Source organism: Strongylocentrotus purpuratus, unplaced genomic scaffold (genome assembly GCF_000002235.5).
Source record: "Strongylocentrotus purpuratus isolate Spur 01 unplaced genomic scaffold, Spur_5.0 spur5_scaffold_18, whole genome shotgun sequence".
NCBI lineage: Eukaryota > Metazoa > Echinodermata > Echinoidea > Camarodonta > Strongylocentrotidae > Strongylocentrotus > Strongylocentrotus purpuratus.
Window position 1 is genome coordinate 5,841,975 of NW_022145603.1, and position 57,472 is coordinate 5,899,446.

Here is a 57,472-nt window from a genome sequence, read left to right on the forward strand (position 1 = left end):
GAACAGACAAAATTGACCGTGATGGTTGGTCATGGTCTGACTGTCGGTGATGGAGGATGCGTTCTGTTGAACTGGTTGGCTGGTTTGAGGCTTGTTGCCGAACAGACAAACTTGACCGTGATGGTCGGTCATGGTTCGACTGCTCGTGATGGAGGATGCGATCTGGTGGTCGAGACGACCACGTGATGTAGGCTGGTCCATGGCTAGTAGGATGATTTGACTGCACCTTTCTCCTATTCTCGTCTTCTGCTGGGGGACCTGGTGGGTACTCTGTCGTTGTCCTCTCAGTCCCATGTATTGACGTAGGCTGTGGGGTTGGTGGGGATGGTGGAGTTGACATCACTTGTGGGGCTCTAGCTCGATGCGGTTTCAAACGATTATGATGGACCCGTCGCTTGAACTTTTCATCATGGACATGAACTATGTCATAATTTAGTCCATCATCTGATGAGGAAGATACTCTGAAAGGACCTTTCCAGTTTGGTTCAAGTTTGTTCCTGATGTTGGTTGGGTCATGTAACCAAACAAAGTCACCTGTGTCATACTTTGAAATGCGTTTCTTCACATCATACTGTCGTTTCTGTTGTTGCTGTTGCTGTCGTGTATTTTGTATGGTGTACTCCCATGCTTTTCTCAATCGCTCAGACAGGTTGGTTGTGTATTCGAGGAGTGTCTTGCCAGATGACGATGGAGGGGGAGTTGAACAGGTGATGTTCGCAGGTGTACGGGCTTCCCTGCCATGCATGATGTAGTATGGCGTCAAACCTGTTGAGGCATGAGTACTTGTGTTGTACGCTAACTGGACTTGATTGATGTGAGTGTCCCATTCTCCTCCTTGATGAGAAATGTACTTCGCAAGTTGATCTTTGATGGTGCGATTACAACGTTCGACTATGCCAGCTCCTTGGGGATGATAGGGTGTCGATCTAGACTTTTTGATGCCCAATTTGCTGCATAGTTCTTGCACTAATCTGGACTCGAACTGTCGACCTTGGTCTGTGTGCAAAGTCTCTGGAATACCATGCTCTTTCACATATTCTTCGAACAAATGTTTGGCGATGGTTGGAGCAGTCTGATCTTTCATTGGGAAGATATTGACATATTTGCTGAAATGATCAGTCACAACGAGTATATAGCGAAATCCTCGTCTTGAACTTGGAAGCTCAGCAATGTCGGCAAAGACCATCTCCAAAGGACGAGTAGTGGTAATGGGACGTAAGGGTGCTTGATGCTTAGGGGTTGGTAACCGGAAGGACTCGCAAGCTGTGCATGTGTTGCAGAAATCAGTGATTTCCTTGTTCATGAAGGGCCAATAGCACATTGACTCTGCTCTCTGTATTGTGCGATGAGCGCCGAAATGTCCGGATGATGGGTCACCGTGTAACTCTTGAAGTACCCTTGGAATGAGGGAGTTTGGTACGACAAGTTGGAATGAGAGATTACCAAGCTTGTCTTTCTTCTTCCTGTAGAGTATACCGTCTTGGAGGATGAATTTGGGATACTGCCACAAGAGACGTCTAACCCGGGGGTTGTGTCTACGGATCTGTCGAATGGTTGGCCGCTCACCATTGTTGACGCATTCGATGACTGTACTGATGTCTTGATCTAGTTGCTGTTCATGTTGAACATCTACATCACTGTCAAGGATTACACCACGATAAGGATGAAGGACGTTTGGTGCAGACCGCCTCGTTGAATCATTGGGAGTAGATGCGTCTGTTGATAGTCGTGATCTTGATGAACGAGTCTCGACTGCATTACACAGTGGATTGGTCACCATGTGCTTGAGTAGCTGATCCGTCAATCTTGGAGTGACTTGGCTTTCTTGACTCGGGCGTCTAGATAATGCATCTGCATTTCTGTGTGATTGTCCTTTCTTGTGAATAAGGCTGAACGTGTAGGAATTGAGTTCCAATATCCATCGTGTTCTCTTCCCAGTTGCATCGTCTTGAATTGGGAACTTCCTGAGAGCCAAAAGAGGTTTGTGGTCTGTCAGGATAGTGAAGTGTTGGTGTCTCAGATAATGACGAAAATGGCGAACAGCTGTAACAATTGCCCAGAGCTCTCGATCATAGGTAGACCATTTCTTCTGCGTAGCGCTGAGAGTTTGGCTGAAGTAGGAGATTACACGTTCTTTACCATCTTGAGTCTGCGAGAGGACAGCACCAACTGCATGAAGGGATGCATCCGAAGATAGGATGAACTCCTTTTCAAAGTCTGGATAGGCGAGGAGAGGTGGATTGGTTAGAGCTTCTTTCAGATGTTGAAAAGCCTTTTCACACTCTGCTGTCCATACAAACTGTTGACCTTTTTATGTCAGGGTCGACAAGGGAGTTGCAATCTTAGAGAAACTCGGCACAAAACGTCGGTAGAAAGATGCCAAGCCAAGGAAGGATCGGACATCAGTCGGTGTCCTCGGCTGAGGCCAGGACTTGACTTTCTCAACGTTGTTTGGGTCAGGTTTCACTCCTTCGGTGTTGATTATGTGGCCAAGATACGTAACTTCTTTCTTGAAAAAGCCACACTTTGAGGGTTTAAGTTTGAGTCCAGCATCTCTGAATCGTTGCAATACTTCTTGGAGGTTCTTGCAATGATCATCGAAGTCCTTGCCCATGACTATGCAGTCATCAAGGTATACCAGGCATGTAGACCAGTGGAGGCCATGTAGAACGGCTTCCGTGAGACGCTGAAATGTCATGGGAGCGTTGACCAGTCCGAATGGCATGACAGTGAACTGGTAAAGCCCTGTGCCTGTGGTAAAAGCAGTCTTCTCTGTATCTTGGGGATCGAGCTTGACCTGCCAATATCCACTTGATAAGTCCATGACGCTGAAATATGCTGATGAAGAAAGGGAGTCAATTGAATCATCTTGGCGTGGAATAGGGTGAGAATCTCGAACAGTTACTGCATTGAGTTTTCTGTAATCCACGCAAAATCTGTATGTGTTGTCCTTCTTCTTCACCATGACGATTGGGCTCGCCCATGGGCTGAAGCTCTCTTCAATGATGCCTCTTTGCAGAAGTTCGTCCACTTGCTCCCGAATTTCCACTCTCATTGCTGGTGAAGTTCGATACGCCCTCTGTCGTATTGGAGTAGCTGTGGTAGTGTCAATGTGGTGATGAATAATGTCAGTCTGACCAATATCCTGAGACGTCGTGCTGAAAATATCACTGTAGGTCTGAAGAAGATGTTCAGCTTTCTCGTACTCTGTCCTCGTGAGTTCTGAAGAAGGGAGAACACCAGCAACTGGTGACTTGTCCGTCACTTGTGGATCAGCGTCAGTAGTTACGCTCATGATCTTGTATTCCTCTTCAATATCCCCAGTAATGGAGAAGAATTGACCAAGGCAGGTGTCTGCAGGTAGATCGACTGCTTCGTCAGAGGGATTAATGAGGCGTACTAGAATAAGACCATCTTGAGGCTTGAACAGAGATCTGGCACCGATAACAGGAATGTGATCTTGCAACGTTGGTTCAAAGTAGCCATCATAGTCTCTTGGTATGATGTCGAACTGTGGCGACGACAATCTTCCCTGGACGTGAGTTTCACAGCTTGGGGGAATCCGAGCTTGTCCAACAAGAGAAACTTTACATTTCAGCGGGGCTTGGTATTGCTGACGATCGATGAAGGGAATAACATTTCCAGGCATGTTGAACGATGTTGGCGATATGCAGGCATTCTGGCTGTCAATAAAGTCCCATCCAAGGACAACTGAATGAGTGATGTTGCGTGCAACAACAAACTTGTGTTGTGTAGCCTTGTTCCCTAAGTGCAGAGATGGTACGATTGTTCCAATGTTGTCTACCAGCCCACCTGTGATAGTAGATGCCATGGATGTCAACTTTTCCAACGGGCTCCTTTGCGATGCTGGAATGGATGACAAAAATTTGGCACTCAACAGAGAGATGAATGATCCACTATCTACGAGTGCCAATACATAGACATTGTCGATAACGATAGGGATGTAGGGCGATTTCTTTGGCGAAATAGGTGCTATTCGTATTGGGACCTTGGTTTGTGTAGTTGATGAATGGCCCTCTTCCTCAACTACCAGAAGTTTCCCTGCTGCTGGTCTTCAAAACGAACTTGACGATAGGGAGCCTGTCTATGGGAGTCAACTTGATAACCTGCAGTGGAAGGATGCTGCTGATTTCGGCTGCTAGACGATTCATAGGGCCGTCTAGAGGGTGAAGTCCTAGATTGATATGCGTAGCTCCGATTAGGGCTTGGAGATATGCGTCTTGCATATTCAGGAGATCTGCGTCCTGCATATTCCGGAGATCTGTGTCTTGAATATCCTGGAGATCGGTGTCTTGCATATTCTGGAGATCTCTGTCTTGCATATTCTGGCGACCTGTGTCTTCGGTAGTCACGGCTTGGTGACGGAGACCCACAACGTTCCATGTGTCTTCCCTCATGGGAGCGTCCTGATGGGCTGCCACCACGTTGCTGAGATCTGCTAGGCCTTTCAACTGTCTCTAACTTTAAAGACATCCTATCCAGCTTCTTTTCTAACTCGTTGAGTCTTGGCAGTAGTAGTCGTAAGACTGATGATTCTGCAGGCGTCTTGTCCTGGACCCGATCATCTACAGCTGCTACTATACCAAAATCGTGTGCTTGGTGTGCTCTTTCTACACGAAGTGCGATCTTCAAGGCCTCGTCAAAATCAAAGCCTCCGAGCTCGTGAATCTTCACTTGAAGCGGCTTGTCTACCCCGGCAACAAATCAGCGAAATCTCTCACCACCTTTTGCATTGTCATCATAGGACGGGAAAGCCTCTTCCACTAAGGAAGCAATGGCTGATGCAAACACCTCTAACGGCTCACCTGGTTGGCGAGTTCGGGCAGTAATACAAGACTTGAATGTGTCAATAAACTGTGTCCGGCCGAAAACCTGAGAGAGGTTCTCTTTCATCTTCTTGAAATCCTTCTTGTCCGAAGCAGACAAGCTCTCCCACACGATGAAGGCTGATCCTGCTAGTCTTGCCGGAAGGAGGGTGGTCAAGTTGATAGAAGTGTCCGAAAACGCCTGTGCAGCAACTTCAAATCGACGTATCCATTGACGGAAGTCTTTGCCGTTCTCTCCCGTAAACACTTCTGGCAATTCCATGCGATAAGATGCCATACTGTAGGAGTTATAAGCAATCGACTCAACAGATATGATCATCAACAAGATATCAACCCAGTAAAACTTACTGAATGAGTCAATGTGAAGGAGGGGGGGGGGGTGGGGGGTCACTCTGAGTGCAGATGAAGAAAATGCAAACTCAACAGTTGAAATATCTGTGGCGAGCGGCTATGATGGAAGGAGGGTGTATTCTGCAACTGGTTACGTTGCTACGCCAACACTATGTAGAATATGCAGGTTGATATGGCAGAATGCTGTAATGTACGGCAGCCAAAGGCAGACTATACATGCAAACTGGATGTGAGAAGTTGCTTGAAAAATACAGAACTGTATGAAGGGTGAAGAAAAAAACCTCAGTCACCGATGAAGGATGAATGCAGGAATATTCACCAAAATACAGCTCCAGTATGAAGAAGGGTAAAGGAAATCTCACTTACTGATGAAGGATGAATGAAGGAATTCACAAAACTACTGATGTAGGAAGAAATCAAGGCTCAAAAAGTCAAGATGAAACGTCAGTAATTAATGAAGGAGGCTGAATACACACAAACACTAACTGCCTCAGCTTAAAATGAAGGGAGGTCAATCAGTGCAGAAGAAGGGTGATATCATGCTCTCAAACATTCACATTCATATACAGATGGAGGGAGAATTTCACTTTGCAACTCACCACTAAAAACACTGCAGGAATTTCTACATATGAAGGAAGGCTGCAATTACAGTTTAGTGCAGAAAAACCACTGCTGGCACCAGTTGTAAAGTCCCACACAAAACAAAAGTGGTCTCACATGGTTGAGGACTTGAGCTGCACTATTAGATTTTATTCCAACCACAAAATGGCTGCCAAGATGGCTGACATGCAGTCCATCCAACAATAATAACCAATCACAAGATTGGACAATAAGTAAGTAACCAATAGAAAAGCTTGTAAAAGATAGAGTGCCATGTGCCATGTGTGCTGGGTTGAATAGCTAAGAGATAAGGAAGAGTGTGTATGTGTGTGGTGCTATAGCAGGTAATGTGCATGAGGATGAATGAATAGGGACAGAACAATAGAAGCCAAGAGCTAGCAGACAGGAGAGAATGAATGTAGGTCAGGAGTGCGCTAAAGCATATCGGAGTGGAAAGCTAAATGTACAGTGTAAAATAAACAAGTAACCACTTGGGTCAGTGAAATTAAAACCTTACATTCATATCCAATAGGCCTGTTTTCATCAGCTCGAGATTGCCAAATAACCCGCTATTTTCAGACTCGGGATATTATCCCTAAGCTCAAAATTGCGCCTTCACCAGACCGATACGCCCATCACAAACTATACATGTAGCTCGGGCGGGCGCAATTTAGCCCGCTATTTCCCAAAAAGCTGGATATTTTGGAAACAAGACCAAGATTTCTCTGGATATTTTTGTGACCAAATATCCCGCTTATTGCAACTGCGGGCTGATGAAGACGCAAATTAGCTGGATAATTTGCAATCAGGATAGTTAAAATAGCGGGTTATTTGGCAAACTCAAGCTGATGTGGACAGGCCTGTTGTCTCTTTGCATTCACCTGTTGTCCAACCATCCATAAAATGCTCTGAAATTGGAAATAAATTTATGAGACCAAGATTTCATTTCTGGATCATGTGACTAGCTACCCCAGCATGATTGGCAGTGACCTTTGACCTTCATGTTCCCCTGACTACCATGTGAAGGTATGTGTGTTAAATTAGCAAGGCATTTGGCGATAACCTGTGACATTCTGCAAGTTTCGATTCAACCATGCAAGATTTCTGCCCTTTTACAGAAGAAGCCAAGATAGGCCTAATGTAACCCTTGCAGGTACCAAAAACATTTACACACAGTCACAAGTAATTATTGCATGTGATATTGTCTGCTTATATAGAGCCAGAAGGAGGTTAACTTTGTAAGCTAGCTCTCACTTGTGTGTGAATAAAAGCAAGATAACAGCGCTTATCTAGGAGTAAGATTTGGATCACGATCTAAATCTCTCTAAATTATTTGTGTGTGTGTGTGAATTGGCCTATTATGGGACATGAGAACCGATCAACTGTGAAACATTAAAGGCTTGTCCTCCCTTATCTCACATGAGTGTAAAGCTAGAGCATTATAAACCCTCTTAAATCTGAAATATTCGCAAAATTCCTGAAGCTTCATACACACAACAGACTGGTTTCACAGTTGTTTGATATATCTTCAATGTTGAGAGCCAGAGAGGTGTTAAAGGTAAAGACCAGTATTGGAAATGCCCCAATTTCAAAAAATGAAATGGAAGTTCTAATATTACCAATCATGTAAAAGAATATGTTTTGACTAATACATGATGATAAAAATGTTGCTGGGAAACCGCCTACTCATTGATATATTTGGTAAATTAGTTTATCTACATGTATTGGCCTGTGAGAGATAGACGCACGTGTCGCGCATGTGTGCGTATAGTCCCAAATACATCTTTCTGTGTACAGTGCTTGTAACTTTACGAAGACTGGGCCACATTTCTTATCATTTTGATGATTCCAGAACCTTGCAGTACATCTATGCTAAATGATCAACCTTTTCTGATCGATTTCACAACATTTCTTTCACAATGCAATCTCATGACCATACATTTGTAACTGGTCTTTATCTTTAAATCTGTGTAAAAGCTTATGAGTTAATGCCCTTCTGGCTCCAAACAAATGATCTAATGCTTATGAACGATCCAGGGTTTGGGGTATAATAATTGCCTTGAGTTGGTCATATTTCTGTCTGAACTAAATCAAAAGTGAATCAAATTGATATTGACCTGTTTTGGAAGCTATCGAAAGTCATTTCATCAAATTCTATAGTGACTAGTGTCACCCAAGTTGTTACAAACTGTCACTTATAATCTGTCTGTTTGGGGCCGGGTGTTAAGTCAAGCTTTTCTGTCTCCAAACAGACATATTGTGATTATTGCAGACATTCTCATCTGAGGAACATCCTTTATACCATGGACCTACAAGAGACTGTTGATCTTTAAACATTTGTTTCTTCTAATGAGATCCTGATGATTTTTAACTCTGTCTTTAATAATGCACTTTAACAGTAACACCCTTCTGGCTGTCTACAGTTGATTTGAAATATCTGTTTTTACTTTTAGTAATTCTATGGGCCAATAGAAATTCACTACATTAGAAGCATGTATATTGTTACCCATGAATCAAAATTGTTCTGTATGAGATCACAATTACAGACATTCCGTTTGAAAAATTCTGCAAACTGCAACATTTTGTGACCTTATTTTGGCAGTTTATATATTTTGTGAATGGATACAAATGTCAACAGCCTACAATGGTCCAGACAGTGGCCAAGTGGTGTAGAAAGGATCTTATCTCTATAATATGTGACAGAGATATCAAAGGATTATTTAGGAAGATGTTATTAAACATGTATTGGTTCAGACTAGAGAAATTTTTATATGAAAACCGTACAAAAAACATTGTTTAAAGAATCATTGTTGTTGTGAAAGGGGCATACAGACTAGATAAAAACATTGTATAAAGAAATGTTTAACATATAAGGAAACTAGTTTTGGAGAGGTCAGCTGACATGATAATTGGCCAATCATCAAGGAGTGCTGACGTTATAAGCCCTTCCCAATTATGATTTTTGTACGATAAACATTCCAACTAGGAAGGGACCCTGCCTTTATTGAGTTCCGTTTGAAACGATGCTTTAACGTCTTTTGCTATAGCCTGTACGATGTTTTGTTAAACAACGTTTCTTTGTACAAGATTTAGACTAGAAATATTTTGAAAAGGGTCATTATTGTATCGCTTTACAATTCTTGCACAGCAGTACAATACATTCTAGTTGTCTGAATGGGGAGAAAGAGATTTGTGGATTAGAAGAAAAAGATGTTTATGAAATACTGTTGTGGTAAGCCTTAAGGGTTGTTTGAGACGTAACATTTATTTGATGGATCGGAGCAACAAAGAAAAGTTGACATTTTGTTTTCCTCTTTGCGGTTGTGATAGATGTGGTTGTGATAGATGCGTTCAATTTATCAAAGGCATGTTTCTATGTACACTGTATATCTTAGAGGCATTTAGATCTACATATTGGAAGTATAAGTCTGTCGTAGGCAAGTTTTATTGTGTATGTTTGGAGCCTGAAGACCATTAACCCATATGCTTTGAAAGAGAGTTAACACCCTTTCGACTCTTAACAGGTATTCTCTTCTTGATTTCCCAAACCATAATATGTATAAATGTGACATAAGAATTCGCTAGCATAAACGTGCGTAAACACAGCAAAAGAAAACTTAACAATAAGAGACAAACAAATTGCAGAGTCAACTGTAAAATAGTTTGCAGGGCAAACCAGTGTGGAAGTCCAATTTTATACTTTTGAAAGTTAATTGTGTTTTCTGGCATTTTGCTTGAGGTAATGTGAGCACAAATACAAAACACATTTGAAACTAAAATGTAAATTTCTCTTTAGAATTAATCCAGTAGGATGGATAAATAGAATATATCTAATGATGTATGTTGATGACATTATGAGTGACTCATTATCTGTAATCTGCTGTTTGTTTACATGTCCGTGGAGAAAACATGTACAGAATTTGTGAAATTAAAATGAGGTCATTTGGCAAATTATGTAATACATCATGGACAGAATGACCACACTTCTAATAACCCCAAATTACTAAAAAGTAGGTCTGGCATTTTACTTCAGATCGATTGCAACAGGAGATAATTTGAAATACTAAAAATAGGAATCTCTATAAGAACTTGAAAGCAGCAATTTGTTGAGCCCTTATACATGTACAGTAATTAGATGTTTCAAAGACTCCTCTCGGCGATACCAAGTCTTGAAACAGGAGTGCTTGCCTCTGCATATTTGTATATGAATAAGATCAGATATATGTCGCCAAATTGATGATTGGAACACACTTTTGTATATCCAAATCTGACCTAGAATGGCATTAGATGATCGATTATTCATTGAAAGGGAAGCAGCCGTAGGGTTAAGGCAAAAAGGGACCTGGAAGGCTGGAACATGTTATTATGTAAAGAATAACAATTACCGTACTTTGCATTTGAATTACTGTATTTCGATTCTGTGTCGGTGGTTTTGGATGAACTTTTGGGGATGAATTGAACCTTAAATTTGTTGCGGGCTGTGGTCTTCCCAAGCAATCAAAGGAAACAAATTTGACCCTAGGCATAGATAGTAAGGACCTTGATTTATTCCATGAAATAAATGAAAAACGTGGTTGAAGAAAGGGCAGGAAATGTAGAACATCTAAATGGATGAAAATCCTAATTAGTTTGGTGAGACCCAAATTAAGCCTTAGAGTACTTAAATGAAGAATTTGGAGATCTAAAAAGTTTTCTGTTGATCAAGAGCCAGCTAGAATGGAGTTAATACAGTATACACATGCATACAGATGAAATGGCAAAGTTCTCAACTGTGATGATTGAAGATCCAAAATGGACCTTAAATTAATGTTTATTATAAAGCAATATGGAGATCTGAGAATTCCTCTGTTGAGAGCCAGATGGGCATTGATTCTGTATTGTAGGATTTAATGCCCTTTTGGCTCTGAACAGATGAAATAAAAGCGTACTAATATTTGATGATGACCCACCAAATTGTATTGCTGCCTGTACATGACATCACAGACTGTACTCAGTGTGAGTTTACATGTTTGTAGGTTCTTGTGGTGGTATAAATTTGCTTCCTTCAACAATCGCTCCACAGCAATTTTCAACACTAACCAAATTCTTACCTTCAACCCCTGACCCAACACTCTACCTAACCATAACCCTTCTCTAAACCTAACCTAAAGAAACACACTTCCAATAATAATAATAATAATAATACATTATATATTTCTATAGCGCTTATTACAATCTTTCCAACCATGCATTACCCTACTACAGGTAATATGTTTGATGAAAGAAATCGTGGAGCAGTTGTCACACAAGCAAATGTCAAATCACCATAATTTGAACGAAGGGTAGGCTTTATACGCTTTTCCAGTTGAGACAGGAATCCCAAATTCTTTATGCTTTTAACTATTATGGTAATTTTGTTGTTTTCTTCCCCGTTTTGACAAATCCCCTGCTCTTGGAGAGCATCTTGAAATAATATCCCGGGCACCAAGGAATATATCTGGCCCAGTTTCCAATCGGATCACCTTCCCTCATCCAATTTGTCAACTGTCCATCCATATTTATTTTTCAATCATACCCTGGCTCCCTCTGAATCTCAACTGACTTGAGATTTGCAGAATCCGACCCAGGAGATGACTATCGATTTCATCTCAATTCATCAGATTCTAAAACTATTCTGCATCTTCCGAAAGCTAGTTTTCCAGAAATTATGGAGGTTTACTGTGTGGTAGCCTATATCTTCATCAGAATGAGCATTGATACAGATTCTGCATTTTCCTGAAGTTTGTTGACGGACATTACTATGCATCTTCTAGAATGATGATATTGTACATACATACATGTATGTGTTACATGTACATATTCTGTATTTTCCTGAAGTATGTTGCCGGACATTTCATTACCTATCCATAGGTACAAGTTATACAGAGTTTGCCAGAAGAAAAAAAGTTTGTGAGAAGATGTAATGCAGATGCATATTAAGCATCATATTCTTTGTGAAGTAAATTTTGTGGAAGATTGACTGCAGCTTCTGCTTATAAATGTTGAATGTTCTGGCAGATTAAAATGAGGAGCATGCTATATACATGTACATCCCAATGTCGTGACTTGTGAAATAATTGTTATAGATACCTGATGTTCCAGACTATGAATATTCAATAAGTTGTATCATTCTGGGGTTGGAGACTGCATGTTTCATGTTTCAAATAGAAATGTTTCATTTATGATGTGACCTACATGTATGTGTAGTGAAAATTCATGATCAAAATATACAAATAGTTGATGTCCCTGAATATGAATAATCAATGAGTTGTATCATCCTCTTGTTGGAGACTGCATTCTACCGGTACTTCTAGAAAGGTTTCATAACAATGTGATCTATATGTATTGAAAATTCACTTTTATCAAGATGTATTTAATAAGTAAGGGAATAAGCAAGAAATCATCTCAATGATTAATAGAAATTCCAAGCCATATCACAAACAGCTTGACTGCTTGATGAGCTTGCAGTGTTCACATGTGACCGCTTATCTGCCGTAGTTTACAGGAGGGATTAGACTGCCCTGCAAGGTCACTGGACAGGTGGTTATCTCATCAACTCAGCTCTCAGTTAACATAAGAAAAAGAGGATCGTGGGGGACCAATGGTCACCGATTAGGCATTGTTTGTTATATAGAGGGCGCAAGTAGCTACAAGTAGTGCAGTGGGCCTTTAAATGCCTACTTTCAATGGACCAATTTCACTGCATTGCCAGTACATATTCATCTTTTCTTAGTGTGAACAAGGCTGTTAATAATAGGGCTCTTATTTTGCAAATTTGAAATTCATGAAATACCCTTTGTCTCTGGGAGAGGATCAGCATTTTGAAAGACTTTTAGCTTGAAACCGATCCTACTTGACTGCAATGAAGATTTGTCGTTCCTATTCGAGCGATTCCTTTCATATTATAGAAGCGTTTTCTGTTTGTCCCGACTCTAAACTTAGTCCTAATCCAAAGACAGTATCAGCATCAGTTTGATCATAGACGTAATAGAATGGACTATCGACGAAGCAGTTTCTTTGATCCTATGAGTTCCACCGGCAAGGTTTAAATTTCGCGCCGATGCAAAAACCCAGCGGTGGTCCCACCGCAACCCGACAGCTGGATGCGATCACTTGCGCAATCTTTCATAATCGCAACAGCAAGCTCGCGATTTGGGGTTGTTCGCTGCTCCTTCAAATCGTTGAGAACCTAGTGTTAAATAGTATGAGCGCTCTCCGCCATGCGGTCGTAAGCGAACATGTTTTCGTCTTTGTGCCTGACGATATTATTGTTATTGTTTTCAGCGTTGTATTTATACTAACAATTATTATTTATTTCGATGTGTGTATTGTTCCATAATACATATTTTTCTCGTACTCATGAGTCATGTGTTGTTTATAAAGTAATTAGAAGGGCAGGATTATCATTAGATGACATAAATAAGGAAGAACTTTATGATTATGATGGGCAGTCCATAATTATATCGACATAGCAGACGACGGAAATGTTGAATATTTTGCAATGGTCAATTCCCAAATTTACGGACACAGATATTTATCCTAATTCCTAGATTCTCAAAAAAAACGTACACATAATTTATAGTAGGCCTACATCAAGATAAAATAAGATAAAATCTGAGGGAAGAAAAAAAAAGCAGTCACTCTCGGATTAACAAGTCCAAAATATAACTTGAAAAAACATGCACCCGCCGATCTCTATCAATGGGACTACGTGTGCAATTTGGATTAGACAAAGGCACGGCAATTTAGTGGTCATGATGCGAAGAAGTCACGCATTACCACAGATTTTCTGAGCACTCACGAAAACATCCCCATTCTTCCAATGCCTATAAAAAAAACGCACGCAAATGCAACAAATAACGAATGATTGTATTCGACCAGCGAAGGATTTGTGATCACCACAACGTCGTTGGTTTCACAGAGAAATTAACGGAAACAGGAGAAAAAAAACACTTTTTAAACTGTATTTTGTAAGCTCTTGTGGTAACTTTCCTTGCTGATATGATGAGTTTGCTACACACCAACACAAATTCGTAAAAAATCGAAGAAATCACCGATTTCAACGGCTTTTTTTACAGATTGGCGAGCATGAACAGGACGTAAACCTCATGTTTACATCCGGGGCATTATTGACGTAGTATTTAGCTGCGCATGGGCAGAAGGCTCTCCTGTCACGATTCATTCATGAAATGAGAAGCGCAAATCGTGGGAAGCATTGGTCAGTGCGAAGCGACTTGGCCGATAGAGGTCGGCAAAATCCCGGTGGATCTCATAGGACCAAAGGACCCTTATCGGAGCTTATCAAAACATGCCCGCAGCGTTGCGGTCAGACTTAAAACATAGAAGAAAGTAAGACATAAGAACAGGTGGTAGCTATCATTACTTTTACTACTCTTGCCGTCAAAAGTCCATTTCTATTACGTCTATGGTTTGATCCGCTCTCAATGCAGACTTTTTGACCCCTTTCTGGAGGAGGGATTTACATTGTTTATCACGTACCTCTCATTTGCTCTTATTTCTGGATGAAAACTTTGCAAGAAGCCTACAATGATATTTTATTTATTTTTTATTAAAGGAGGTCTGACAAAAACTTCAGGACTTTGGAGGGAGGGGGTGGGGTGGACTGACAAAGTAGGTAGAGCCTTTGAACTGTTGGCTCCTGATATCTTTGTAACCTTTCAGCCTATTATCACATGCTACAGTCTGTTCTGCTGCACTTCGGTTTAAAGAATTAAAATACATATCATCTTACCAACAAAGATTAACTTAAGATGATAAAAGAAAATTGGTTGTTGGTATGCTCTTTTTTTCTGGGTGGGGTTGGCGGGGGGGGGGGGGGGCTAGCAAATTTTGTAATCTAGACTTCATGCAAATGCTAGGGTTCTTCCATGCCTTTACTCTGAGCCTAAAACACTAAAGAATAAAGGGTAATATGTAATGTCTTCTGTGGACTTCATGTACATCATGAAATCATACGTTTTTACCAATGCGCTTAAATTTTGAGAAGAGAATAATTCTATAATTTTACAAAGAGCAAGATGAGATGATACAGGAGGGGGGGGGGGAACAATTTCTGGGGGGAGGGGGATGGGAGGGGAGGGGTGCTAATGCCTTACATTGGCTTCAAGCATGCTAGGTCCTGCGATACTTATTCTGAGGTTATGAGATTAGAACATAAATCATCTTTTAACCCAGACTCATGGTCTATTGTGGCTGTGGTCTGGAGTGGAGCAACAGCACGATTTCGACCTTGAATCAACAAACCATATTTTCAATCAGATCTGATCAAATTTGACCAGCGCTATTCAGTTGATCCTCTGACACAGATCCCATGGGAGTCAACATGAATGCTAAGATAGCCCATTCAGACAAGAGAAACTTTCGGTATAACTTGTTGAAAAAAACGTAGTTGTAAAGAATCATCGTGAAGTGATACTAATAGGGGCGTACAGTACACACCAGATCGATCCACTTCATTCGATTGCATCATTTTGACCTTTCATTTCATGTTTTGTGGAAAAGAATTCAATTCAATTCAATAACATATTATATAGAAATGTTGTATAAAGAAACTAGTTTTGAAGGGGTCAGTTGACATGATATCTGGCCGTTCATTAATGCATGTACACGTAACTCCCCTCCAAGTTATACGAATTGTGTACAATACGATGTTCAGACGAGACCCTGATTCTTTAGTGAGTTTGAAACGTTGCTGTACGATGTTGCATTTTATGACGGTTCGTTATACAATATTCGGGCTAGAGAAAATATTTACTTCTTGCACAGCTATATGTTTTTCATACAGATATACAATGAAGTTAGACAGTCTAAATGGGGCTTATTGTATGGGCAACACGTTCTCCAATTAAGTATACTCTATAATATAATCAGCTGAAGCAGGCTTCACAGTTCATGGTTTGCTTTCGTCTTGAGGTTTAGAGAGCAATGAATTGCATGATAATGTCTCATTTGAACTTGAAACTTGAACTTGTGGCCAGTGTATTGGTGTATACATCGTACTTCACGGTTGAATAGCAATACAGTAGTCCGATAGTATACATGCAAATTTGTAATTGAATGGGAAACAAAAACGTTTGGAAAATATAAGACTACAATACATGTACATCCATTGGAGGTAGAAGACTGATTGATGTAGAGAAAAGTGCCCTTGCCGTTTGTTTTTCATTGTTCCATTACAGAGCCCTGAAAAGAAGAACTTACTGAACTATAGTTAAATGGATAGGAATTAAATTAGAAAAGTGTTTTTTGACATATCTTTTCCCCTTGGAATCATAGACCTGTTGATTTTTTTCATTCAATGATCATGAAGTAGTAAAATGTTCAATTTACTTCATTATAGTAAACGTTACACTTTAGAGAAATCCACTCCAATATAACAAGGCCTACGGTTCATTTATAGCAAGTATATCCTAAAGTTCTCTCTTAATTACTCCGAGAGAAAGACTTAAGCTCACAGATACATTGAAATGTCTGCAGACGCAACAAGATTTTTGGCATCTTTCTCCTAGAAATCGCCGTTTATTCTCCCTACACATGCACCACAAACACGGCGCCTCTTCCATCAATTTCCCATGAGGTCTTCTCACTATGAAACAAACAATGCCTTCATGCCACTCCAGGCGGGATGAATACTGCAACAAAAGCGTCTGTAATATCCGGAAAATTGGTCGAGAAAGGCTGTACAGCGGGCATACTTGTTGTATCCTCTGCTTTTTGAACATTTTTGAGAAGTGTTTCTGAGGTGTGAGTTTCAGGGGATGATTTGCCGAAGGGAGATTTTGTAATCCATATTATTAAGTAGAAATGTGAAGAGGGGATCCATGGGGAGACGAGAGAGATGAAGTGTTCGTAACGGAAACCAAACAAGTACGTTTTTCTTGAATGAGATGGTTAAAGGTTGTGATTGATTTGAAGAATCCATCAGAAATTACTCTAGTCTAGGATGTTTGGTTGGTTGGGAGTAGGGCAGGATAGAGAGTGAGAGACAGAGAGAGAGAGAGAGAGAGAGACAGAGAGACAGAGAGATAGAGAGAGAGAGCGAGGGAGAGACAGAGAGAGAGAGGGGGAAGGTGGAGCAAGAGAGAAAGAGATAGAAAGAGAGGGAGAAAGATAAAGAGAGAGAGAGAGGGAGAGACAGAGAGAGAGAGGGGGAAGGTGGAGCAAGAGAGAAAGACAGCGTGTCCACACACAAAACAATTTATCGCGAAACTCTATAACGATACGTCGTATAAAGAATCATCGTATAAATTCCAGGATGTCCACACACAAGAAACGTCGTCACTAAAGAATCATCGTATAAAATGCCCCCTGTCCACACACAACATTTTCCGTGATTCTTTATAGAGTTTCGCGATAGTGATAATAGGTCTGGTCTCATTTCGCTCGAGGTCACGTTAAGCCCCGCCCAGTTAGTTACACTAGTTACACTCCCCCAGGGGGTCCCCCTGTCCACACACAACATTTCCGTGATTAGGCGTGATTCTTTATTGAGTTTCAGTTCGAAACAATGCCCAAACCTGCGTTTCGTTAGACTAGTTTCGTTATACGACGTATCGTTAGTGAGCGTCCACACCTACAATTTTGGTCGTAAAACTATCGCGAAACGGTATCACTATCGCGAAACGGTATAGCTAATCATGATTAGTCACGGAAAATGTTGTGTGTGGACAGGGGGAGAGATAGAAAGAGAGGGAGAAAGATAAAGAGAGAGAGAGAGGGAGACAGAGACAGACTAGGAGAGAAAGACAGTAACACACACACACACACACACACACAATGTGAGAGTTAGAAAGAAGAAAGCTAGACAAAATAAAGATTTTAATTGAATTGAATTATTGTGAGGAAAGACACAGAGAGTTGAAACGACAGACACAAAGAACCTAATAGATAGAAAGGAGAATGCTAGAAAATGAAAGATTTTGAATATTTTAAGTTATTGTAAATCAGGTTTATGGAGGGAGAGAGAGAGAAAGAGATAGAGGGAGAGAGAGCGAGAGAGAGAGAGAGAGAAAGAGAGAAGAGAGAGTGGAAGGAAAAAAAAAGGAGAGAGAAAGAGAGCAAACAACATACAAAATTAAGTCTATTTTTGTTCGGGGGGGGGGGGGGGCTTGATCCAGCTGCTGTTAATTTTAGATCATGGATATAACAAATTAAGCAGCCTTATGAATGGAGAAGAGTCAGCAGCTTTAATCTGGTGAAGGAAACATCTGCAACTCACAGGTGACCAGCTGAATGCAAGAAAGGCATGGAATCTATGTTTTATATGAGTTAAAGCCCTTCTTGTTTTCAACAGAATAGTCTGCAGACACAGACTCTAATTTGACTCTTAAACACACTTCCATAATGCCTTGATCAGAGCCTAGCTCTGTCGATCAGTATCTGGTTGTTCCAGGAGCAGCTTAAATACAGAGCCCTAGACCATGCAGTCATCTGATACCCCATTCACAGTGGCCTCAAACACCGCGACAGCAGCGGGACTGTCCCGCTGCTGTCGTGGTGTTGTCTTCAGTGTGAAGGCTCGGACCCATTATAAACTATCGCGGGATAACACCGCCTCGCGATAGCGCCGCGACAAACTATCGCTAGGTTCGCCTAGCTACAGCAGCGGGACAGTCCCGCTGCTGTCGCGGTGTTTACTCAGTGTGAAGGCTCTCCGCTATAACACCGCGACAAATCGAGCTAGCTAAATGAGGAAGAGTGTGTAAAGTACAGCTAGCGCGCGCAATTTCAAGCAATCGAAAACCCCGCGCTGAAGTATTTCCGGTCATATCGGGGTCATGAGCCATGCATACACGTGTTTGTTACGGAGGTAATAAAAATCACCCGCTGCAGCGTGAATGGGTACATGATATTTATCCCGCTGCTGCAGCGGGATAACTTTTCTACTGTGAATGCATTTGTAGCGGTGTTATGTCGGTGTCGCCGCTCCGCTACAACGCCGCTACAAATTTCAAAACCACTGTGAATGGGGTATTAGTATCACCGTGCAGACACTGTTAGGCACTAAGGACAATGGTCTGTGATAGCAGACTATCAGTAGAGTGCATGAATACATAGGAGGCAGAGAGATGAATAGAAACAAAAGAACAAAAATAACAAAAAGCCTTTAATCCAGATTTCAGTCACAAACAGGATAACTACATGTTGTGTTCCTATCAAACAGCTGCCCATATACGACTCATGCATGGCACAAACAGGGTAGGATTGATTCAAATGATTTCTGGGTTTTAAAAGGCTTCCATAATAACATGTTCATCAAACTGACCTGCTATGAATTGATTATCGTTTCTCTTTGCTTCAGAAATAAGCATGCCGTTTTTGTAACTTGTAAACACGCTTTCTGTATTCATATCTAACAGAGGTAGTGAAGCCTCATTAACTCTACTTCTGGGGAAGTCAGTTCTCTTATATTTTTGCTTGAAATTTTCCAGCTATAAAGTTTCAGGGACTCACAACTTGCATTATACTGGCTTGGGTACATTGTCTATTATTTTGTTCAGAAGCCAATAAACGGAAGAGTTGAGGCTTTACCAGGTATACTGTAGGTGAATCTCATGTTTTTATGCCTCCGCCACCGAAGGTGGTGCCGGAGGCATCATGTTTTCGGGTTGTCCGTCCGTACGTCCGTCCGTACGTCCGTCCGTACGTCCGTCCGTCCGTCCGTACGTCCGTCCGTCCGTCCCGTTTGACCGTTATCACAATATCTCAAGAACCATTTAAGATTTAAACTTAAAACTCAGGAATAGTATTTATCACCATAGGAAGACGATCTGATTAGATTTTGGAGTACGTAGGTCAAAGGTCACAGGTCACAGAGGTCAACTTATGAAATTCCTTGTATTGAGTTTGTTAGCGCGATATCTCAAGAACCATTTGAGATTTAAACTTCAAACTTAAGGATAGTATGTATCACCATAGGAAGACGATCTGATTAGATTTTGGAGCACGTATGTCAAAGGTCAAGGGTCACAGAGGTCAACTTATGAAATTCCATACATTGAGATTGTTATCATGATATCTCAAGAACCACTGGAGATTTAAACTTCAAACTTAGTGATAGTGTGTATCACTATAGGAAAACAATCTGATTAGATTTTGAAGCACGTATGTCAAAGGTCAAGGGTCACAGAGGTCAACTTATGAAATTCCATACATTGAGATTGTTATCATGATATCTCAAGAACCACTGGAGATTTAAACTTCAAACTTAGTGATAGTGTGTATCACTATAGGAAAACAATCTGATTAGATTTTGGAGCACGTAGGTCAAAGGTCAAGGGTCACAGAGGTCAACTTATGAAATTCCATACATTGAGATTGTTATCATAATATCTCAAGAACCACTAGAGATTTAAACTTCAAACTTAATGATAGTGTGTATCACCATAGGAAGACAATCTGATTAGATTTTGGAGCACATAGGTCAAAGGTCAAGGGTCACAGAGGTCAACTTATGAAATTCCATACATTGAGATTGTTATCATGATATCTCAAGAACCACTGGAGATTTAAACTCCAAACTTGTTTAAATTGCTCTATTGCGGAGGCATCATTTTCGACTGCGCGCAGTCAAAATTCCATCTAGTTTTCTTCTGTGCAAAATAATAGAAATAAATTAATAAATAACCCCTTTCTAAAGCATATTTGAGAAAATTAATTTGAGATTAAAAGTGGAGGACTTAATACTCTAGCTTTTTTTCTCAGCGGGTCCTGATATAAATTTTCCAGGTCCTTGTGCTTTTGCCCCTGTTTGTAATTCATGTTCTGGGTCTGAAGTTGAAAGTTAAGAGCCCATGTATGTGTATACTTTCATTAGAGTCAATCCCCTGAAGAAAGAAAGATTAGATTGAGTGACATTTCATTGCAAAGAGTTATCATATTTTCACTTAATAGGATTATCAGAAATGACAGGTATCTTTGTGTTTGTGAATGAAGCATTCACAATCGTACCTGTGAAATTAATGACCTTAAACCTACATATGATCAAAATCAGTCAAACATAAAAATATTTCTGTATGTTTCATATTGAAAATAAGGTTGCATCTTGAATGCATGTTTAATATCTGGAAGTGGATCGTGATAGATACCAACCCCTGGTCAAATAAAAACACCAGGGGGTGCATCATCACACCCCTCGGACAATACCCCACCTGGTATCAAACAGTGCTCTCTCAACGATGTTAAACAAGATAATAACATCCCAACAATTCATTAATAAACCCTAACTTATGACTTTATTCTTCATCGATGTCACTCATTTTATTTTCTGAAGAGATCTTTTTGATGTATCCCTGCAGCTGTCCCTCAGCCATCAATGAAACTGAAATGTTGGCGCTGCATCTTCTACTGTCAAATTTGTGGCGTCAAATGCTCTGAAGAGCGGGCAGTGACAATGGGGTGATGGGTTTTTGTTTTGGATGTCGGTGTTTTCATAAGAGTAAACTGAATGCTCTGTTTTGATATGATGCTGTAGTTGAATGAAGTGGTTATGTATCGATTGGGTTTGTTATTTGCTATATGCTATTCAGAGCCGAGTTGTGGTTTTATTGTGGATATAGGTTTTCAGAGTCTCTATGAAACTTGTTTGATATTATTTCATTTAATAATTATGACATTTTGTTTAACCTGTCCATGTCTTTTAAAACAGAGTTAGCACCCATCTAGCTCTCTACAGAAGATATATTATAAGATTGGTTGATTGTCTATACCTGGTTATGTATTTATAAACATGTTGAATCCAAATTGTTCTTGCTTCATGTATATGTACATGTCTTTTATCCTAACATTTATTTATTTTGTGTCTTGCAGGTAAATTTAAGCAAGATCTGTGACTTCATTCAGCTACAAAGCTAAAGAACTGCCTGTGAGTGTGGAATATCTTTAACAACAGAATTCACTAAGTCATCACAAAACAAAATCCCCAAGACTTTTAATTTCTGGAAGGAGGCTTGTAAATGCCTCCCTATGGCTGGCCTAGGTACCGTTACAACCGCTTTCCAGCGAACCAGTATAGATAGCCCCACCTCCAACACCTCTAGCGCCACTATGAGTACCAGTATGAGTCATTCCACACACTCCAGGACAAACTCTGCCTCCTCACACAGTCACTACGGCAATGGAACTCTTGATTGGGACGGCTCAAAGCATGGGAGTGTTGATACTCTTAATATCAGTATTCCGGATGAGTTTGATGTCGCAGAGAGGTATAGTCGGCTGGTTGAGCTACAGAAGGTTCCTTGGAATGAGCAGTTGATAGGACGTGTCTTGCGCAACAGTGAGAAGGTATGTCAGTTAGTGGATCGTATCCCACAGAGTGTCGTCCAGAGGCTGTCCTTCCTGATGCAGCGACCGTTCGTCCGGGTCGTCCGAGAGGTCAAACGCCTGAGCATCGTCTACGCAAAATGCACCAAGCATGAGATCCAGACCGCGGTCAAGCTTGTCATGTCGCCCTCGTTGGCAGATGCCTGCATGAATGCGGCGGTCAAGGCGCTCTCGCTGTACCAGATGAGCAGCGAGCAGATGCGACGCGGGAAGACGGCCCGGGCCGGACTGACCTTCCGGATCGGTCGTTTCTTCCGATGGTTGGTGGAAGCGAGGATATCGTCACGTGTGGATGACCATGCCGCGCTCTACCTGGCCGCATCGATGGAAGCGCTCACGTCGGAGCTCTTCTTCAGAGCCTGTGCTCCCTACTTTGAGAAGACAGATGGAGAACTGACCCAGGCAGTGTTGGATTATGGGATAGCCAATGAGGCAGAGCTTTGGGGGATGTTGCAGCCCTATGAGCATCTCATCTGCGGAAGGAATTCATCAGGTAAGAATGCTTTAATGATTTTCTTTTTTTTTATCATAGTGCATGCAATATTTTGAATTTTTAGTTAAAAGTAAAATAAAATGATATGTAACATCCATTGCTATTATTGCAAGGCTCTGACATCACTGCCCACTATTTCAGCTGTGGTGGTGTTTTTGTTTTCAATTCTCTTCGGCTAATTGCAACAATCAAACTTGGCATAAGTGATCAAATACATTCTCTTTATAAATAACCGTGAAACTTTATCTTCTGTCTTCACATTTTTAAATATTAAAGGTAAAGACCAGTTATGGTCATGCGATTGCATTGTGAAAGAAACGTTGTGGAATCGATCAGAAAAGGTTGATCATCTAGCATCTAGCATCTGCAAGGTTCTGGAATCATCAAAATGATAAGAAATTTGGCCCATTCTTCGTAAAGTTACAAGCACTATACACAGAAAGATGTATATGGGACTACCCTGTATCTCTCACAGACCTTGAGAGAAACAAATTTACCAAATATATGAATTATTAGGCGGTTTCCCGGCAAATTTGTTATCATGTATTAGTCAAAACATATTCTTTCACATGATTGGTAATGAGAGCTTCCATTTCATTTTTTGAAATTGGGGCGTTTCCAATACTGGTCTTTACCTTTAAGTTCATGTACTAGGTATAAAACAAACATTTGCTTTAAGATCTTCCTCTTCCTTTTCTTGATGAACTTGTATCTTTCTATTTATATCTTCTGTCTACATTCTGTACAGCTATAAATCTTTCTTTTTCCATGCACCCCTGGTACACTGAAATCTTCCTATTTTGTTTCTTTTGTAGAATTTTTTTTTAAAATATTGCTGTTTTTTTGCTAATTTCATGTTCTTTATTTGCTTAGAAATTAATTCTAAAACATGTATGATAAAAGTCAAGGTTACAAAATTAAAATTAACATAGTATAAACAAAATCGAAAACATGCACTTAAACGGAACAGAGTGAAGTACATGTAAGTTATAGATGCAATACCTTCAGGGAGAGCAGCAAAATTAACAATGTTAGTTTTGCTAATGAAAACTGAAAAGTCTATTGCAAGCAAATGGAAATGATACCTGTTTGTGAGAGCAGGTTAATTATGGATTGGGAGAGTGCATGCAAGAGAAAGCAAAAGAGAAGAGGGAGAGAGAAAAATAACACTACTAGCTGAAGTCAGGTATATAGAAATAATTCATTGTTGAATGTCAATAATATTGAGCTGTAATGTCTTCAGTTATGAGATATTTTCTTAACGGCTTCAGCAGTATTTAACCTTGGACTCTGTCGCTCTCTAGCGTGCATTCAAAGTCGGTCTACCGACGTGTCTTTCTACATGTAGGTCACAAAAGTACAAGATCGGAGTAAATAGAAAAAACGAGTTTGAAATCGATGTTTGTACCATTACTTTGGTACACATGATACTGCATCTAGCATTCTGTAAAGAGTTGACAGTTTCTATTGCATTGTGATAGAATGAAAAACATTATTAAGGATGGAAAATAGAGTTAACCTTTACATGTGCATTCCCTATTTAAGAAATTTAATACTTTTAGAGGCACTCTGTGTAAGAATGTCAAAGAATAAATAATTGAAGTTGGATGATCAAATTTGCCTTTGAAATGGCGTTCTGAGAGTCTGAAGTGCACTAACTACAAGTAAAGTGATTTGAATTAAAGCTCTAATGACTCAAAGCAGACATAATTGTATTTTTACCTTATTATAGAAAATTCTTAAAGGTAAAGACCAGTTATGGTCATGCGATTGCATTGTGAAAGAAACGTTGTGGAATTACAGAAAAGGATGATCATCTAGCATCTAGCATCTGCAAGGTTCTGGAATCATCAAAATGATAAGAAGTTTGGCCCATTCTTCGTAAAGTTACAAGCACTATACACAGAAAGATGTATATGGGACTACCCTATATCTCTCACAGACCATGAGAGAAACAAATTTACCAAATATATGAATTAGTAAGCGGTTTCCCGGCAAATTTTTTATCACCATGTATTGGTCAAAACATATTCTTTCACATGATCGGTAATAAGAGCTTCCATTTCATTTTTTGAAATCGGGGCGTTTCCAATACTGGTCTTTACCTTTAAATTGTATGCTGAGAGACAGAAGGTCATGAGCACTATCTAAAAGTGATAAAGCAGCTTCCTTGCTCTCACCAGACAAAATGGTCCCTAATTTTGCTTTCAGAGAAGTAGCGTGCTACTCTATGGTGGCCCTGAAGGGACATCGCGAATAGACTAAATCGTGAAAAATATGCGATAAAATTCACGATATCGTCAATTTTATCGCATATTTTTCACGAAGAAATTCACGAAATTGACGATATCGTGAACTTTATCGTGAACTTTTCACGATGAAATTGACGATATCGTGAATTTTATCGTGAAAAGTTCACGATATAAAGTTCACGATATCGTCAATTTTATCGTGTACTCTATCGTGTACTCTATCGTGTACTCTATCGTGTACTCTATCGTGTACTCTCCTGACGGGCGCTTCGTAAACAAAACCAGCCCTAGCTGGGGGAGACAGAGAGAAGGAAAAAAGGGAAAGGGAAAGAGAAGATAAAAGGAAAGAAAGAAGAGGAAGAAGAAAAAAAGAGGAAAACGGGGGCAAAGGGCTTTTGCCTCGTCCCCCCGCCCCCCGCCAAAAAATAAATAAGAGAGTGAGAGAGAAGGAAAGGGAAAGAGAAGAAAGAAAGAGAAAAACGAAAAAGAGGGAGAATAGGAAAGAAAGGAAAAGAAAGAAAAGAAAGGAGGCACGAGCCCTTCGCCCCTGTTTCCCTCTTTTCTTATTCTTTTTCCTCTTCTTTCTTTCCTTTTATATTTTCTTTCCCTCTCCCTTCTCTTTCCCTTTATGGCGGGAGGGGGGAGGGGGAGGTAAGAGCCTTTCGCCCTTCCCCCGTTTCCCTCTTTCCGTCTTCTTCTTCTTCTTTCTTTCCTTTTATATTTTCTTTCCCTTTCCCTTTCCCTTCTCTCTATCTCTCTCTCTCTCTCTCCTATTTATTTGTTGGCGCGGGAGGGGGGGAGGAGGCAAGAGCCCCTCTTTTCTTCTTATTCTTCTTCCTTTCCTTTTTTATTCTCTTTCCCTTTCCCTTCTCTCTCTCTCTCTCTCTTATTTATTTTTGGGCGGGGGGATGCAAGAGCCCTTCGCCCCCGTTTCCCTCTTTTCTTCTTCTTCTTCCTCTTCTTTCTTTCCTTTTATCTTCTCTTTCCCTTTCCCTTTCCCTTTTCTCTTATTTATTTTTTTGGCAGGGGGTGGGGAGGGAGGAGGCAAGAGCCCTTCGCCCTTCCCCCGTTTCCCTCTTTCCTTCTTATTCCTCTTCTTTCTTTCCTTTTATATTTTCTTTCCCTTTCCCTTCTCTCTCTTATTTATTTTTGGCGGGGGGGGGGGGGGAGGAGGCAAGAGCCCTTCGCCCTTCCCCTGTTTCCCTCTTATTCCTCTTCTTTCTTTCCCTTTCCCTTCTCTCTCTCTCTCTCTCTCTCTCTCATTTATTTTTTTGGCGGGGGGGGGGGGGGAGGTAAGAGCCTTTCGCCCTTCCCCCGTTTCCCTCTTTCCTTCTTCCTCTTCTTTCTTTCCTTTATATTTTCTTTCCCTTTCCCTTTCCCTTCTCTCTCTCCTTATTTATTTTTTGGCGGGGGGGGGGGAGTGAGGAGGAGGCAAGAGCCCTTCGCCCCCCCCCCGTTTCCCTCTTTTCTTCTTATTATTCTTTCTTTCCTTTTATCTTCTCTTTCCCTTTCCCTTTTTTCCTTCTCTCTGTCTCCCCCAGCTAGGGCTGGTTTTGTTTACGAAGCGCCCGTCAGGAGAGTACACGATAGAGTACACGATAGAGTACACGATAGAGTACACGATAAAATTGACGATATCGTGAACTTTATATCATGAACTTTTCACGATAAAATTCACGATATCGTCAATTTCATCGTGAAAAGTTCACGATAAAGTTCACGATATCGTCAATTTCGTGAATTTCTTCGTGAAAAATATGCGATAAAATTGACGATATCGTGAATTTTATCGCATATTTTTCACGATTTAGTCTATTCGCGATGTCCCTTCAGGGCCACCATACTACTCATATTGTCATGGTCATCTCTAAAGAAAGGTGAAGAGTTTCACAACTAGTCATAGCAGAGAAACAGGAACTTAATGACTTGTCAAACCAATATTGATGAGTATCAATGTATCCTTTTTCTGCTGATTGCCATAAAAAACTCATTTTGATACCAATTAAAATTAAACATAATAATGATAATACGTAAAGTACCGGTATGCATGTAGTTCTTGTAAAAATATCCCAAAATAATACTATTCATTCGAAACACGCAAGGGGATTTTTTGTTTATACATTTACACATGAAGGTTTCACTTTGTGCATTTAAGTTGTGATTATTAACAAATTTTGTTTCGTAACATAGAGATGAAGTAGAGAACTACATGTAAGTTTAAAGTTAATTTAAGGTTTGGTTTCTGTAATACTAAGGTGATAATTAAATATTGATTTATTTAATTATACGTAAACAGATCAGTATACCGTAGGTCTTTGTTCTTTAGAAACGCCTCATAGCAGCTTGACCATTTTGGCCGAGTCTCGGTTTGACCATTGACATGTAGGCCGAGTCTCGGCTATTATAATGACGATAAACAGTGTACATGTATGTGTAGTAGCGCAGAAATAATGAGATACATGTAATAAACTGTTATTAACTGCATAATTAAAAGCCCCATGCTGTTTTGGATCAGGTCAGTTTTTTTTCAATCTAATCATGCCATTGATGCATTTTGTCCATTTGCTTGGCCTTTGTGATGCTAGTTTCTACATTCAGACTCTATTTGGTCTCTTAACAGTCTTTTTTAGACTCTCATATAAAAAAAAAGTATATCATTAACGCTCTAACTTTCATGATATTCTAGATTTTTTTTTAATGGTTGATTTATTTGTAAATATTTTCTTGCTTCCCTTTTTTGCTTTCTACCAAATATTCCCTGAATGTTTCTCTCTACAATGTTTCTTGCCCTTTTTGAGGACAACTGCATTTTTTTTTCAAACATAAAATCATCAAGATTTGTGAAGGTTTTTTTGGCTTCTTGGTTTCATCTTGGAAGCATCTCTTCTGATTATTTCTTCCTTTTATTCAGAAAAGAAAATTTGTAACAACAACCTCCTCTTTCCTCATTACCTTTTCTCATTCTTAAATGGAAAAGAAAATGAATTGCTAAGTTTACAGTTATGGTAGCTTGTTTCAAACCTTTGTTTGTTCTTTGGCCCCTCCTTCATTCTGTATTCAAACAAAATACGGAAAATCAATACCAGCTTGCTATGGATAAGTACTTTGTTTATTTTTAGTATCACATCATCAAAGAAAATATGTCTCGTTTCAGATCGAACTTGAACGACAAGGTAAAAGAGGTAAAAAAAAACAACTAGTCATTCAACCCCCCCCCCCCCATTTGCAACCTGTCTATCATCTTCATTTATAATAATTTTCCAGACGGCCTCCTCAGGAGATTAATCCAGGCTCCCTCCCCATCTACCAATCAGAATTCAATTTTCATAAAGCCACAGTTATTAGATATAAAGTCCAAACTGGCCCAATTAGGGTTTACAGGATCAATGTGTGCGGTTTGGTGTATTGAGATTGAGATGGAGATGGAGGGAGAGATTGTGGTGAGAGGGAGAGAGGAAGAGAGAGAGAGAGACAGAGAGACAGAGACAGACAGACAAAGAACAGACAAACAGACAGAAAGTGACATAGAGGCAGAGAGAGAGAGTAAAAGACAGAGATAGAGAGTACAAGGCAGTGAGAGCGAGAGAAAGAGAGAAAGAGAGATAGAGAGTGGCAGACATACAGACAGATCAACAGAGAGAGAGAGAGAGAGAGAGAGAGATGGAGAAATAAGAGGAAGATGTAATAAAGGTGAAAGAGAGAGGAGATGATTTATACTACAGACAAAGAAAAAAATAGCAGTAGGGACAAAAATGTTTGAACAGTTTTTAATAATTTAAAATCAAGGAAAATATATCTACGTCAAAAAAATGATGTGAATCTAATGTGATCACTGCAAAATTCAGCCTTTACATTGTTCATGTACCGTATGTACTTTCAACTATTCTGATTTATTCATGGAAAAATTGGAAACCACCTGTAAATTTCTTCCATTTCTTGTTGACATTGACCTTTGTAAATCCTTAAATCATTTCACGCTGAGTTTGCAGCAATTTCCTCCCAGCACGTCCCCTGGCTTCCCCTGGAGGATGAGGGAGTCTATAGCTGGTCTAGAGCCAAGTGATGAGAACAAGGTTTATCCACCATCGTACCGCCTAGCCCTGATACCGGTCGTAGGACCGCATCCCTTGACGGGGTGCATAGGGGGTAAAGACTCTGTACGTGCATGTATGTGATGGGGCAGGGTAGGGGCGGGGTAGCTTAGGGAGGTGGAATTGCTCTTGTACGGGAAATTAGTTTTTCCATCATGGTTGGTTTGTTTGTGCTTTTTATTTCTGAGAATGCATGCTGGTATTTACACAGACAGACATTATTACAAGAAACAAATATTTGTGTGGTACACATTTCATATTTTCTCTCTCCCTCTCTCTCTCTCTCTCTCTATCTCTCTCTCTCTCTCTCTCTCTCACCCATTCTCTCACTCTGCTCTTTCTTATTGTACATTAGGTATTATTATATTATATTCTAGATATTATGGTTTGGTGAGATGATGTAGAAATGGTTAGAATTGTATAATTTCTGCAGTTGTGTGATCCTTTGTTGGCATCAGAATTATATTTGTGGCCTGTCACTGTTGTGATACAAATTTATCCTACTATGCCAGCCAAGATATCACCGTGACTTACTGCCACAAATTTGTAAATGATTAAGCACATCAGTATTCCCCAGAGGATCATTCTTCAGACAGAATGTCAACATACTTGTATTACTATACTGAACATACTGCAAAGTGCCAAGTCACTGACAAAGAAAAATGGGTTTTTAAAAGCGTGTTTATATAGATGAATCATGCAGGCCAGTACATGTAAGCTGTTTGACATTTTATCACTAATTGTGTATTGATGGTATTGATGACATAATAAATGTGATGCTGGGAAGGCCACATTATCCATTAAACAGACTCCAGACTGACAACATTCAACAAAATCTTGTCCATTAGTGGTGATGGCAGTTTAGATTTGTGTCGCTCTTTTCTTTCCTTGCTGTTGTTGGCTATCAGCAGTTTGAGTCAGTTTCATAATTTATTTAGTAATAGTAGGGGTCTACCATAATCATCTTGACCATACTAAAAAAGATTCTACAATGACAATGTTTTCACTAGATTTTCAGGAACAATTAACAAAAGCATGTAGGGGCAGTGGCATGTGTATCTTCACTCGACAAAGTGAAATTTAAAGCATTTTCTGTAATCTATCGTCTGTCTGTCTATTGTGGTTCTTGTCAGTGGGACTTGGGTATAACTCTATTTTCTGTCATCTCGATGAATATGTCTAGCCACCGGGACGACTATAAGCTGTTACACTCAGAAAAGATGATAGGATAACACCAGGATGCATGCCCAAGAGATTCATGTTTTTCAACTTTGACAGGAACATTTTTTTGGGGATATCATGTTTGCATTGGTAACATTTGGAAGGGATTACAGTATCATATTGCATATGAAACGTGTAGAGAGCGGTAAGGACTTGTTAGAGAGGTGGAGGTTTCGAGGGGTTTTGTGAATAATGAAAAGAACAAAGAAAAGAGATGGAGTACTTCCATATTTCCTAAAACCCTTGCGAGCATGACATTTCTGTAAAATTACAAGTGGTTTAGATTAGGGACAGATTCAAGCCAAAAATGATTCAATTACAACTAACACTACAATAAACTTTTGCAATACTTATAAATCTCTCGCTTTGAAAATGCCTGTTTTTTTAAAATCATTTTGGTATAAGATTCATGTCATGTAAGTTTCTGTGTTCACAGTATTCATCTACAGTCATATATATACATTCCTTGTCTTCACAATTTATTATCCCCATTCTCTCTAAAGTAAACAAAAACTGAAATATGAATAGACGTCAGACCAGGAAAATGTTACTGTTACTTCCAATTTTTCTTTTCCTATTGTACTGTATGAAAACAATCCCCCAAAGAATTTTTTTTGAACTTCAAAGCTACCTACTACAAAGAGCCTTATTTGTGAACACAGCCGTATTGCACATGCACATTATTACCTTCCATAACTTGAATTGAATCAACAGTTATTTCCACCATCATCACAATGTATATCATACACTATGAACATCACTGACAAAGAAAGCGGACAAAATATACAGTTCCTCAGGTAGACCATGGCGATATAAGAAGATCTCCATGGGTAGACAAAGGAACATCCCTTCACTGCTATTATGTAAAAATGTGTAGAACAGGTGAATATACATGTGACACCTGTTCCACACATTTTTACATAAAAGCAGGGAAGGGATGTTCCTTTGTCTACCTGAGGAACTGTATATTTTGTCCACTTTTATTGTCCGTCATGTTCATAGTGATAACAGATAACAATATCAAAATTACATATACATGTAATTTGACATAATAACATTCTAAATATAAAGTAAATATGAGAGTATATATAAACCATAGTATACAAATGGAAAATGGTGCATCCTTAAAAGCCAATAAGGCTTGACAATTGAATGCACCATGCAGGCGCACAAATAATTAAGCTTGTGCCATACATGTACCTGTTCATGTGTTTGGTCTAACATCCTCAGCAAACATGGAGCACACATGTGTAGACATTATTGTTTGTTTGGAGCCATAAGGGCATTTACTCAAAAAGTCTTAGCGCAGACAAGTTACGTTCAAACATTATTACAGACAGCCCATACATCGTCTGAATCAGATACGATTACATAATGAACAAGCTAATTGATTAAGACTTGGAGCTGACTAAGGCTGTTACATATTTTCATTAAATTTGTAATGGACCACCATGTATATTACATTGAAGTCAATTAAATGTGAAATTAAATTAGGTTGTCAGTTTCAGTAATTTTGGTGAGGACAGAGAGAGAGAGAGAGAGAGAGAGGGGGGGGGGGGGGGGGGAGGGGAGAAAATGTGATGATTTCTTTATGTAAATGTCTCCTAAACACCAGCTCCATGCAGGCAAGGATTTTCTTTGTTTCTGATACTTTTCTTTTCACAATCTGAAACATGACAAAAATATGTGATAAGGAAGGATATTGGAAAACTGGTATTTTCTTTATCATGGTACATTCATCTAGCATTGAAATCAACGACATGGCATTTGTCACGCCCTTCTGCACATCGGGAATGCGCGAGTGACTTGTCACCAACTATTTTAGGCCAGTTATATGACAAATAGTATGGGAGGGCTTTGCAAATCGTCGCATTACAATGCATTTCAATTTTTCAGGCTGACTGTTATGGTACACAAGGATGCGCATGATTGAGTATTCATTGTTAACCCCCGATTTTACAATCTTCTAATTGGAAGTTTGGCTTGTGAATTACATGGGAAAATTTTGAGTAAAGTGGTTGTGGTTTGTTTAACTTGGTGTAGAAGATTCAGTATAACGGATGGATTATGATTATCGTTTGTATTCTAATGATGCCATTTGCTATTCTCTTTCTGTAGAGCGTGTTCAAAACAATCTTCCCCACCGCAGTATGCCAAGTATATATATTCTATAATTATAGCTCGTGCTCATGAGTATTAGTTTGATCTTTGTTTTGTACAATTGTATGAATTTTTATGAGAGTACCATTATACCGGTAATTGTAATTTCACTATTTTGGGGGCAATCACCTAGATTTCGATTCAGCTGTTCCAAGGGTAGGCTGCTTTAAAACATTTTAACGTGATAATGAAATGTTCCCCAAATCTTTAGAGCATTATAATGATCAACACCAAGGAACATTGAGATATTGTCTTTAAAATGAAATTCAAAATTGATTGTGGCATTTTTGGGGGTCACATTTTTTTAATTCTCACAATTGTCATAACATTGGTGAAATAAAGAAATGCATAGTATAGAAACCAACGTTTGACTTTAAGTGAATCTTCCAAAGTTTTTACATCTCAAACCTCAGTCATACCAATGAGATCAACCCAAAAATGAAACAAATATTCATGTCCCCTACACTGTAAATGGCGTAGACTTTTTGCGGTTGTCATTTGGTTTAGAGTCAGATATTAAGAGATACCTGTAGATTTATGTACAATGCAATCACATTCTCCCCCTCAAAATATTGAATAGTACATCCGTACCTCCAATATCAAATGAAATTATAAATGACCATTTCCTACCATTTCTGTGGTATATTTTAGTCCAACTAGGCGTAAAATATGAATATTTGTTGCTAACTGGGGCTTATCTGATGGTGCCTTATCAGATCTTGTGCTCTTGTGACTTCAAAATTTAGGTTCAGTTTGGAATGTGACATCTGAATAGAGATGAGAGAAGTACAAATCTGATCCGTTTAGTTTTTTTTTATTGTCTTTTTTTACAAAAAGCTGTGATTGAATTGACTGCATGGTATTCATCCAAAGAATGATTGGTAAGATGGCATTTAGATATGTTAGTGGTTAGGTAAAGTGCTTTGGGACATTGATGGATAGTCTATAAAACTTTAAGTTTATTTGTCATCAAGTAGTACCGGTAGCATTTTAAGGGCTATAAAATATGACAGCTTCTTTCCTCTGTGTTTGGGATCAAGGCAACCCATGAAAATAAACAAATAAGCTGATAAACAATTTGACTGAAAAACAAAACAGAATTTGTGGATACTTTTGCCTGACACTTTCTATTTTCTTTATTTATAGTTGGAGATAGATTGAGGGCTCCACACAAACTTTTTTCTTCCACAAGGAGTCCAAACTAATTTTTAAGGATATAAATTGGCCCTCGATCTGTTTTGATTTTGTTTAAATAGAAAAATATGGAAGGGGAAGGGGGGATTGGAGTTATAATTGTAGAGCCCTTGAGCACTGGGTCCTTAATGTTAGTATGCAGTGTCAAACCTGGGATAGATTGAAGTACCATTCAACTGCTAATTATTTGTACCGGTAATGATGATGTTGACATGTTGCTAGTGCACAGTGCATTGTAGATGTATGTAAAGCAAGTAGAAGATCATAAAGGTTTATTGGAGGAGCCAGTGAGTCATGTCTACCTTTATGGGGACATTCACACTGCAAACTAAAACCCATTTGTGTTTTCTACCATTTAAAAGTTTCATTTGCAGTTGCTAGGCAATTACCCGTAAACAAGATGAAAAACCCACCTCTGGAGTGTGTTTTTTTTTTACAAATCTGGCTAAAAGTTCATCAGTTTTTTCAGTGTAAATGTTCACTCTCCAAACAACAGTGAATTATTCTTGCTTTTGCTCATGTGACTCTCACTTCTGCACTATCACATGCATAGCAATAATAAGTCACGCATATATGCAGTTGTCTGAAGAAGAACAAAAAATGAAAATAGAATACACAAATGTCCATGTTTTTTATGGGTTTTCCATGCAGTAGCGTAAATGTCAGTTTGACATATATTCAAAAACGCTGTTTTTTTTTCTTCTTCAAAGTGTTTTTTTTTGTAGTGTAAATGGGGCTAATAAGCTGCTGAAACAAGGAAAGGATGAAGAATAATCAATTAGTGTGGTAGCTAATGACAAGACGTCATTATTACTCACTTGTTGGGATGCTGCTGGCCTTTAATGGCTGCCATAAAATGAGTAAATAGCAAAGAAAACTCAAGTTTTTGATTTAGCATAGTCATTTGTAAAAAAGAATGAAGGGCGCAATAGAGTGCAACAAAAAAAGAGGGGAAGAAAGAGATAGAATGAGAGAGAGGAAGAGTCAAAGAGATAGGGGAGAGGAGGAAGGGGAGAGAGAGGGAGGAGGGGGTACATGATACATTGTAGAGACAAACAGAGAAATGTACTGAAAAACAAATAGATTGAAAGGTTTATATTCAATTTCATTAGATCAAGAGTTTAGAAAATTGACCATAATAAATTCAGCTAAAATATTACCCCTTACTCTTTCTGTGCCAAAAAATAAGTTAACCCTGATTGTAAAATCAAGTAATTGGGAAAAAGAGCGAGGCAGAAAACTGTTAACTACAGTGTGAATAAACTCAAAACTAAAATCAGATTAGGCAAGAGAAGATTTAATATGCAAAAACAATCACAGAAATAGCGTATAGAATTGAAGCTTGGAAGAATGACTGAAAGGACCCTCTCAGAATCTACAGTATACCATTGCCAATGCTAATAGTGTTTAATTCCCTTGCAATTTCCAACACGAAATGCTGTTTAATAGAATTAATTGAAGAGAAGGCCACACACACAAGCCACACTTGTGTACAAAGCTTGAAATTCATTTTCATATATATTAATATTCCACACACGTCATGCAGTTATAGGTATTATTGTATTGAATCCGGGGAATTCTTCTGCTTGAACACCTGTGTCTCTGACTCAATCAAACATACTTTAATAATGACTGTATCCAGATTTGATTTTCTCGACAGACTAGTGTTAAGATCAATATTTGCAATGTGATGGGTTGGTGGTGGGTTGGTGATTGTAGGGCTGATAAAATGACTCGGAGAGAATTATCTTCACAACTTTATGAGAGACGGATACTAGACAAGAACATACAGATAGAGAGACAGAAAAAGGAGGGTGCATAGAGAGAAGGAATGAGAGAGAGAGAGAGAGAGAGAGAGAGAGACAGAGAGAGACAGAGAGACAGACCGAGAGACAGACAGAAGGGGGAGTATACATGTACAGACAGAAATAGAAAATAAGGGAGATACAGATGGAGAGGGGAAGACAGAGAGAGAGAGAGAGAAAGAGAGAGAGAGATGGGAAATAAAAAAACTTTAGAGACGGATACAAATTTAAAAGAAAGAAATAATTGAGAGAAAATCATGATTATGAGAAATACTTGAAATATGAGAGCCACAAAGAAACTGAGAAATATTGGAGACTAGAAGAAGAAAGAAAGAAAGAAAGAAAGAGAGACAGAGAAACGTGGGAAATCAAATGTTGACCTAATTCGTTGATAGAGTCATTCACTGTATTATGTCCAGATTTAGTACTTAACCCCATATTTTGTGGTTTAATCAAGCAAAATAAATGTTTTTGTGATGACAGTTTATCAAGAAGCAAATATTTACCATACACCTGTAGGTCTTAATCTATTCACCCAAATCATTTATTACACTTGATCGAGGCTATACACACTTGATGGTCTTTGTTGTACATGTATTTCAATTGTTGAATGTTTGACAAAAAAGAACGAATCTGAATTGTTTGTCCTCATTTCATTTTTTTAGGCCCATTTACACAAGCCCACAATCAAAATTTTGGGGAAAAGTATTGTGTTTTAAACTGCCATTTACAATACTGGGAATAAAAACAGCAGTGTTCACTCATTCTTTAAAAAAAATTATTATTAGGTATTATTTAGGGCAAATGAAATTCATTTTGATAAGATTCTTGATACAATGTAGATGTTGTTTTATAAAAGAGAAACCATGTGCTTGGAGCCAGAAGGGAGTTACTCAAACACAGGATGGATGCAGAGCTACCTTCTGGCTCTGAATAGACAAAATATAATAATAATAATAATAATAGCCTAATAGTCCACTCCAAATTTTATTAAACCGAAACGGAAATTCTTTTTTGCCCAATTGATCGTGAGCCCGACAGCCACTGAGCAGCGCCAGATCGACGTTGCTCTATACCATTATTGTTGAAGTCAAACAAGGTAGCAGCAACTCCCGTCTTTTAACGTCTTTTGATATGACGTGGCCGGGGTTCGAACCCATGACCTCCCGGTTGTTAGGCCGATGCTCTATCTGAGCCAACACACCGGTATGAACTATTATGAATTGTATGCTGAATTAAAAATACATTTAGTTGATTATATGCTCATGTTACACTGTATGTTACTCCTGCCTTGGTCACTTCATTGACATAATTCCCAAAGATCTGTCCGGAAGTCGATGAACTAATCTGATGCACAAACATAGTACCCATCTTATCATGTCATGTTTTAAGATTAGGACTTCAAAGAGTAGGCAAAATAAGACGAGTTTGAACACTGGAGTTTGGCAAATGTATGCATCTTTTAAAATGGCAAACCATTATTTGAAGTCATTTCCAAAGCGCTTCAAAATTTATTCCAGTATATACATTTGTACAATTCTGAGCTGACCCAATTATTTACTATTCAACATGGTAATGATATATTTGTAATGACTAATGATAGGTCAGAAGAATGGTATAACATGGAAGTCCATGAAATTCTTAACCCCCATTCTGGTTTGTAGGTCAAATTAAGATGCTTCTGCATTTCTATTTCCAGTTTAAAATTCATTGTATTTGTTAGCTTTTCATTCTATTATACACTTTTCAACTAGATAATGACGTACTTGACAAGTACCTTGAGAACATAGGTCAGAAGAAAATTTATCAAATGTAACAAATGCATGCAATTCTCAATCTCCATTCCTTTTTAGGTCACATGTTCTTTTTCCAGTATGAATTTCATTTTGTGGGCCTACTATATGATCTACTCATGTAGATGATATGTGTATGGGAGCGGAAAATGAGTAGAGATTGTATTCCATAGATCTCCGTCTCCATTTCCCTGCGAACTTCACCTTTCATTGATCCACTCCTTTTCTCTCCTCACCGCTGGACATCGTACAACTGTACTAGACAAATAATAGTCCATTCATCATTAAATATGAGATTTCATTCAGCACAGTTCTTTTGCCAGGTTTATCAATATTGCTGCTATATTTTTGGGATGAGTTCCCTCCCAGATAGCGCTTTCCGATTCCCCTTCGCAAACAATCACCCACTGGTATCTTGGTATTAAGATAACAATGGTTGGATGGCATCACTTGTAAATGAGACTGTTGCAGTATCTATTATGAATTATCATTTCATGCTATTTACATTTACGTCATGATGACGCTTGAAGATGATATAAAGTATAGTGGCACAACTTTAATATATTTATACTGTTTGGTATTGAAGTCTGATATTGGTGTGGGGATCATTGAAAACAGAGGACAATAGATTGTAGCCCATTTCATTGTTACAATTTATTTCAACCCCCCCCCCCCCAACGTGTCAAATTGTGTCAAAATAATGCGAGCTGTGAATATGGAAGGAATTATTTTAGGATGATTGTGGTGTAACATGACTGATGCAATAAGATTCCTTTGTTGAAAATTTGGAACCCTTACAAATACCTAATTTAAAAAAAAAGGATTCACCGGTAGATGCTAGGCCTAAGACTATTAGAGACATTTAACACTTCAGTTGCTTTTATTTAAAAGTTGCTTGTTTGCAACACAATGGTTTTGCAATTTTGCATCTGTCTCTCAACTAACAAGTAAGCTTGAATAAATGGTTTATTGCTGTTTTTTCTACAACCAGTTGGTCTACTATCCACATGGTCTAATAATTATTTTTGCTACTTACATGTATCATTAGGTCTAATAACCATTTAGGCTAATAGTCATTTGGTCTACCGGTTTATTTCCATTTGGTCTAATCTCCAATAAGTATATACCCATTTTCACTGAAAGCTGCAGAAATGTGAAGCTCTTTTCTTTCTGAATCATTTCAGAATCATTTCAGAATGAGCCTTTACTTGTAAAGACGTGAAGGGTTTCATATATAAGAACAATGTACGTCTACCGATCTAGATTGAGGATGTGTTCCTACCGAACTCTATACACCTTGGTCACAGCAAAGACAACCTGTTTGGGGCCAGAAGGACCCTAATCCTGTGTAAGAGTATACAATCAAATGCCATTCTTGCTGCAAACAGACGATATATCTCCAATCACTCAATTAGTCATTCAGACACCGTAACAATGTTTCTCAATTTCAATCTTGCCGATAAGTCCATTGTGGGGGAGAAAGACATGAAAGAACATACTCCCTACCACTTTGCCTAATCCTTTATTCCTTTCACAAGCCTGCGGCAGCCCTAGGGTCTAGATCGCAACTGGATTACATTATCATCAAAAATCAGGGATTAGGCATAAGATTGGTTTTTGGAGTCCAGGGTGATTATCCATTAGGAAAGGGAGTCCAGGGAACTGTGTTCAAAGAATGGGTCTCTCAGAACCTCTGAGCCAGAAGGGCATTATCTATTTTTTAAATGTTTATAAATGAACGCCCTTTTGGCTAATACAATAGACCTAACGTCATGACTAATGCTATTCCATCGTCAGTAGGAAGGATGTAGATTGTCAGAAGTAATCTAGTAATGTACAAGGTTGTTAGTATAGCTATCTGAGAAAAGGAGAGAAATAAATGCTACATTTTCTAACAGAAGGAGAAAGAATGGAGTGAATGAGAGAGAGAGAGAGAGAGAGAGGGGGGGGGGGGGGGGAGAGAGACCAAGAAAAGAGGTGGTTTGTATAGATGTGAAGCCTGAAGGGAAAATATGCATTTATGATTATTTTCCTCACACTTAATTCTTTTACCCAAATTTCATCTTTCCAGAGCTATTTCTTCTTTTATTTCCCCTTAACTCCCATACCACTTTTACTACTGAATTTAGCCGACCCCAGCAATTTCTTCATCCAAGAACTGATTTCACCAAGTTCCATTGAAGATACCCCCTGCTTACAATTATCACTAGATAGTTGTTTGGGTGAACTCATATTTTGTTTTTTCAGAGCCAGAAGGTCATTAACATATTCAATTTAACACATTGCCTACTGGAAAACAGGTAGTCCCTGTATTAAGCCTATGTGGATGAGAGCATTCAGGAGTTAAGGGGTTAACACAGAGTTAACATCCCTTGAGCTCTCAAGAAATGATTGTATCAAGACCAGAGGAAGGTCAGTTCAAAATGGAATCCTTTCTGAGACTTTGGTCTGGTCATTTTGGGTCAAGCCAATTAAGGGATGGCCTCAATTTAAGGACACAGTTTGGAGTATGCACATCTCACACTTTGTTTATGCCTTGGGGGAAGTCTAGAAGATCTAGGCCTTGTTTCATGAAACATGAAATATGAAATAATCATGGACTTACATGTATGGTACATCTCACACAATTTGTTTTAATTGGATATTCTAGTAGAATGTATAGGCCTAATTGTTTCATAAAACATGAAATAATAAATTCACAACATCAGAACTGTCATAACTCCTTGATATGATGCACAGTATTCTCCAATGTCCCATGAAGGGAAAATGTAAATATGTATATATGCAGGCAATCAGAATTGGTAGTGAACATGTTTTATTTTGGTACAGTACCTGTTTTAATAAAGAAGGCAAATTGGACCATTTGAGGAAGAAAATATTTTGAAGAAAAATTGTGGGGGAGAATTTGTTACAAAAGTGTTGAGAAAGTCCAGGCTTTGCCCATCAACATACCAACGCACTGAGTAATGACAGGTGACATGTTTACGGTCCCACATACCCACAATTGTGTTGGTTAAAGTTCAATCTCAGGCCGCTAATAGGGTCAGAACTAAGGTCAAAGTCTCCAAATTTATGACTCTCAAGTTTATGATGATGATGGGGTCTGGAAATTAAAACATTCCTCTTTGATGCTCTTTAGATGAGCTCTATTCTTCATTTACCCTCCCTGGAATATTTTCTTGGCTACTTCATGACATGTTAACGATGTCTCGGGTTGCGGTTCCCATCAGATTGTGTCATTTTTGCCCCAAAAGTGTATAAATTTGTTTAAATCTTCTTTCACATACCATACAAAATCCTCTAGAGTGGTGAGTTGTTATAGGGTTTTGAGTGATCACACATGGTTGTGTTTGTTTGGATATTGGTGGTGGTTAAATCCTTGATGGGTTTGATGAAAGCCAACTCTAATTCTAAAGAAACATACTAAAATGGTTTTTAAATTGCTTTCTTTAAGAATTCTTCATATTTCAAGCATTTATAAAAGCTACTTGTTGAGTCAGTCAGCATTTTCACACATGTGTAATTTTTTTTAAAAAGCTGATTACCGGTAGTTTAAAGGGCTTTAAACTAATCAGGTTTACATACTACATCATTCACACATAGAAATTTTGGTGCGATCGTTCGTGATTAACTGCTCTTAAAATGCGCGATAGTGCCATTGCGCATGGAAGGTCAGGTTATATCAAATAAAGCGCGCGCTGCATCCAGTTTAAACACGTATAACCGTTCACACACAAAATGTCAAGCTCTCTAGATACGGACTTCGTATCTGCAACATGCTTTGAGGGGCGTATGAATCACACTGGGAAAATTCTCTTTAAAGCTGTTTAAAACTGTTGAGTTAAACAGCTTTAAGCTAATCAGCTCTAGATACAATGAATTTAACCTGTGTGTGAAAAGGCTGAGTGAGTACTAGAAGATCATTACAGACTCTAGTCATGGCCCCTCTTCAGCAGACAAAGTATTATTTAGTGATGTCAAATTGTAACATTATATTTTAAAACTTGATTTTCAATGTTGGCTTTTAGGGTTGGTGATATAGTAATTGGGATGTAGAATATAATTTTCATGTGATCATCTGACAAATCCCCAGACAGTCAGTCCAAGTACAAGATATGAATTTTACAAAAGTTGTATAAACAGGATTGTCATTACCAAGTCTGTCTTTGGCACATTTGTTTCAACATATCTCTGGTTTGTATTAGCATTTTAGCAACATGGATAGATTTACAGAACCATGTACAATGTAGAATTGCTTTTTGACAAACATAAAAGCTCAATTCTTTCCAGAAGATTTGATTTCCTTCTGAATGTATGATTATTCCATATAGTTGAAAGCATTGTAAGGCAATCCTGACAACAAAACCACAGCTATGCATCTCAATAATTCATCGAAGAATGGAGAAAATTCTGAGATGACTGTATTTGAATTGGTTAGGAACATTCCTCAAATTTCATTTCATATTTTAACAAGTGGAATTCCAGTCGTGATATGTAAACTAATCTGTAGGCAAACAGTACTGTGAAAGCATGTAGAAATAATAGAATCAGGAGCGAGAACTAAATGTGTCTTTGTAGGAGGGAAGTAAAGGCATGTAAGAGAAACGTTGGAAGTGAAGGGTGGCTGAAATGGAAAGGAGATTGGGGAGAGAAAAGAGGTAAGAGCAGGAGGAGAATTAAAAGAAGAAGAGGGAGAAGAAAAAGAAAAGGAGGAAGAGGAGAGGAGGAAGAAGGAGAATGAAATAAGAAGGAAGAAGAAGATGAGGGAGGAAGGGAGGGAGGAGGAGGAGGAGGAGGAGAAGAAGGAGGAGGAGAAGAAGAAGAAGAACAACAACAACAACAAGAACAAGAACAAGAAGGAGGGAGGGAGGGAGGGAGGGAGAAGAGGAAGAGGAAGAAGAAGAGGAAGAAGAAAACAAAGGAGGAGGAGAGAAAAGAAATTAGAAAGTGGAGTATGCACAATAATTCTTGCAGCCATATTTTCAACCTGAATACAAGAAAGCTATTCCTCCTCCCTGGAGAAACCCCATTGTTTCAACCCCCTAATGATACAATGTTTTGAATAACTTTTAAATGGATTCCACGATAAACTGTAGGTTGCCAATCGTTTAACATGTCTTATAAATTGTTGTTTATCTCATAGTTGTTCATCTCTCTTTATTTTCTCCCAAAACCATTGATAGATCCTTATCAGCCTTGTCAGTAACCTGTCCCTCAACCTATGCCTGGGTTGTTTCATTGTGATGGCATCAATCAGTCAATCACATTGTTCAGTGCCAGAAGGGCGTCTCTTACTCATATACTTTAAAGGGATTGTTTAACAATGTTAAATCTGAGATACACGGCCCTACGTGCTATCGGTGTCTGTGATATGGTGTAATATTGAAGCCCTAAAAAAATTGCGCTTCAAAATGATCAAGAAATGCCTCAAAAAAGTAAAAATTCTTAGAGTGACCGGTTTTACCATACTCGTTTTCCCCAATAGACTGTAGTGTTATGAAAACCGTCAGGCGATTGGTTTTCAAAATGTGTAATTCCAATCATAAATATTTTGATAATCAGACAGGCGATCGGCTTGTAAAAGTCATGGGATTCCTGACTGACCTAAAGGTTTATAATTATTGCATCATGAGCTAAATCCAGAATTTTGTTTCAGAATCTGAGACAAAGTTACTGGATCCCTTTACCACAGAGTTAACAACCTTCTGGCTCCATAGAGAAGAACCCACATTGTTTGGTTCATCCCTCTGTTATCCCCTTTAAACCCATCCCCAATTACCCTTATAATCACACCCATTATACCAGCCAAACTTATCGCAAAGTCTTCTAAGCAATCAAAGAATAACTTGTAAATGTCATGTGGGACTATTGTAACATCAATGATGCAAGAAGCCAATATAGTGTCTTAGCCTGCGTGAAATCACACTGTGTTTTGTATTGCAAACAACTGAGCTCCAAATCACACCGACTTGTAAATATGTGAGATCGTTAATGCTTAATTTGCATTGAAGCTGATAAAACGCTGCTTAATTTGACTTAATATATTGGCTTCATTTAATAATCACATGCCTTGATTATTTTATTTGGTTTCTTATTCTTCAGACTTGAATCCAGATACTTTTTTTCCTGGGTATCAACAAAATGTTTTTCAGCAGTCTAGACTCGTTTGTAATCACTTGGGGATTGGAGGAATGCAAGACGTTCTGCAGAATAACAAGCTCATTTTTTATTAAAGGTATAGTTGAGTATTGGTAATTTCCAAAGTGCCCCTCCAAAACAAATTTGGTTTATTTCAGTACCATATGAAAGATCATCGAAAAAAACATGGGAGATGATAATAATTCCAAATCAAATGCTCTAATTGTTGTGCAATTTGCTTTCAAAACATTATATAAAAGTGTTTGACGTCCGGACATCACTTTTGACTTTCGACGGTTTATTTTTTGAATTTACGTGTTTAGCTCCCTCTATGTCATTTAACAACCAGCGTATTTACAACGAGTGTTTCAGTTCGTTGGTACGTACAGTACTACAGGTAGCTAGCAGGCGGGTATCCGACCGCGCGCTAGTAATACAGTACAGCTGATCAATTCCAATACGCGTAAAGTATAACACACACAGCTCATATCAGATTATCACCGGCGCCGGTCGAACGCTAGACAGCTACAGACAAGCTTTGATTGAAATACGATAACGAGATCGAGATTGGAAAAGGAGCTCGAGGTCACGGACGATGGCCGACTCGGACTCAGCTAGTGCTAAGCCTAAGGACAAGGCTAAGGCTACGCTAAATCGGAATAAGACTAAGTAAGACGGTAAGAGGAAGGAGAGAAACAAGCAATGGCAGCTCGACCATCCGGCCCAGAGGAGGCGCGGGATCGGAGTGGCTGTGAACAAGGCCAGGGTACGGCGGAGAAACTTCACGAGCTGCAGGCGGCCTTCTCGTTGCCGAGTCTAGAGGATGCAATAGACATGCCAGCTCACTGAGAGGTAAGTTGAAATGATATACGCCCCACTGCATTGGGTAGGCCTACCGTTTTAATTTGATCTAGTCTAGAGACTAGATGCATGGAATCGGCAAATTTAAGAAATTACGTTTTGTTATCTCTTGCCTTGGATTTTTAATTCAGATTTCATGAATCATATGATATTGATAGTCTAGCCTAGGTCTACAGTAGACCGAAAGCTTCAGTCTCTATATCGTCGGTTGTTCCACTGAGACTACGTCTGGCTCCACTAGACCTCCGGATGAATTTGGTTCAAATGAAAATATTGGAAGCATATGCGATCCTACAATATTCAGTGAACGTTGTCGCGTTGAAATCGAGTCTAAAGTGATGAAATTGTAAATAATAATCTCTTTATGGGGTATACTATAACTCTCTCTCAAGGTCAATATATTAATTCAGCTATACAACAAGCTACAATTGACCGATTGGCTATTACCTTTTTGAAATTATATATCACAACTACATATTCCGGGATTTTTATGGTAGCAGCTACCGTTGTACGACCGTAGGCGCTATTTTAAATTTATCAAAATTTACCGGGAGCACCGGTAAATTTTTATATTCAATTTTTTTCGAAAGCAGAAGTGTTTTAGGAGCTAAATTTTCTAGTGCTTATAATACTTCCACAGGGGCATCCAAATATATCAAAATTGTAAAGAATCACTATCCACCCAATTTTCAAAATTTCCCAAAACTTTGTAATAGACCCTACCTTTAATGTCCCTCGTTACAACTGCAGTTTTCTTTGTAATGATGACGTGCAGGGCTAGTCAACCGGGTAAACATCCTGCTCTTTTTAAAAGTCGACAAGGTTATACTATAGCTTGCTTGAGATGTGACTGTCTCATCTATATTTATCTCTACCAAAGAGTGTCTCAACTTCACATACATGACAGAGAACCAATGCATCAGTTATTAGTCATGCAAATTCCAAATCTGGCTAGCTGTGATAATTATTAGAGAATGCCATCTTCAAAATAATTTCTTTTGGTGATTTAAAATCTGAATGTTTTTTACTTTGTGAATGACTTTCGTTTCTTCACTTTTTACAGATATGAAGAACAGACAACACAATCCATCCCCAGCGAAGAAATTCCAAGCAGCAGTAGGGGAATTAGCAGGTGAATAGTACAAGTCACCTTTGACCGCAAATTCATGGAGAACTTGGCCTACTCTGCTGATTTGCTCGCTTCAGGTAGGATTCTGTATACATGTACGAAAGGCTCTGTAAATTGAGAGGAATTTAATGAGAATGCGTTCATTACGTACATGTTTGCAAGATTGAGCTCTTTTTCGGTTATGACCTATAAAATTGGGACATATCAGCAGGTCAAGATAATTGCTCATGTGTATGACATGGGATTTTCAATATTGATTTTGTGGTATGAAAATAATGAAATGCCCTATCATTTATATCAGTTTTTATTTTGTTTTCATAATTCCTTAGGCACACCAGCATGCTCGAGTGTTTCCACAACCATATACTGATGTATGCTTCCAAGCGGTATTCCTTTGAGTAAGTATTTTTAGTATCATTTTGTATGTTTGAAGTAAGATTGTGGAAAAGTTGAAACATATCATTACAGTACGGTTACAGTTACAATATCATATTTTGAAGCAAATAGCAAAGTTAATGAGAAATTATGAATGACATCTATATAAATGCTGAAATCACTTTTGGATGCATGCAGAGTCTTGAAACAGCAGACTTTGTATCGTACTTGTGTCGGTACCTGATGTTAAGTCAAGTTGGAGTGGTTGTAGCAGGGAAATGTAACTACCTTTAATTAAGTGTCAATAATTTACAACACAAATCCAGAACTGAAGTGAATGGCTCGTATTCACAAAGGAGGTTTGTACAAACCATGGTTTGGCCAAGGTTTACATCTATGGAATGCCATTTGTAAACTGATGGAGTCCGAGAAGGAATGTAAACTCCATACTTGTTAACAATGTTAATTTACAATTTACGGTATGCGAGCAGCATTCCATAGATGTAAACCATCGTCAAACCATGGTTTGTACAAACCTCCTACAAACCTCCTTTGTGACTACGGGCCAATGAGTCTGAGATTTGTCTAAAGCATTTACTATTCATTCATCATGGTAGTGGTAATACCAATTGTTTGTCTTATCCATCCAGCTACCCAGCAAACCGGGCAAGGAATTTGCTTGCGGTCATCGACTACATGGCACACAAGGACAGGCCCGACCAGATTGATGAACAAGGCAATACAAAGTGAGTGGAAATTAGAAAGAAAGAAAAAAAGGTTTTCTTTTCTTTCTTGTTTTTCCTATTTTTATTTGTACATTTTTTTTTAGATGGACAAGGCAATCCAAAGTGGGTGGAGTAAAAAAAACAAACATGATTTTTTGTTTTCCCTGTGTAGTTGGACAGGGCAATCCGAATTGGCAGTTCTTTCCCATGAAATTTATCAATTTTGGGGAAATTATTAAATATCTAATTGTCCTTCCTGGGAACGCCCCTTTTAAATCGCCAAAATATGACGTCATCTAAAGAAGTTGTCCCTGTACACGACGCACATCTAAATTATGTAGATGACGGACTGTAAGCTGATGGTTTGTCAATCATGCTGCTGATTTTGGACCCTAAATGCGGACTTGGATTCAGTGTAATAATATACTTGGTGTGTAATGCAAGGTTCTGGAGTCATCAAAATCATCATAAATTTGGCAGAGTTTGGGTAAAGTAACAATCACTTACACAGAAAGATGTATATGGGACAACACACATGGTGTCGGCCTGTCGGGGCTCGTACTACCCTGATTTCCTTATCTTTCTATGCTCATTACTCAGCCAGTATACATTTTCTTCCAAAATTGTTTGGCACATGACATTTATTTGTAATCTTGAACATTCAGTGTAAGTTTCGTTAGATTCTGTGAGAATTCATTTTCTTTTTTTTACCAGAACTCAAGTTTATCTTTAAGAGATATGAATCATTTCCAATTGACAAGAATGAGTGTGCATATAATGCAACTTGTTACATTTTGCATGTTCTTTTATTTTATGATACAGATATGTTGCAGTATGGTCAAAGCGTGCCAACAACTATGTGGCCCGGAAGGAGAAGGTCCCCAAGACCTACCCCTACATGTATGTACAAGGACTCATCGGTGCGATACTGGAACGCAGAGAACAGGACCAAGGACCACTGTTCTCGAAGGCTGTTCTGCTCCCTGATGACCCTAGACACACAAGGCCCCGGCTTGCACCATTTCCTCCACCACAAGTTGATGTGATCCTAGCCAGGAGACTAGGCCGATTAGAGAAATCCATGTAATCCTCTGTAGTGAACATTTGGGATTGTCTGACTTGAGAACTGCTTTTTTTCGAGCAGAGACTAAGGGATCCAAATGGCGTCCTTCCGTCCATCCTCCGTGACTGTACACAAATTTGAATGAAGTCTAATGTGAAATCTTACCTGCAAAAATCAATTAGGGTTGCTAACTTTCCAACCCTGCATCTGTTTGTAACCATACTTGATTGGTAGATGCCCTTTATTGGCCTCCATGATATTCTGGAGTTGAAGGTCACATAAGTAGGTCAAAGGTCAAATGAGGTTCATTGTTGCATGATTGCATGCAAGACTCTTAATCGCCTCGATTTAATTTGTCCATGTGGCATGTTTTTAGGCTATCTTGAGGATTGGTTGGAACTTAACATTTTGGACTCATTTGGTTGCTAATGATTTTGTGGTCCGGAGGTGAAAGATTGCATGGCTTAGCATTACGAGCATGTATTCTTGATATGTCAGAGACCCTTTGACAAAATACCACCAAACTTGATACTAGAGTGTCCCTGGGGATCATGGGGATGTGGTTATCTGGAGAAAAAAAATCACATAACACATGATATACATGTACCAGAAATAAATTGTTATTGTTGCTAGATTAGCCACCATGCTTGGCACTTGTATATTGTATTACAATAAGAGGTTGGCAAGTTTACAAATGGAAGAAATGTAGGAATATAAAAGACAAATTGTGACATCAGTGTATAAAAGCTCTATGTGATTTATACAATTCATAATTTGTGATAAAATCAGTGCTTGCTCATGTGGAAATGGTGGATATTTCAATTTGTATCTATTTGGCAACCTATATTCCTTGAAGAAGTTACGGTAGTAATTATAAAATTTACAGCCAAGAGGTCAAACCATGAGTCAACAATGTGTTTGGTTTTAGTGACTGTGCATGTAACTGAGGTGACAGTCGATCATGAAAAAGACTATACTTCGGAACCTGTTGAAAATCAACATGGACAGAAGAAAGATTTGTAGAATATCTTATTGTAAATAGTCTTCATTTTTTGTTTAATGCAATCAATGTGACTAAAATAATGCAAGCGAAAAAGAGAAATGATCACAAGACAGCAAAACAGTTGGTTTCATGCATCATTTGAATCAATGAACGTGAATCAGCTCAACGCCAAAGTATTGCGGTTCAAGGTTATACCATCAAGAGATATGCTGCCTGTAACTACTTTGTAGTTTGAAAGGGTGTATAAAGGAATAAGGATACAGTTGGGCAGGCGAGTCTTTCTGTTGGTCTATTGTAAAAAACTGGGTCAAATTTTTTCCAATTTTTTTGCAAATTGTAATAAAACTTGGTATACCGATTGACCCGAGGGTGTGCAAGACACATTTGTTGTGTCTGTCTGTTAAGGTACCTCCATGGTAACCAAGCTTTGCACAAAGAATACAATTTTGTTTTAATAATCTTGTGGAGCATATTCTTTCCAAGTTTTAGCAATTTTATAGTTTTGGTATCTTTGATGAGGCATTATAATAACAGTATAAAACTCAATGCATGTGCAGTGTGTAAAATAAGTATGTGAGCAAACTATTGGAAGTAGTTTGATCGATTCATATGAAACTCAGTACACACAACGCAGAATTGTCTTTTGTGTGCGTATAGGACATGACCAGTTTTGAAATGTCTGTGCTATTTTTTTGAAAAACCTTATGTTGGATGTTAATCACTTGAGGTGATATTCATAGTCGAGCATTAGGGAAGATGAAAGACATATATGTACCTAACTATACTTAATTTTGTGCTGAAACTGATATGATTCAGGATTTGAGATCGATATGGAGTATGTATACATGTATACTCGTACACATTAAGGAAAAGAATCACTCAGACAATTTTTAAAGCATTTATATATAAAGTAAGATGTGAAACTTAAAAGATAAAACCAGTTATGGTCATGCGACTGCATTGTGAAAGGATTGTTGTGGAATCGATCAGAAAAGGTTGATCATCTAGCATATAAGTCTTGGTGTGTACTGCAAGGTTCTAAAATCATCGAAATGATAAAAAATTGGCCCAGTCTTGGTAAAGTTACAAGCACTGTACACAGAAAGATGTATATGGGACTACACACAAGTGCGCGACACATGCGTTATATCTATCAAGTCCAAATAGATATAATAATTTACCAAATATATCAATTAGTAGGCAGTTTCTCGGCAAAATTTGTATGATCACGTACTAGTCAAAACATTGTGTGCGGGCAAGCACTGAATCAAATGACCGGGGTAATAGTATATTTGTCAAGCGCGTAGAAACATTACTGTTATAGATACTTTTCTTTGGTAAACTTATCTACACATTGCCTATAGAGTATGTCAAGTTTTTATGAAAGACACAAGATAAGATGTATATAAATAAGCAGTAACTAATAAGTAACAAGACATGGTGGTATACAAATAAAGTATATTGCTCCTTCTTAATGACGACGGTTAAAGTTGTCATAGCGATAGATGCTAAATAAAAATGTGCCTTTTTTGATACACATGATCTGTTTGTATGCAATGGTTGAAATCAACATCACGTTTAAATATTGCCTTCAGTACAGCAATTATAATTTGTATTCATCTCAATAATGTTGTGTAAATTTAACTGTTAGTTATGGCCGAATAAAGCTTTCAATGTACACCATAAAAATATGTTATGTATCTTCATTTTAGCATTACTATAATTACATTAAAATCTTATGTCTTTACACATTTACAAGTTATCACGTACTGACGTAGGTCATGCAATACACAGGCACTGTAGAACACAACTTATTTACAAGAAGTGACAATCACTTTTTTTTTTAAACTTTACAATTGCATGCAGTACCAAAATAAGAATACTGAAAAACACTGCATTATGGACAAGTATGAATCAAGTAAGATGTTAAATTAATTCACTACTGTTATTCATTATAGTATACTGATACAACAATTTTTAATATTTTTTTTAATTTATTTCTTTTTATTTCTCCACTTTCCCTTTAGCCATGTACCTTCATGTTGTTATATATGTTAAAGGTGTCGCTCTGGACCTATAACATATGATAAGACAAAAAATCCACCAGTTATTTCTGATTTCTATCAAATTTTTAGATTTTGTGTTGTTGTTGTTGTTTGGTATTATCGGCGTTTCATTCTTTTTTAGAATATTTACGCCTTTCACTTTATTTCTTTTTTTTTCCTTCTATTTTTGGTACTATTTGTCAATTCATATTCATCTCTTTTTTTTGGATAATATAATCTCAGATCTACTGGTCCATGAAAACCCCTCACCGCAATTGGCACCTTCCTGCCAGACCGGCGCGGTACATTGCGCAATCTTCTCGGCCATCATTGGCCTAGGCAACTCTGGTGCCGGTGAGAGGATTCTGGGGTAGATCTTTTGAGTCTCTTGTTTGGGGTTTACCGTCCTCAATCCGTCTTTACTCTTTCTTACCTTTTCTCTTCTAGTATTTTTCCATTTTGTAAAACCTTATTTTTCTATCAAAGTGGGTATCAACATCTTAGGGCATTTGGTTGTCGTGCGATATGTGCCAAAAAAAAAATGTGGATTTAGTAATTCCTTTTTGAATGAAACATGGATTTAGCTTCTTTTGGAATTGAATGGATTTAGCTCCTTTTGGAATGAAACTGTAATAATGTTGTTTACTTTCTTTTCGAAAGGTTATATTTATGTGTGATTTCACTATTATTATTTAAAAGGAAAGGTTTGCTGCTAAATTTGAATAAAATTTCAGTGACTTTATTGAGAAAATATGATTTATTTTTTATTTTTTAGGTACAATAACATGTTTCATTCCAAAAGGAGCTAAATCCACGAAAATAAAAAATCAAAAAATTTAGTAAACATCAGAAAAGCCGAAGGGAAGATTTTTTCTTATCATTATTGGCAGATAATCAGGTCCATGCAGGGTGACACCTTTAACATATATAACAACATGAAGGTATACATGGCTAAAGGGAAAGTGGAGAAATAAAAAGGCAATTTACTCAGAAGTACCCAAAGTGGATTTGGCTCCTTTTGGAATGAAACTCTTCACATATTATAAAAGGAAGACAAGTAATATAAAAGGAAAAACGAAGGCCCACGTCATTTACATAGAAGGTAGGTGGACAGATAACCTCGATGTTTTTAATCTAATTTCATCTGGGAGATCATTCCACAGCTTTGTTCCTACAAACGAAATACAAAATTGCCCTTGCGTTGTCTCACATATTGGTTGATAGAGTCAGTGGCGGATCCAGGGGGGGGGGCCCGGGGGGCCCGGGCCCCCCCCCCTTGAGAAAAAAATCATGTAAAATCACGTGATTTTTACCTTTTTTGGGGGTTGGGCCCCCCCCCTGGCGCTCAAGGGGGGGGTGCAAATAGAAATTTTTTTGATGATCAAAAAAAAAAAATGTGCTCACTACCCCCCCCCCCCCCCCCCCCCCCACTGAGCGACTTTTTGGCCGGCGCGTTTCAAATTTTCGGGAGCAAAAAAAAAAAAAAAAAAAAAAAAAAAAAAAAAAATTGTGCTCTGTACTCCCCCCCCCCCCCCCCCCCCCCCCCCCCCCCCCCCCCCCACTGAGCGACTTTTCGGCCGGCGCGATTTTCAAATTTTCGGGAGCAAAAAAAAAAAAAGTTGGGCCCCCTCCCCTAAGAAATCCTGGATCCGCGCCTGGATAGAGTAAGCCACTTTCTTTACACTGTAGAAGTAATCAACTGGGTCATACGACGTACAATACATACACATACACTACTAGGTCGAGCGTACTCGCACTACATACACATACAGTATTCGCATATCGCGCTCAAAAACAATAGCGCTACCAGTACCACAGACCATGCAATTATGTGCAGGCCTCGCATACCATAATGTGTACAATATAAATCAGTCAGCGCGCTATAGACATGGTTCGGATATTACTTGCACGCGCGCCCATATCCGATCGTCGTCTTGGCGAAAATTCACGGTGTGCTGCCGCTTGACCGAGAGGTGGCGCTATACAATTACACTGAACACGCCTCGAAAGTAAAATTTTTGATAAATAAAATCATTTGCAGTCGAACAGGTTTTTTGCATATAAATTCACTCTAATGTAATATTTCGGATTTATATCTTCAATGATGCATTCTTAGACATTTATTGTATGTTTTTTATGTTTAGATCATAGTTTCGTTCGCTAATGTGAGTATTGACCAACACTCAACTATTCCTTTAAATCAAGAAACAATTCATACCAAGACCACCTTGTATAATACAGTCAAACCTGTCTACAGCGACCGCCCAAGGGAAATACAAAAAGTGGTCTTTGTAGACAGGTTCCTTTAGTACATGTTTCAATGAGAAACCATATTCAAGGGAAACAACAAATGTGCTTGTTGTAGACAAGTGGTGACTAAAGCAGGTTTGACTGTATTATAAGTTTAGTGATACCTGTCTATAAAGGCCATCCAAGAGAAACAGGAAAACTGGCCACTGCATGTAGACAGGTGGCCTTTCTAGACAGGTTCTACAACATATATCTCACTCAGGAGGGTGGCATTATAGGTGACTGCCATAGACAGGTGGTCTTTGTAGAGAGGTGGCCACTAAGACATGTTTGACTGTACAGTGAAGCTTGCTCTAGCCACCACCTGTATAGAAAGGCCACCTGTTTTTAAAGACCACATTTTCCTTTTCCCCTTGAATAGTGTTTCTCATTTAAACATGTAATCAAAGAACCTGTACATAATGACCACCTGCCTATAAAGACCTGTTCTCTTGTTTCCTTTGGGTAGTCTTTATAGACAGATTTCACTGTAGTTGAACGTCCTCCAGTAAGAGATGATTTCAGATAGAGTGTGTGACGGAATTGAGCGCTATACTGTTTTTACTTTATCTGAATCAAAGAGAAACAGGTTACCAAGTATGTTGAGGAATTCATTCATTTACAAAATATAATTTAACAGATTAGAATTGTAAATTACACAGATTTAACCTCTTTTTTGCTCACACTTCAACTCAAAACAATATTTTTGTTAAAACCACAACAAATTCAGTCTCTGTGGGAAACACTGAATTGTTGTAAATATCTCAAATTGAATCAAGTTCTGTTAAAAAATCTACAACAAAATAAATGTTTCTCTTATTTTTCTCCAGTCACTCCAGACAGACATTCTACATGCACATCATTTATCTCATGCTCATCACATGGGAGAACCTTGGCTTTTGATTGGTACCTGTTTACAGTCAGTAATTGCTATTGATACTATACAGGCTTCTTTCTCAAGAAATGGTCACCATATCAATTCCTGCTCATTATGTTAAATAATTAGCATGTAAGCTTCCAATCCAGCGTGTGATTGGAAGAGAAGATGGTTGGAAGTTAGGTTCACACGGCAGTCTGTCAACTTAAACCTCCTGTCAGGGATTTAAAAACCCTTTATAAACTTATCTAGAAATGTATCTTTAGTAGCTAGCAAGATGGGTTTATGGAAATATATGCAAAACTTTAGATTAAAAGACTCTGGTTTTCTCTCAATGAGTTAAATTTGATGCCTTCATTTTTTACTCAACAAATGGGATGAACTTTTTCAAATTCAATTTTGAATAATTGTTAGTAATTATTATTTTTACACCATACTTTTAGAAATGTTTACAATCATGATTTTTTTTTACAACTTTAATTTTAAAGTACTATGGTCCTATGTGAGCTTAGCATGGTGCATGTAATAGTATCCCATTCATGCTTACTGTGTGTTCTTATATGGCATCTTGGGGTTAATGCACCCAAATTAAAGTAATTAGGATTTTCAGAATGTGATGGTACTGTACATGCATCTTTAGCTATTTTGATGAATTAATTTGACCCCCCCCCCCTCTTTCTTCATTTGTGATGAAGAGGAAAGAAGATGATTAAGACAGTCATTAAACACTTCCAGATCCATTTGATTAAACTTAATTAAATAGTTGTCTGCAAGCACATTTCTATTTCTAGCCTTATTCTCTGGTATTACATGTAGGGGTGCCTGGAGAAATGGAGATGGAGGTACATATGTATCAGGGAGACACAAAAGATCAAACAATGATTAAAATACATGGGAGTGAGAGGGGAGGGGGAGAGAGAGAGAGAGGGGGGAGAGAAAGAGAGAGGGAGGAAGGACAGCGACGGCAGGGGGGGGGGGGGGCAGAGGGAGGGAGAGATACATGTAGAGAGAATGGGGAGGAATGGAGGGAGAGAGAGAGAGAGAGAGAGAGAGAGAGAGAGGGGAGAAATAGAGAGGGATATATAGAGAGAGCGAAAGATAGGGAGAGAGAGAGAGAGAGAGAGAGAGAGAGAGCTTAAGTTAGTGAGAGAGAGAGAGAGGAGTTAATCAGACCTGACAGGTCAATGAACTGTAAAGGGATTACACCCCCAAAGAAATCACAAGGCTCATTAGTTTCTATAGAGGGATTAAAATAGGTGTTGATACCTCATACCCCGTGGCCATAGACCCTCCTTAAAGGGTACAGGGAGGGTCAAGGGACGTGGAAGTAGGCCTACATGTCCTTTGAAAAGGAGGGCATTGGGGGCCTACTTCATTTTGATTTCTCTCTCATGCCATTTATTTCCCTCTTTTTCACCTTAGTGAATTGCAGTGTTAGCTCTGTGTTGTTTCTTTATTCAAGGAGAATTAGAAAGTTCAGTGCGCCAATAGAAATTCACTTCAAGCTGACATGTTTAGTGTTGATAAAATGGAACCAACTTTCATTGCACAATTTCTTCATTTTTAATGAAAGTGCAATGAGCAGGACAGATTTATGCACAATAGGTCTATTTACATAGCCCAAAGTCCATTCTGAAAAATCATAGATATTTTTTATTTGAATAGAAATTTAAGAAAGTTTACATGCAATGTTTCATAAATCTTTTAAGACTTAAAGCCTGTCTGCATTAGTTTGACCGGGAGGGATAAGATGTCCCTGCATGGTCACTGACAGGTGGTCACCGGTATCTCATCACATCAGCTCTCACTTAACATGAAGAAAAAGGGGACCATAGGGGACCAACGGATACCGCTTAGCCATTGTTTGATATATAGAGGGCCCAAGTAGCTACAAGTAATGCAGTCCTGCTTTAAGTTAGACAATATTATAAAGGACACATATTTTTCTTGATGGTTAGTGCTACTTGATACATATTCCATAGTTATTGTTAAATCCAAAGGGGGAAACAAGAAAGCTTTATTTTTAGACAGTTTTTTTAAATTTTGCACACAACCCCCCAATCCTATAATGGATATGACCCCATGCACTTTGGTGGGAGACTTGTGAACTCTTGAGGCCTGTCTTCATCAGCTCGAGATTGCCAAAAAGCCCGCTATTTCTGATTTGGGAAATAATCCTGAAGTTACAAATTGCATCTCCATCAGCTCGAGACTTGACCTGGAAACTTGAAACTCGAGGTTCAAGATATTTTGCTCATCATTCGTGCAAAGTGCGAGTCTTCGGGCTGGTGAAGACGCACCGGACAAATGGCGGGATATTTTGAAAACTGGCCCAAGATATCGTCGGCTGGGAGAAGGGCGTTAGCGCGCGACCGACTCAAAAACTACTTTTCAAATTATTCACATTTAAAGATTTGTTTTATATTTAAATTGCTTTCTGTCCCAAAAATTGGTTAAAACTTAAAAGACTATATAATAGAAATATGATAGTAGAACACGGCCACAATTTTTTTTCAGAAATAAGTCAGTTTTATAAAAGTTTGAGGCGATCTAGTGCTAACACCCTTCTGCCAGCCAGGCAACGATATCTTGGTATGATTATCTTGACCAAATATCACGCTAATTGCAACTTCGGGCTGACAAAGACGCAGATTAACTGGATACTTTGCGATCAGGATAGTTCAAATAGCGGGATATATTTGGCGATCTCGAGCTGATGAGGACAGGCCTTTGGATGTAAGCTTAGAAGCTGTGTGAGGTGGCCTGAGTGTACGGCTCATTGAGTCCGATCGAATGCTCTTGAATTATTCTAGATTGAACCTTTAGACTGTTAGAGGTAACATGAAGACGCCACAGTACCACTCTCATACATTAACCCCTTCCCTGCTATGGGTGACAAAACCTGCCCAACAATATCATGGTTTTTATTTATTTTTTAATCCCAAAATGATAGGGGCTATTGTAAAGTGAAGTCTGAGGTTATAATATTGTAAGCGCTGTATCAGGTAAGGCGCTTTGTTAAACAACAGCTATGATTATTATTATCATCGATGCTGTTGATTAAGTTTCAAGTTTATTTGTTTCCACTTTATCGAAAATAACTTTATTGAAGATAGTGTACATTCATGGTAATAATTATTACTAAACATACAGTATTGGAACATAATGTACATTTGGTAATAGTTATGTCAAAAGATACAGGAATAATCATAAGTATGATGAGTAATAAAATACATTGAAATAGCTTAAAGATAAACTTGAGTTCTGGTAAAAAAAGAAAATAAATTCTCACAGAATCTAACAAAACTTACTCTGAATGTTCAAGATTACAAATAAATGTCATGTGCCAAACAATTTTGGAAGAAAATGTATACTGGCTGAGTAATGACCATAGAAAGATGAGGAAATCAGGGTAGTACTAGTCCGGCGCGTTTCCGTTTTACACCATGCCCTAGGCTTTTCGGCAAGAAATTACACGAAACATGCTGTATCCGAAGTCTAAGTTTGTTTATATCGACGTCAAGAATAGCGAAGCCAAAGCTTATGTACAATTTCAATTGGGGATGCGAGGGTCTTCTTGTTCAAGACGGTTTTCCCGATATATTATTGTTTTGTTATCGCTGGGCTAAATTTTGCGAGCTGATCACGCATCCTCACGCTCTTAGAGTATTGCGTATTAATGGATAAAAATAAATGATACGACTAGGAAGATCAACTAGTATAGAGAGTTAGCTAGCGCTACGTGACGTTTTCAGAGTTCTGGTGGTGTGCAGAGCGCCGAGGCAAGATGTGGATGACTAG

The 57,472-nt window shown here is 38.7% G+C and overlaps 4 protein-coding genes across 4 annotated transcripts in view; 2 read left to right on the plus strand and 2 right to left on the minus strand.

Annotated features, from left to right (window-relative positions):
• The window catches only part of LOC105438116, a 3,528-nt gene extending 850 nt beyond the window's left edge, over positions 1–2,678 (minus strand). Inside the window, exon 1 of the mRNA XM_030989096.1 lies at positions 1–2,678. This exon is cut by the window's left edge and continues 315 nt beyond it. Coding sequence (XP_030844956.1) covers positions 1–1,780 — 1,780 coding nt within the window. The 5' untranslated portion in view covers positions 1,781–2,678.
• A 186-nt stretch (positions 2,679–2,864) lies between these two features.
• On the minus strand, positions 2,865–3,832 carry LOC115925484. Its single transcript, XM_030989435.1, has 2 exons — positions 3,036–3,832; positions 2,865–2,868 (listed from the first exon to the last, which is right to left on the minus strand). The coding sequence occupies exons 1-2, from the start codon at positions 3,830–3,832 to the stop codon at positions 2,865–2,867; spliced, it is 801 nt and encodes a 266-aa protein (XP_030845295.1).
• Positions 3,833–21,800: 17,968 nt separating this feature from the next.
• On the plus strand, positions 21,801–45,305 carry LOC115925485 (ankyrin repeat and BTB/POZ domain-containing protein BTBD11-like). The gene is made up of 2 exons (XM_030989436.1): positions 21,801–22,650; positions 45,229–45,305. The coding sequence occupies exons 1-2, from the start codon at positions 21,801–21,803 to the stop codon at positions 45,303–45,305; spliced, it is 927 nt and encodes a 308-aa protein (XP_030845296.1).
• On the plus strand, positions 43,796–49,258 carry LOC115925380. Its single transcript, XM_030989097.1, has 5 exons — positions 43,796–44,156; positions 45,229–45,371; positions 45,624–45,692; positions 46,320–46,415; positions 47,217–49,258. Exons 3-5 carry the CDS (start codon positions 45,634–45,636, stop codon positions 47,479–47,481), a joined length of 420 nt encoding a protein of 139 aa, XP_030844957.1. The 5' UTR covers positions 43,796–44,156; positions 45,229–45,371; positions 45,624–45,633; the 3' UTR covers positions 47,482–49,258.
• The last annotated feature ends 8,214 nt before the right edge of the window (positions 49,259–57,472 follow it).

Excerpts from the sequence above, each read along its gene's own strand:
- LOC115925380 (XM_030989097.1), top strand. The coding sequence starts at position 45,634 with ATGCTCGAGTGTTTCCACAACCATATACTGATGTATGCTTCCAAGCGG. Across the intron at positions 45,693-46,319 it reads TCCAAGCGGTATTCCTTTGA|CTACCCAGCAAACCGGGCAA; the intron begins GTAAGTATTTTT and ends TTATCCATCCAG. Across the intron at positions 46,416-47,216 it reads GATGAACAAGGCAATACAAA|ATATGTTGCAGTATGGTCAA; the intron begins GTGAGTGGAAAT and ends TTTATGATACAG.
- LOC115925484 (XM_030989435.1), bottom strand. The coding sequence starts at position 3,832 with ATGGCATCTACTATCACAGGTGGGCTGGTAGACAACATTGGAACAATC.
- LOC115925485 (XM_030989436.1), top strand. The coding sequence starts at position 21,801 with ATGGCTGGCCTAGGTACCGTTACAACCGCTTTCCAGCGAACCAGTATA. Across the intron at positions 22,651-45,228 it reads CTGCGGAAGGAATTCATCAG|ATATGAAGAACAGACAACAC; the intron begins GTAAGAATGCTT and ends CACTTTTTACAG.